The following is a 70,601-nucleotide window of genomic DNA, read 5'->3' as shown; positions in this document are numbered from 1 at the left end:
AATACCTACGACACTCTCTTCTACCTAGTTCATTGTGTCTGTGGCCCTCCAGCAGCCTGGACCCTCCCTGAGAACAAGAACGTGGTCTCATTTTCTTCTGAAACCCAGTCAGTGTAACAAAGTTTCCCGCACATAATACGGACTCAATGATTTTTAAAAGAATGCACGAATTTGAATAAATATAAGACCAGTCTCCTTCCCAAATCCTGGGATCTGCCCTCCAACGGTGCGGATGCTTGCGTATCCCAGGCCACTGCCCTCCGCCCCATTTTTATTCCCTGGGAATTAGCATCAAGACTAGGATCATACACCATTTTGTTCATGGCCTCCGTGACCTTGTTTGTGAGGTCCGTTCCGCCTGCTGAAGTGCTCTGCATCCCTTGAAACTGACCTTGATGTCCGCCTTTCGGAACCCCTTCGGCCTGAGTGTTCTCTTCCTCCTTGGTGCGCTCCCGTCCCCTTACTTATTCCTACCCCGTGCTTCGGTGCTGCTCGGGCCTTTCTCCCCAGCAGGACTCTGCTCCTTGGTGGCAGAGTCTCTGCATGCTCGCACTTCCAGTGACCTGGCAGTAAGAAGTTGCTTAATACGTGTTTGTTGATTGACTAAATGTTTACCCATTCAAAAGACCTCAAAGACTTTACAGACTGTGGACGTTTTCCCATCCGAAGCAGGAGTCCCGGCCACGGCGTTGTCTGGGATCCAAGCATCTCTGCGTTAATCCCTCCAGGACCACGTGAGGCTCTCCCACCAGAAGGTTCACCTCGCTGGGGCAAGAGCTGTGCGAGCTGTTGGCTGCGGGAGCCCCAGAAACTCAATCCGTGCCTGGCACGTAGCAGGTGCTGCCTTAACATGTATCACGTTTGCACGACGAGCGCCTGAAGGCTGGTCCTCACGGAGCCACCATCTCCTTGCCGTCTCCACGAACGCCCCCGTCGTCAGCATGCTTCTCATACCGGAAACACACTTGAGAAGAGCCGTGAACCAGGTGGGCATGCTGGAATCGAGACGCACGGCCCGGGGCCGGGTGCAGGAGGGTGCAGAAGAGCTCACACGGGGAAACACACTGGAGCGAGGCTCTTCCTCAGAGCGGGACCTGCTCCTGGTCCAGAGCTCATCAGCGCGAGACCCTCCTCAGCCCCAAGGCTAACCTCCTTGTTCCACTTGATTTCCTTCCGAGCTGCACCGAAACTCTCCTCTTGGATCGGCAGATCTAGCTCCCTACCAAGACCCACTCTCTCTAGAGATGATGAGCTTCTTGCAGAAAGAAAGCACGTCTCCCACGTGTGGAGCAACACTTGCCAGGTGCCTGAGCTGCTCTTCCTGAATCACCAGATTCTTGGGACCTGGCGACAAGAGAGTTCACAAACTGTGTGTGACTCGTGAGAGAGCTGTAGAAAATCATATCCGCAAGTTCTTACACTGACTCCCTGCAGGAGAATTAATTTTTTTAGGTCAAGAATTAACAGAATCAGGGGCACTTGCGTGGCTGGTTCCGTCCGTAGAGCGTGTGACTCTTGATGCCGGGGTTGTGAGTTCAAGCCCCATGTTGGGTGCTGAGATGACTTTAAAAAATAAAATATTTAAAACAACAACAACAACAAAAAGAATCAACTGAATCCACATAAATCATAAGATGGAGGCCACCCACCTGAGCTGCAAGAGTCCGTGTCTCTTCTTTTCCTTTATCCCCTGTGCGGCCAGATGTAGAAGGGAGTAAACGGCAGCAATTTGTTTCGGAATAATTAGAGACCACCCAGTTCCACCCTATTTACCACTTCCTCTTTTCACCAAATGTCTCAGAAAAAATGTCAAATTGTTTAGTACAGACATTTATATATTTCAAAAGCATAAGCAATTACATCTTTTACCGAACTCTGTCTTAACAGTGACAGAGGAGAATAGTTTAAAAGGGGGATTGGAAGAGTTACTTTGCATTTAGTACAATATCCATTTGTGACTAAATCCATTTGCAGATAATGGGGTTGAATTGCTGGTTTTCTAACCCATTCTCCTGAAACGGATCTGCTTGTTTATAATTGGGAACTTCCTGGAAGATGGACAATATACACACATATTTTTTAAGATTATTTATATTTATTCGAGAGAGAAAACAAGAACACAAGCAGGGCAAAGGCAGAGGGAGAAGCAGATTCCCCGCTGAGCGGGGAGCCCGATGCGGGACTTGATCCCAGGACCCCAGGATCATGACCTGAGCTGAAGGCAGACGCTTAACCCACTGAGCCACCCAGGTGCCCCTAAACACATAAATTTTACTTTCATGTTAATTACAAACTTATTTGTCAACAATCTGCACAAATTATGTTATAGGGAATCTTCGTTGGTGAGCTTCCCGTGGGAGAGTGGTCACTTGAACCAGGAAAACACACGGTGGAGCCCAGTGTCAGAACGGACCAGAGTGTTTCCAGAAGGCACTAGACTGTGCGTGCGTGGCAATGCCGCTAACTACAACAGGTCTTTCCCTCCCTGTAAACATCCCCCCTTTGAAACTCCCCCCGACTGCGGTGGTTTTCCACGCGTGGCCTGGCAGCCTCGGCAGCTCCTGGGACTGGTTAGAAACGCACATTCCTGAGGCCCGCCCCCGACGGCCTGAGCACACAGTCAGTGCAGCCCGGACGCCGTGTCGGAAAGCGCCTGCCTGCTCACAGAACGTGACAGCCATTCACCACATCCGGTCTTTACTTTTCAAATGCTTTTAACCTTTTGCAGTCCAGGTCACCTCACTGAGGTGAGAGAGAGAAAGCAGGCCTGGGGGCCGGCCAGGCACTCCCCACAAGGCCTTGCTGTGGAACAGAAGCGATTTCTCGGAACATCATCAGACCAGGCTGCTCCGTGATCTTATCTGAACACAGACAAAAACAGGAACATGTCCAAACCACAAAAATAACCCAAATGTTTTTCCATCCTAGCTAAAAATGAGTGGCCATTGTCTCTTGGCCAATTAAAGCTTTAGATTCTATCTATCCCTGCACCTCTCAAAATACTTAGTCATAGAGCTGCCCTGCTTGCTGACGGCGTCCAACCGCAGGCAAGACCCCATGCCTCAGTAGGACCCAACACAAGCCGAAATCCGCCCCCAGAAAGTCCGTCCTCATTAGTTCTGACCAGAATGTTGCAGGGCTACGCTGAGGAAGAGCCCTGATGGCCCAGGAACAGATGCATTCCCAGTGGTCTTTGACTGGACAGTATGGACATGGGGGTTCTTGCACCCCCCACCCCCACCCGGCCAGCAGGGACCAGCACCCTCCCATGAAGAGCTTATCCCCAGGCCAACCCAAGGTAAGTACAGAAATTGACAGCAATTCTTTAGAAACGTTTACAATAACTTGAGAAAGTGATTTTATGAAAAAATAGGTCATCGGGCATGTATTTTGTATACCAGTTGTTGACGTTTAATTTGCTAGCCATTCATAATTGTGTCTTACAAATGATCAACATTAAATTTTTAAAAGAAAAAAACGGGGCTCCTGGGTGGCTCAGTTGGCTGAGCATCTGACTGGTGATTTTGGCTCAGGTCCCTTGGGGTCCTGGCATGGACTCTGCTTGACCCCCTCCCTCTCCCTCTGCCCCCCTCCCTGCTCGCACACTCGCCCTCTCTCTCTCTCAAATAAATATATAAATAAAATCTTTTTAAAAAGAGAAAGAAAAAGAAAAAAACACGTTGGTTCTTCATCACCAGGTTTTGAGAAGCACAGTCCCAAAGGGTTCTCCAATACTTGTCTTTCTCAACACTGTTCTCACATTAATCTTCTTAAAATTCTTAAATCTTCTTAAAGTTTTATCCTTTCTCAATTATCTTCAACAGTACGGTCTCCTTTGTGTTCCTGTCGGAGAGGAAACTAACCTATTTTGAGCACCTACCATATACTAGTAATTGTGCAAATTTAAATACACCCAATATCCAGGAAATAATTTTATTTTTATTTTTCAAAATTATTTTTTAATTTTATTTTAGAGAGAAAGAGAGAGAGTGCATGAGCAGGGGTAGGGGCAGAGGGAGAGGGACTCTCAAGCAGACTCCTCCCTGAGCATGGAGACTAACACAGGTTCAATCTCACAACCCTGAGATCCTGACCTGAGCTGAAGTCAAGAGTCAGATGCTTAACCAAGGGGCTCCAAGAATTTTATTTTATTTTTAAATTTTCATTTATTTTTAAGTAATCTCTGTGTGCAAAGTGGGGCCCGAGATTAAGAGTTGCATGTCCTACCAACTCAGCCAGCCAGGCACCCCACCAAGAAAGAATTTTAAGTAAATATTGACATCCTCTTCCCAAACCTACTCCCCAGTGCTTTTATGGGTGAATGTTTTTTAAACATCAAGGAACACACATATCAAATGTTATTTAGAGAAGAATAAAACAGGATAGGCTTCCTAATTAACTTTTTTAGAGGCCATGATAGTAGAACAAACTCGATCAGCATAGCATTTGAATATGAGAGTGTAGTATCATTAGTCCTGGGGCAAAGGTACTGTACTAGACCCTCACTAGAATCTGTGCTTCAGCTAACATTGCTGGGTACTTACTAAGCATTGGCACTAACGTTGCCGGGTACTTACTCAGCATTGGCTCTAGCGTTGCCAGGCACTTACTCAGCATTGGCACGAACGTTGCTGGGTACTTAATCAGTGTTGGCTCTAGCATTGCCAGGTACTTACTAAGCATTGGCACTAACATTGCCAAGTACTTACTAGCGTTGACACTAACATTGCCAGGTACTTACTCAGCATTGGCACGAACATTGCTGGGTACTTACTCAGTGTTGGCTCTAGCATTGCCAGGTACTTACTAAGCATTGGCACGAATGTTGCTGGGCACTTACTCAATGTTGGCTCTAGCATTGCCAGGTACTTAGCATTGGCTCTAGCGTTGCTGGGTACTTACTCAGCATTGGCTCTAGCATTGCCGGGTACTTACTCAGCATTGGCACCAACATTGCCAAGTACTTACTAGTGTTGGCACTGACGTTGCCGGGTACTTACTCAGCATTGGCTCTAGTGTTGCCAGGTACTTACTCAGCATTGGCTCTAGCATTGCCAGCTACTTACTCAGCATTGGCACCAACGTTGCCGGGTGCTTACTAGCATTGGCACCGATGTTGCCAGGCACTTATTCAGCATTGGCACTGATGTTGCTGGGCGCTTACTCAGCATTGGCACTGACATTGCCGGGCACTTACTCAGCGTTGGCACTGACGTTGCCGGGTACTTACTCAGCGTTGGCACATTGCTGGGTACTTACTCAGCGTTGGCTCTAGCGTTGCTGGGTACTTACTCAGCGTTGGCTCTAGCGTTGCCGGGTACTTACTCAGCATTGGCACTGATATTGCCGGGTACTTACTCAGCGTTGGCACTGTCGTTGCCGGGTGCTTACTCAGCGTTGGCACTGACGTTGCCAGGTACTTACTCAGCATTGGCTCTTGCGTTGCCGGGTACTTACTCAGCGTTGGCACTGACGTTGCCGGGTACTTACTCAGCGTTGGCACTGTCATTGCCGGGTGCTTACTCAGCGTTGGCACTGATGTTGCCGGGTGCTTACTCAGCGTTGGCACTGCTCATGCCCTTCAGAGGCCACATTTGTGCCACAGCCAGTTTGATCGTCAGCCGTCAGCGCTGGCTACAGAAGCAGTAAGTGGTGCAGGCAGAGACATCAGAGCCCCTCACCCGTCTGGCCTCAGTGATGGGGGCAGAGGCACGCTTGTCATCCGTGCTGTCAATCCGATTCCCCAGGACGGTTCTAACTACGGGGAGCAGGGCACCGCCTTCTGCGCTTTGTCGTGAGCCACTAGGCCAGAAACTGCACCCCGGGACGTGGAGAAAACCCGGCTGACGCAAGAAGAAATCCATCCAAAATGCAGAGACACAGGAACAAGAGCGTGAGGGAGACACTGTCCACTCCGTGGGACTCCCGGGGCCAAGGCTTCCCTCACACCAGCACCTTCTCTGCCCTGCCGAGGCCTTGGTCTCAGGGCAAATTCCAGAATTCCTGGTTGAGTTTAAGGCTGTTGCATTTCCTTTTCTGTCACTTGCGACCAAAAGCCTTCAGGAACAGACTTCAGCGGGTGGCTGGTTGGGTCAAGGACCAGGGCTAACGACGGAGACCAGGGCCCCAGCTCCCAGCTCGGATGCCGGACCCCGGCTCCTCAGCCCCTCCAGGCTTCCCTTGCCTCGTTGCGACCTGGGGTTAAGAACAGCCTGCTCCTTAGTGTCGCACCCCGGCTTTGGACGGGCAGCGAGGACGTCTCACCTTCCTGCTACGTCCTCGGCACCTAACCGGTGGTCCTGAGTTAGGCCCGTAATTACTACGTAGTGAATAAGACAAGCCCTGTGAATCGAGAGCTTCAGGAAGGCCAGCGCCCCCAGCACGGCGGGCAGCGTGGGAGGTGCTCCCCTTCCTCTTCCTCTTCCACGGCAGGACAGACACGGGTCTGTCTTCACCCAGGGTCTGTCCGTCACTTGTCCCGACCAGCGTTCCCCTGACCATGGTGCCCGGACTCAGGGTGGCTGGGGAGGGGCTGCAGCCTGGGTCGCCGACAGAAGGCCACCCGCAGGCCCCGTGGAGCCGCCAATGGCCGACGGTAGGAGGTCATAAGCAACGAGGGGCGGACTCGGCAGTTCTTATAAAATAATCAAGCGAGTGGTTCAGAGCAGGAGTTCTGGGGCAGACCTCGTGGCTTCACACACTCACGGCCCCTCAGCTGGGTGTCCCGAGCCGTGGACAGACGTGCTTCTGGGTAACCCGGGGGGTGACAACGCTGTACCCTCCTTGTTAGGAGCTGAGCTCTTTAATACGCCCAGCGTTCTCAGAATGCAGCCGGCCACCTAGAGGCTGGCTTGTGCTTCGTTCATTAAAATCATAATTATGATTACATCATTGAAATTGGAGCCTGTCAGGGACAGCACTTCTAAATTAGCAACTTTTAAAAAAAGGTATCATGTATTTATTTGACAGAGCACACAAGCAGGGGGAGGGGCAGAGGGAGAAGCAGGCTCCCCCTGAGCAGGGCGCCCCCTGCGGGGCTTGATCCCAGGACCCCGGCATCGAGACCTGAGCTGAAGGCAGCTGCTTCACCGACAGACCCCCCCCCCGCCAGGCGCCCCTAACCAGTAACGGTTCTGTGCAATCCCGGAGGCTTGTGCTTCCGAGGCTGGAGAAACCCCAAGAACGCCTGGCTGACAGGGACCTACTACGCGTCTCAGAGAAGGCAAGCACGATTGCTGAGCACCTGCTGGGCCCCGCAGGCTCTGGGGCTTCTCCGCGGAGCCTGTCATCGCTCCTTCCTACCATCTCCATGACGTGCGTGCTCGGGTCATCGTCCTCTCCCACTTGAAGAAATGGAAGCTCCAGAGGCTGAGCGACTGCCTGTGGCTGCAGCTGAAGGAAGGACACAGGGGAGCTCAGGCTGCCGGGTGCGGCGGGTATGCTTCCTGGGCAGGGGGCGGCCACGCGGCTCTGGGGCAGCCCATGCGCGTGTCCCCTGAGCTCGCGGGTGTGGCTGTGCGTGCGCTGCTGCTGTTCCTGGCAGCTGGACGGGGCAAGAGAGACGGCTTGTGAAACCAGTCCTCCTCGCGTCACCTGAGAGGAAAGCAGGACGGACAGCTCGCGCCTGGGCGCCACGGTAACAAGTGCCAGAAATGAGGCCAGAGGGCGTCCCTCCCGAGGCGTCCCCACAGCGCCACGGGCCTGCCTTCCCTAATCCGGAACTCAGACTGTTTTCCATGGTGTCTTGTAAATAAAGTGCCTGATTTACATGATACCAGGAAAATGCAAATTGTTTTGTTGATATAGAAATCTGGCGAGTTGAAAATTTTATTAGCTGATTATTGGTACATTTATGATTTACAGCAAGCATTAGAACAAGATAATACAAAAGTGAGCAATTTGAACAAAAGTACCTTCAAAGAAGTAACAGGTGTTTAACAAATCAGATTACAGAGCCACCTTTCCCCATATGCTAGACGGTCACGTGCCCATCGGATTAACAAGAAATCAGTATTTTAAACTCCAGTAAAACATCCTTCTTCCACTGAAGGCTACTCACCTGCTGTGAGCAGATAGAGCAAATGCAGTGAATTAGGACGGAGGCTGCCCCGAATGAGAAGGTGATGACCACCCCTCAGCTCCAGGCCCCCAGCAGGCTCCTTGGCAGCCCCCATGAGCAAGAGTGAAGAGCAGTTTCGGACGCTCTGTCTCTGAGCCTGGGGTCCTCGGGGGATGTAGCTGAGCGTTGAAGTGCTTCCCTTCCCCAGCCGTGGTGGACTCCACGTCCCACAAGGAAGGGAACTTGACACGCTCCTGTCTGTCTGCCCAGCACCAGCATGGCCCTCATGCCTGGCGGGTTCCAAACACCTGTCTCTGGAACGCTGTGGCAGAGAAACGAAGGAATGAGTGAGTTCATGGCCGTCACTGCCACTGAAGGTCGGGGACCAGATGGCGGGATGTGGCACCTTCCTCCTGCCATCTAGACACAGTCCACTGGAAACACCGGAAGATTCCAGTTCATCTTATGCCCAACGTAAACCAGGAATGAGATGCGGCTGGTAACAGAAATTATGATATAACCTTGAGGCTGAGTTAACACAAGTATGGTGCTCAAAAGAAAGAAAGTTGATACGGGGACTCCTCACTGCTGCGACCACTTCCCAAACATTCCAAATGCTACGCTCGATTCCGAGGGAAGGGTTCTTTCCCAGATAGACCCTCACCCTTGTGTTCTGTTTATACAGTTTTCTCCTTCCCGCAAAAATCCTTCCCATCCCATCCTCCAACTCTCCATTGCCCTCCTTGGAATTCTCCCCTGTTCCACAATACCAGGTCCCACACCTCCAACTTATTTCTATTTCCCCCAAGCCCCTATTACGATGTTACGGTACTTCCATTTTTTACCCAATATTTTCACTATTTATTTACATGTCTTAGTTAGCAAAAGAATGTAAACTGCAAAGCACTGATCAGGGGTGAGTGGTTTTCATTATTTTTGTTGTGCTTGCTTCCACGTACATTTCACAGCATTCACTTACGATCTTCTAAAGCCCAGTGAGAGAACTTTGTCATTTCGTTTCTTTCCTTTTAAATTACACACTACACTGACCTAGTTGCTCTGGGAAAAGGAGAGAAGTTACGTATCTCACGGCTGACTCAGACACGTACAAGCCCCAACGAGAGGAGGGCGACAGGCTGGCCCGGAGCGAGAGCGTGCGGCCTCTCCGAGCCCGAGCTGGGCTTTGAAACAACTCTCGGCATAGAGACGTATTTTCACGTATACAGCTCGCATGAGAGCTAAGCAACCAAACACATGGACAAATAGTTCCCAGAAGAGGAAATGCAAATGCCCAATAAAATAAGCACAGGTGTGCCAGCTCAGTTAATCGGAAGGGAAATGACATTGAACAAAGTGGGCCTCCGTCATCGGCCTGTCACTCTGGCCAAAGACAAAGACGGAATGTAAAGTTTCAAGTGCACTTTACAATACTGATCAGAATTTTTAAAACACATATACCCTGACTAAACAATCACATTTCTAAGAATATACTCCTCAAAATTACTTTTGCTGTGTTGCCAGGACATTGGCTGAAGGGCGCTCTCAATGCCGTGAATTTACATTAGTAGAAATCAGAGACGACCTACACACCTGTCAAAATAATTGCGTTTAAGTAAATGTCATCCGTGTTCCGATGCTTCATACTCATCACGGTGAGGCCCATCTCTCTGTGTTGATATGGACAAATGATCACTGTAGATCGTCGAATTTAAGAAGCAAGTTGCAAAACAGTAACTAGAGTATAGTTCCTTTTTTTGTGTAAAAAAAGCTATATGTTCCATGTTTTCATGTTCATATAACTACACGTGCAAAGACAAAAACAAACATGCAAACAAAACCAGAGATCTGAAAAGAAAATCACCCCACACCTGCGGTTACCCCCCAGGGAGGTAAAACAGGAAGGACTTTTTACGTACTTCTGTGTATTGTTTAAATTTTCTTTCAACCTTCATGTCATACTTATGAGTCTTTTTGAAATAGAAAATAAACCCAGTCCAAAGTAGAGGCTTTTCAAAGTTGTAAAATGCTTGAGCATTCCTGGGAGCAGCGGTCCAACTGCAGACTGCATGCACAGTTAATCTCTTTATTTCAAGGAGTCTTTAGAACTCTGTGCTCACAAAATTATTCACAGACATCTGTGTCAGTTACGGAAACCTGACATCCTGTGCGGTCGCCCAGCGCAGCCCCGTCCGTGTTGTAGATGAGGCAAGAAAGGAACTAAAGGAAAAAGAAATTTCTCTGACACTTTGCTTTTAAAAAATTGACAACCCAGGCATAGGGCTCTCAGAAATTCACCCAATCATCGATTTATGCGAGGGGCCACGGATTCAGATGCCACGGGACAGGCAAGAAACCGAGTCAGAGAGATGAACGAGGCCAGCTGGGCACAGACAGTAAGCGTGGGGGCTGTTTGCAGGTGCGTCCTGCCCACAGCGAGCCGCTCTTCCATATCTCCACTTAGTTTGAGGGATGGATCCAGTACTGCTGGATCTTTCAGTATTTCAGGAGAAATCAGACATCAGAATGTTTCATTGCAATACCCCCAGGTTTACATTTTAACAACTAAGTATTTAAAACCTTACGTGCTATGTTGGTAAATTGCAAATGCCAAAGGAGACCCATCTCCCAGCAGGATTTGGCCAGCTGGATGTCCACTTGCCATATTTGGGATTTACTGTCTTTGCGGAGTTCTAGGGGACTAATTCCAACACCTCCTTCATGACCCACGTCAGTTCACGCTTCTTGCATCAGCCCTTTGGCCATGGTATTCCAGAACATTGGAGTTCGAAGACAGTTTAGAAATATCTCACTAGGGGCGCCTGGGTGGCCTGGTCAGTTAGGCGTCTGCCTTCAATCGTGATCTGAGCTCTGCGTCGGGCTCCGTGCTCCACGGGGAGTCTGCTTGTCCTTCTACCCTTCCACCGCCCTCTCTCAATCTCTCCCTCGAATAAACAAATAAAATCTTGAAGAAACAAAACAATAATAATGTTACATGTGCACAGGCATTAATTACACTCAGTGTTGTACAGACCAGCACTACGAGCTATTACCAACATTTTTATTGCCCAACAGAAACTCTGCACTCCTTAAACAATAACGCGCCCTCGGCCAACCACCAGCCCCTGGAAACCTCCAGCCGGTTCCGTCTCTCTGCTTCTGCCTGCGCTAGGCACCCTGACGGAGGGAATCACCTGCTGTTCGCCTTTTCTGTCTAGCTTATTTTGTTCAGCGTGATGTTTCCACAGTCCGTCCACACCGTAGCGTCATCAGAACTTCAGGCCCTTCCCAGGCAGAAGAATATTCCACTGTATGCTGTGTGCTCTGATATTTTTTTAAGGAGGCTCCATGCCCAACGTGGGGCTTGAACTCATGACCCCAAGATCAAGAGTCACACACTCCAGCGACTGAGCCTGCCAGGTGCCCCGGGCAGTACGGTTTATAATAAGAAACGTATATTTGGTCCTCATTTCCCTTTCCAGCATGAGAGCTTCTAAACCCTCAGAATTTCCCAGGCTCTGAGAAAGGTCACGGTGTCTTTTGTTACGTTAATGAGGTGGTTTTTGGAAAGCCCCTCATCACCTGAGGGCGAGAACTGGTTGCCAGGGGACCCAACCAGGTGATTTTGGGCTGGACCTTGCAGTCCCACCCCCTGACCTCCAGGGAGGAGAGAGGGGCTGTGGGTAAGAAAGCTCGCCGGAAGCCCCTGATTAAGTCAGCCGTGCCTCTGTAATGAAGCGCCTGTAAATAACCGAAGAGGACGTGGTTCAGCGAGCACGCAGCGTGACCTGTGCAGACCTGGGGGACAGTGGTGCCCTGGAGAGCGCGGAGCTCCGTGCCCTTACCCCACTCCTCCTGATTCCGAGTTATATCCTTTCACAATACGCCAGGAAGCCCACGAGTAAAATGTTTCTCTGAGTTCTGTGAGCCGCTCTAGCTGATTAATCAAACCCAAGGACAGTGCACGGGAACCTCTGATTTATAGCCAGTCGGTCAGAAGCACAGCTAACTGGGTGACCGGCAGGTGACCTCTGAAGTGTGTGATTGTTGGCGGTGGGGGTGGAGGACTGAACCCCTCTCCGGATAGATGGTGTCAGAAGTGAATTAAGTTGTAGGACACCCAGCTGGTGTCTGAGCGTGCTTGTTGGTGTCGAACGGTTTCTCTGCGTCTAACACATTTATGTGTTTCTCTATAGATGGGTTGTTTCCACTTTTCAATACTGTGGAAAATGCTATGAGTATTGGCTTAGAAATATCTGAGTCCATTTTGTATTCCTTGAGTCTATACCTAGGAGTAAAATTGTTGGGTAATAGGATAATTCTATATTTGACTCTTTGAGGAACCACCAATCTGTTTCCCACACCACTGGCACCATTTTACATTCCCACCAGGAACACATGTAAATCCCTCATTTTTAAGGTGAAGAAATCAAGGGTAAAACTGGTTAGATAACTTGCATATCCACAGAAAGTCAGCTGCAGAGCTGACACCACAAGCAAGTATCTTGAGTCCCCAGACAGCCCTCTATCCAAAGTTAACCCCATGGAGAGAGAGGTCAGATGATCAGAAAAATGGCAGCCACGTCTGCACAGAGACCGGACCACTGTGAAGAGACTTCCTGATGTACCTGGGGAAAGAGGCTGAACGAGTTCTGGATTCTGCTCATTCATCATAGAGAGAATTTTGTTTTATTCTTTTCTTCCTCAGGTGTGAGCTCCGAGAGATTAAATCATGCTTGTCTTTGCATACTACCTAATTGTAGAGTAGTCGTAGACACACTTTTTATCATTATTACACTTACAGTTCTAAAATAGGGCTTAAAAATATTACTTTAAATGCAATAAATATTCATTTTAGAAAAATTTGCAAATTCACAAAGGTGGAAAGGAAAAAAAAAAGAAGAGTCACCTAGAAAAATAACTATTAAAGCCTGAGTACTTTTTCCCCCAAGCTTTTTTTTTTTTCCTAAGAATGGTGTTTTTGTTTGATATATATGGTTGGAATTGCAGACTCTTAAAGTTTAAGAGAATTATTACAATTTTGGGGAAGCAAGCTTGAAAAATAGAATAAGGAAAAATAGGTATTCAGTTCTAGAAAAGGGCCCACCATACCACTGGTGTTTCCTCCTCCCATCTCAGCAACCCTCATTGTCTCACACATCCCTTTTGTGGTATGTTATTACTTAGCTGGCTACATCTTACACTGTTTTGTTCCTTCCTCCACGCTGCAATTACAGGAGGAGCTCAGCAAAGAACTTTTGGATGATTTTTACTGAGTTCATTTCACCTTCAAAGTTAACACTCCTCTGAGTCTCTAATAAGGGCTAACCCAACCCAGGCCCATTCCACATTAAGAAATTAGTTCAGCAAACAAAGGCCACTTAAATGTCATCTGAGGGACAACTGGACGGCTCCGTCAGTTGGGCGTCCGACTTTTGATGTTGGCTCAGGTTGTGATCTCAGGGTCGTGAGATTGAGCCCCCACCTGTGGGGAGTGTCCTTGAGGTTCTCTCTCTCCCTGTCCCTCTTCCCCTCCCCCTACTCATGCACACACTCTCTCTCTCTTTCTAAAATAAATTAATTTTTAAGCAACATGTAAATCTTTGCCTAACTTGAAGAATAATGAATGGGATTCAACACATTGCTCCGAATAACACTTCTCCCCTCAGACCCCATCTCCCTCTCTCCAAGTCTCAAGTTCACAGGGGGCTCAAAGCCCCAGTCGCAAAATTATCACCAAAAATTCTCTCTGAACTTGGTCCTTTGTGGTTCTTGGTCTTGCTTTTCTTTCCCCTTCCTTCACTTTCCATTGCTTCTTCCTTCTCGGCAATAATGACAGCCCTTTGCGTCCTCTTGGCACGCATTCTTGCTTCTTCGGCTCAGTCCTGCTCTCCTGGGCCATTCATTCTGCATTATGAGAGCCCGGGAATGGAGGTGGCTGACTCAGCCCATCTCTCAGAAGGAGACACAGGAGTGAGGACCGAGGGGGGGCAGTGGGGGAGGGACAGGGAGAAGTCACAAATGCCTATAATGTATTATCCTTACTTTTCTTCTCATTACATGATAGAATTATCAAACATTTATGTAGGGTGTGCTATGTGAAAGGTCTTTGGAAAAATTATGTGGCTCGTTGTAAAGGTAAGATGATGAATTTTCTTTGAGGAAGGAGGTCACTGCCTACCTGCTGCCCTCTTCTCGGGGTGTCCACCTTGAGAACACAGCAGACCTGATAGAAACAGTCTGACCTTTTGATCTCACCAAGCAAAGCCCTGGTCTCCTGACCCTTGAAACTGTAAACACCTACTCTGCAGTCCGCTCAGAGGTCTGTCTCGCACGGTATAATGAGACCATCACAAGGCACACCCCTTGTCTCCCACAGACATAAGTTTCATTTTTCTCTCTTCTATGTTCTGTATAAATTTGTGTGAAAGTCTCTCCAGACTTTGTAGTCATTTTTAGCTTATATCTATGTTATCGCTGGTAACGCTTCCCCAATATTGAGATCATGTTCTCTTTCTCTTCTACACTCACACCAAGGGGTCTTTTGTTGGAATCCGTTTTATTTCCCCAACACTCCAATGACCCTCCAAAACACAGTTTCGTCTCTTCAATAATATTTCTTGTTTCTTCTCTCAGTCCAGGTGATACCCCAAGCACACTACTCCGGGGCGAGAGGGATGTAGGTAACCCCCAGTGTCGCTCAGGGACCCCCCTTGACCCATGTAGACACCGACGGAATATCATCAAGACATTTGGTTCTCCTGTGGCGCTCTCTGCAAGCGCTCTGGAGGGAGGCTGCTGTGAGGGACCCAGAAATGACAGAGGGACAGAGGGACGGAGGGACAGACTTCAGACAGTGTGTGTGTGTATTCCAGGCTAGGGGGTGTGGAGCTACCCCCCGCCCAGTTGCTCACGCCACAAACCCGGGGGTCAGCCTTATTTCTTTCCCTCAACACCACATTCATTGACTCCACACCCAATCCACACCCCAAACCCATTCGCCGCTTCTGTGGTCACCGCATCCACCCCAGTTCAAGACACCACAACAGTAGCCTCCTAACCAGAACCCCGTTTCTACCCTTGTTCCTCTAGAGTCGCTGGTGTGACCCTCTCTAAATATACAAATCATAACATGTCCCTTTGCCAGGTCTCAAATGGCTTTCCATCGTACTTAAATTAAAATCCAAACTCCTCACCTGAAAACCCCCAAACCTCATCCTGTCCCTCTCTGCCCTTACTCACTAAGCTTCCGCCACAGCGGCTTCCTTTCTGGTCCCCCAACACACCAGGCTTGGTTGAGCTGTACTTCCCCTGGTTTTTTCACATGGCTCCGTGTCTTTAAGTGTCACCGTTACCTCCTTAGAGAAGACTTCCCTGACTACTTATTCTGAATACCCACCCAGCCGTTCTGCATCGCCCTGCTGGTGTTCCTCGGCAGAGCACAGATTTCTGGCGCGTCCCCGCGGGGCTGTGTGTGTTTTCAAAGGCTCCAACTTTGGTTGAGTGAATGGATGGTAAGCCCCAGTCCTCCATTTCCCAGATGGGAGGCAGGAAATACTGAGCAAGATCAAGACTGTGAGAACTTTACTTCAGATATTCTTTTAACTTCCTCGTAAGAGCTATTTTATCTTTTGTCAATTTCTTCATCATGATCAGCAATGGAAGTCGTGCTACAGGAAGTGCTTGTGCTCCGGGGCAGCTAGAAGAATGGCGGGGACTGGAGCCGCGTCCATGTGAAGGGCGAGGAAGCGAGAACAGTGGAGAATGGGGTAGGTAGCAGTCAGGGACTTTGACTGAAGGTGAGCTGAATCCCTGGAGCCTCGTCCAGAGAGGAGCCGAGAGTCCCAGCAGGAGCTCATGAGCAACCTGGGATTGACACTGGAAGAGCCCACGAGCCTCCCCTGCGCCCACCGCCTGAAGCCTCTGAGCCCGGATCCCATCTTCTTCCCGTCCTCCAGGTACCATGTAATCCTGCTCCGATCACACACGGGAAACTCACCACTGCCACCTCTCCCCCAGCCAAATCCTCTGGACTCAGACACAGCTCCCCACTCCCTTTTTGAGAAGTCATTCCTTAAAAACTGTTGTCCACCTGGAACTCTTTCTAGTCTGACCTCCATGTTTGGAGAGGACAATCCAATTATGTAGGAGTTCATTGTTCTCCGGGTGTTGAATCTTCACCTTTACCTGTGTTTGGCGTATTGTATTTTTTTTTTATTTAAGATTTTATTTATTTATTTGACACAGGGAGAGACAGCAAGAGAGGGAACACAAGCAAGGGGAGTGGGAGAGGGAGAAGCGGGCTTCCCGCCGAGCAGGGACCTGGGATCAGGACCTAAGCCGAACGCAGATGCTCACCGGCTGAGCCACCCAGGCGCCCTGGCGTGTTGTATTTCTGCTGTTTCTCTTGCATTAATGCGAGAATCCTGCAGAGCACGGATACAAAATCGATACCCAGGAGATCTTTCTGGGTTAATGGTACTCTGAGGGGAGAAACAAGAAGGAAAAACTGGAAGCGGAGGGATGAAGAAGGCGTGAGAGAAGCAGGGGGTCCAGGACACAGAGAGACGGAGCAGAGGTACAGAACAGGGAGGGCCCAGTGGATCCGACTTCACTGTGAAGACTTGACCACAGTGTACAACTGCTGTCCACCTGCTAACATGGAAACTGACGGGAAGTTGGCAGGAACAGGGAAATGGCCGCGGGCCCTCTCACACTCGTGTTATCTCCTTCCACTGCCTTGTCATATTTGCGGCTCCCTCCGAGTCTCAAAGTCCGGCGAATTCTGATTCGTTCCTCATGCAATACTGATTTATCAACAGACTGGTTTATACGTCGCTAGAGGTCCTTACCTGTGCACATCACCTTTTTCTTTTGATGAATAAAAACTTACTGTGGGATATAAGCAAGTTTCAGCGATAACACGAAACCTCTGTACCTTCTGCACGGTCATAACAGAAGCAGCTTCCACCCTTCTCTCAAAACCAACTCACTTTTGAACCACTCACTGGGTCTATCATTTTATGAGTAGGTAGGTCTGTGTATTTGCTATTTCCTAGCACCTCGCACCGTGCCTGGTGTACGACACGTGTTCAGTAAATTTTTGGATACCGACTGAGTGCATGAATGATGGTTCCAGTCTCTGCGTCATGCTCAGGTGACCTTCGGTCTAAGACACAGACGTATGGGAAGTATAGAATGGACGAAGAACAGGATCCCTGAGGGAGAAAGGTACCCGAGCTTCGCTCTGTTTACGTCCACCCAACCTTGATTCTACACGTATACACGGAACGCCGTCGCTATGATGGGAAGTGCGCTGGACTCTCAGGCACAGATGTGAAGACACAGACCCTTGCCCCAACGTGTGCTTTTCCATGATCACATGGTAGCGTCCACCACTCTGTGTCAGCAACCAGATGGCGTCTGTGCACGTGCCGCTAGGCTGTAAACTCCGCTAGGGCACTGTCCATCGCGTCGTAAGCTCTCAGTAGTTGACAAAGCAGATGATGGAGATGATAGCCTTTGGGGGAGAAGACCTATCCAACTGTATAGAGTCAGGGTCCTTAGCTGGGGGAAGAAAAGTTGAGTGTTGCTGATGGAGCAGAGAAGGAGGATGCTGAAGATACTGGGAAGCTCTCGGGATCGTTAGAAGCTGTAGAGAATCATGACTGAGGCTAAGCCCCAAACCCTGCACAACAAGTCCACTGAGAAACTTTCTACACTGCAGCTCCCAGCCAATGCCACGTCTGTATCAGAAACCCAATCTCACCTCCACTGAGAAACTGCTGTTGCCGTGAGCACCGCCAGCAAAGCCAGGCCCCTCCGCTGCTATCCACATTGGCAACGCTGGCAGCTCCTGGCGGGGCCTGTGTCCTCGGGCTGCTCCAACCTGCATGTCAGTTTCCCACGGACAAGCCAGGCTGGCAGGGCCTAGGTCACATTCTTGAGCCCAGCTGCAAAGGAGGCTGGGGATTTGACATCTAAAGGAAGGCAAACTATTCAAAAGGTGATGAGTGGCCACAAATATGACCAGTGTCCACTGTATTACAGTGATATGTGACAGGAGCGAAATCAGAAATGTGCCTTCAGAGATAGTCTCTGGTTCTATGGAGCGTGCATCCTCGAGGGAGAGACTAACAATAAGCATACAAAGGAGCATAATGGTGGATAGTGCTAGATGCTGCAGAGACACATGAAACTGTGGGGTGGATATCCAAGAAAAACTTTTCTGAGATGAGCAGACACCTAAGTGGCTCAAGGGGGCAGCCAGCACAAAGGCTCCGGGGTGGGAACTGATTTGGCATTTCCAAAAAAGTAGAAGTAGGCTGCGGCTGAGTAAGTAAAGGGGAGAAGGTAGAAAACAGGGCTGGAAGAGCCCCAGAGACAATGTTGTGTAGGGCCGTGATTCTGGACCCTGGAAAGTGGCAGGGGAATAGGATGATGTGGCTTCTATTTTAGAAAGATCGTGCTGGCTGGATGCTGTGACCAAATGATCAAAGTATGAGCAGGGGATCAGGGCCCTTAAATCTTCCTGATGTCTGGGGAGAGGGTGAGATAGGAAGGAATCTTGAGAAATGAGTGAGAACTGCCCAGGAGAGAAGGTCAGGAGGCATCCTGGCAAAGGGAAGAGCAGGAGCAAACACAGCAGCATGGAAGGCTCTGGAATGTTTGCAGAACTTGGAGGAGTCCAGTGAGGTTACAGAGAGGGATCCAGACATCAGGTGGGAAAAGGAGGGGAGAGGCAGACTGCCAAGGGCTCCTGCGGCGTTCTTTTAACTTCTCACGGCCCCAAAGTCAGGTGGTGGTCCAGTGATGGGGGCAGAGCCTGACGTGACACTGGGGCTAGATCTTCCCCCAGGGAGTCCAGACCTCCCCTAAGACTTTGTAAGAGTGCAGGAACGACACAGTCCCTTGCCCCTTCCACTGCCCCCTCCTCAGACTGGAGGAAACTGTGGTCTGACCCCCAGTTCTGTGCTGTTACTATGCAAGCAAAGCCGGTGGTGTGGAAATTAGACAACAGACAAAGTCGAAGGGCATCCCAGGAGAACACGTCAAGTGGACTTCATGTCTTCCCTACTTTCTCATTTCTCTTCTGGAGGTATCTTATACTTCACCCCAAACTCCCAGGTACACGTATATCGAGCCTTAAAGGAAGCATTTGAGGTAAGTTGGCCAAAAGAACAAGAGAAGGGCATTTCAGAAGCAGAGAACAATGTACACAAATGCCCAGGAACCAGAAAGCACCCTTGCCCATGGGCGGCCGAACCTTTCCGAAGGCTGGAAAGGCAGGTTGAACTCGGGCTGTGAAATGCTTGGTTGATGGGCTGGACAGTCACCAGAACAATTTATTCCTAAACCAGATTCCCCAGTTGCGTAACCAAAAGCTAAATGTGCAGTGTTTGCATTTTTGCCAGGGGTGGATGCCAGGGGAGTGTTTGCTGGTTTGCTTGAATCAACAGATGGAGATCTGTGAACTTAGGCCGGATTGCCCCATTTAATCTCTATGAGCAGTCATGTCCATATTGATGGACTTAACCTGAGATCAAAAAGTCCTATCTGCTCTAACACAGTTTTGGGGATTTAACTAAAATGATGTGGCCTTTATGTCAAGAAATCTGGGTTAGATGTCAAAGATCTGCCACATGCAGAGGGTTGCAGGCTGGGGATTCACAGCGATTTTAAGTGCCCTGGATTCTTCTGTCTTCCACCCAAAGCAGGACTCTTGGTCCCTCTCCTGCAGCAGCTATGGGTTCTTAGCAAGAACAACATGCAGACTTAGGAAGCATTGCAAGTCAAGACAAGTGAGTAGAATTGGCTCTGAGGGCTTAGGACGGGCTGGACCAAAAACCCTTCACAACAGGTTTTTCCATCTGAATTGGGACAGCAGACAGCGGGAGGCGAGGTAAGAGGTTGGATAGGTATGGGTGGGCCTCACTGCCACACGTGCTACGCACGCTTGCGGCCCCTACACCCCTGCGCCCCGCACGCCTCTCTTTAGGCACAGAGTGCATTCTACCCCGACGTACCGGGAACCGGGGCAAGATGATGAGGGACGATGTGGGGTACAGGTGCCCCCACCCGAGAGGAGATCGTTCCTATAAAGCTGAACTGCGGTCGAGGGAAGAGTCTCCCCTCTTCCCCGCAGTTCGCCTTCCCACACTTTTAAGTAAAGACCTACATGAGCCCCATGATGGCTTTTTTCCCTAAAAGCAAACCCCTCTTGGGATTTGTCGGGAAAACAGGTAGTAACGCAGGTCTTTCCTGAAAGCCACGTGGCGGAAGGCGGACTCTGGAAAAGAGGGGCCCACGCGTGTAGAGATCACGGCCGCTTCGTGCATGCCTCTGAACAGTGACTTTGTACAGCACCCCCAAGTCAGGCGGGGTTACCCGAAAAGAAAGATCCCACGGTCCACGACCCCTGCGGGAGTCCGCCCACCCGAGTTCCGCTCCTCCCAGCCCGGACCCCACCCGCGCAGATCAAAGACTTCCTTCCGGGCCCAGCGAAGCCCAGCACGTCCGGGGTCGCGAGACCCTGCTCCAAGACCGCACTACTGCCGCTTCCGAGAAGAAAGGAAACCGCGCGAGCCGCCGGGGTGGGGGCTGGAGTCCGCCGCTGGCCCAGCCAAGCCCCGCCCCGCGCGCCAGCCCCGCCCCGCCGTCCCGGCCAAGCTCCGCCCCGCGCGCCGGCCCCGCCCCGCCGTCCCGGCCAAGCCCCGCCCCGCGCGCCGGCCCCGCCCCGCCGGCCCGGCCAAGCCCCGCCCCGCGCGCCGGCCGCCGCCCGGGACCGGGCCCGCCGGCCCCGCCCTCGGCCTGCCCCCGCACGCCGGCCCCGCCCCGGCCCGAGCCCCAGCCGGGCTCCCGCGCCCTATTTGGGCATTTGGGGGGCCGGCGGCGGGAGGCGACGCGGAGCCTGCGGCCGTGCGCAGAGGGGCCGCTCTGTGGCGCCGCGGACGCTCGGTGGGGGAGCCGCGAGGCCGCCGCGTCCTGCCCTCGGAACAATGGGAGTCGGCGCGCGCGGCGCCTGGGCCGCGCTGATCCTGGGCGCGCTGCTCGTGCTGGCGCTGCTGAAGGCCGCCGTGGACAGCGCGGGCCTGGACGGTAGGTGGCGGCGGGGCGCCAGCGCGGGCCCCCCAGGTGGGGGCTGGGTGCGCGGAAAGTTGTGCGCCTCTCAGGCCGCGCGCGTGGGGCAGGGCCGGGGAAACTGAGGCTCGGGCCGGCCCCCGCCCCTGCCCAGCGCCGGGGTCGTCCCCTCCGGGTTTCTGCCGGCGGCCCTCGCGGGTCCGGCGGAGCGCGCGTCACCTGTTGAGGGACCGGGGGCGGGCCTCCGGCGGAGGGCGCAGGCTCGTGGTTCCCCCTCCCCTGACGTCGTGGCCCGGTGGACCCCCGAGCACCCGCGCCTGACTGGGTGGTGTCGGACGAACGCTCTCTAGCCCTGAGGCCCCCGGACGCTGATAGCAGGGGGGACTGTGGGGAGCGCGCTCTGCGCCCCGGGCGTCCCTGGGGGCGCGCGCCCCCGCCCCGCGCGGTGGGCACCTGCCGCGGCGTGCACCTGCGGCGCAGCCCTCGGGCCGCCGCTGCCAGGTGTGCGCGCCCACTGCGCAGCCGGCGCGCTCAGCACTGTGATGCCGCGGTTCTGGGGGGGGGGGGCGGGGGACTTTAAAAGTCCTTTAGGAAGCCGGGGTTTGCTGTAAATTCCCTTTCCTTTTGTCAACTATTGTAGCAGTCGGGTCCCTGGGTAATGGCCGGTAAACTAGGGTAAGTTATTTTAAGTGACCCAAGTTTTCCGTAGTTTTCAGTTCTGTCCGTCGGCCGTTTGTGTAGCCTGAGATTAGTTTTATCCAGGAAGAGAGAAAGACGTCAGTTCAGGCACAACACCTGCTTTGGCTAGAATAATCTGGGTGAGTTAGACAATAACAATTTTTGTTTTGCTGATTTTTTTGTTTGCATTGCTGAATTGTGCATGTCACAAGCCGAGTTTGCAGACCGGATTCTGAGATTATTTAAGGAAACAATGATCAGTAAATCACATCCATCATATTTTCAATATTATGAGCTGTTTCGCTGTAAGGTGAACAATCTGGACCGAATCAGTCTGTTTTGGTGCTAATTTTATACCAATATTTATAGGAGAAGGTCTGCCTTTTTTTGTTATTTTGTGAAAGTAAACCTTTTTATTGTTTCTCTGATGAATTACTGATTAGAGAAACTAAATATCTTTGCTTTACTTTTTTTTTGCCCAAATAACAGATTTTTTTTTTGCTGTATTTTAATAATCACTGACTGTTCTGTTTATTACTTAAAGTCTCACTAGAGGTTAGTGCTATTTGGAGATCTTGGATTGAATGTCCTACTGTAGGAGAGCCTTCATTTCATGAATGAGTATAACAAACATGAGCTGGAAACCATTTCTACAGACTCTAATGTCACTTTGAAATTAGAGTAAGGGAAGATTATGTAGAGAATTTCTCAAAACAAGTAAGTGTCGTTATGAAATCCAGTAACTTTTAACCATCATCCTAGAGCGTATACAGTATTGTTCACCAGGCACTTTTCCTGTGTACCCCCATGTCGTTAATTGAGGTCCATACATCATCCCATTGGATCCTCACGGTGTTTTATTCCCATTTTATAAATGGGAAAAAACTGAGGCTTAGAAATTGCCTAACTTATTCAAAGTAAAACAGTTAATACATGTTTGGCTTCAGAGATTAAAATCCCAACTCTTAATTCACCATTTTGCCACTAAGTCACTTTAGCCAGGGGGAGGCTGTTCATCAGGACTCTCAGTGGCAAGTGACAAACCCTCCTTGACCAGCCTTAATGGAAAGCAGGGACTTTACTGAGTCTTCAGCACAGAAGTCCAGAGTGGCTTCAGAAACACAGCATTCTAGAGTTCAAATAGGTTGCCAGGAGAAGGCCACTCCCGGCTCTCTTGATTACACCTGTCAACTCTCGGAGTAGTTCAAGTGTTGTCAGCCTGGGGTGAGGATGAGGGTGGGGTCAGGGAGGGACTCCAAATAACAGGGACTTTCTAAAGTGAGTTCCCGGCGCCAGACACCACCATAATGGGCAGCCAGTTAGGAGAGTAAATTAATCCTTACGGAGTCCCTGCCGCTTCGCGAATGTAACTTTCTTTCCTTCGACTCAGCGCATTGTTCTATGTTAATACTTGGTCTCCGTGAAGAAAGCATCAGCCTCTTTGCAGTTAGATGTCTGTGGTGTTCTTTGTCTCCTAGGAGACAAAACCAGTGCCTGCCCACAGTAAGTGTGTCATAAGCATTGATTCGAGAAAGGAGAAAGGTCCTAGAGCTACAAAGATCATCTGCTTTTGTCTCCTTTTTCAAGCCGAAAAGGTTGCCAGGACATGGTGTGTCATAGGAGTGACAAGAGCAGGGAGACAGAAGGTGGGGCTCCTGCCTTGTTGGTAGTGTCATAAGTGCATGGAGCCCTTCTCTGTCTGGGGGTGAAACGGAAATACCTGCTAATGGAGTGGAGGAGGGAGTGGGGAAGAGGGAGGAACCGAGGATGACCTCTTGGTGTGGGGGTTAAACAACTGGTAACCCAACAAGGGAGAAGCCTGGGGGGAGGCAGGTTTGTAGTAGAGAATCAGCACTTCCTTTTGGCACTCCTGCGAACAAACTTTGCAGTCAAACAGCCTGGTCCAAATCCAGGCTCTGCCACTTCCTAGCTGGGTGGCCTTCTGTGGGCCTCACTTCTTGTCAGTGCAAAATGGTATTCGTCTCTCAGAATTGTTGGCAGGGCTGGGTGAGCTAGTGAAGTGACATGCTCCCCAGGAGGATGCAGGGAGGATGCTCTTCCTTCTGTTGGCAAGTATTTGATACCAGCTGCTAGACACAGCAGGAAAATACAGCCGGGACAGTAATGACGCCGGTACGCTGACTTGTTTTAACCCAGCGTCTTGGCTTCGTGAGTGCCTGAAGCCTACCTTCGTCTGCTCGATGACCGGTCTTTCTCATTCTAGCAGAGTCCAGTCTACCGACCTTGATCTTTTTCAGGTTTAATCTTCACACCACATCCTACTGTGATAAACGGAATAGTTGCATTAAGAGGAAGTCATTTGCACACATGGTAAAGATAGAGCCTTCAAAGTCGTTACTGCTTACTTTGTGCTTTGAGGGTTTTTTGGTTGGGGAGTGCTGCGTTTGTGAATGATACACTTGCTGTCTTCCCATGTGGTATATATATTTAATATCCCGGTATACAAACACCCAGGTTGAATAAACATTCTGATAAGTTGCTTAACTGGGGCATAGAATTCTTCTAAAGTTTTTCCAAATCTTAAGATATTAGTTAAAATTTAAAAGAATCCTATTTCTATGAAAAGGCTTGCAATTAAAAATGAAAATCCTAAGGGGCTAATATCCAAAATATATAAAGAATTTATACAAACTCAACAGCAAAAAAAGAAAAACACAGTTAAAGAATGGGCAGAGGCCCTGAATAGACATTTTTCCAAAGAAGGCATACAAATGGCCAGTAGACACATGCAAGATGCTCAACATCACTCATCATCAGGGAAATGTGATTCAAAACCACAAGGAAATATCACCTCATGCTTGTTAGAATGGTGAGAATACAGACAAGAACAACAGATGTTGGCGAGGACGCAGAGAAAGGGGATCCCTCTTGCACTGTTGGTAGGAACGCGAATGCAGCCACTCTGGAAAACAGTGTGGAGGTTCCTCAGAAAGGTAAAACTGGAGCTACCGTATGACCCAGCAATTCTACCTTTGGATGTCTATTTGGAGAAAGTGAAGACCATTGTTTGAAAAGATAGATGCAGTCCTGTGTTTATTGCAACATTATTTACAACAGCTCAGATGTGGAAGCAGCACAAGTGTCCCTCTGCAGATGAGTGGGTAAAGATGGGCGTGGGTCATGGAATATCACTAGCCATAAAGAGTGAGATCCTGCCGTTCACAGCAACATAGACGGACCTACAGTGTATTGTGCAAATACTGTATGATTTCACTGTATGTGGAATTCAAGACACAAATGAACAAAGAAAAAAGACAAACTCTAAAATACAGAGAACAAACTGGTGGTTGCCCGGGGGTGGGGGTAGGAAAAAAAGAGGAAATCCTACCCACTTCATCTTCTCTCCATGGTATGAAGTTAGGGGTCTTGGTGGTGCGAGACCCAAGGGTGGGTGGCCTTGCGTTGAAAGGGCCCCTTCCAGGTGACCCCCTCCACTGGGAGGAGCAGAAAGTGGCTTCGCTCTCAGCAGTCACTGTGTCCTCGTGTAAGTGAATGAACATGCAGGGCCTGGCAGACAGTGAGTAGGATGTCAGCATTTGTGCTGTGTTGAAATCCCCCGTAAGACAGTCCCATACTTCCTGGTACTTTCGGGTGTCTTTCACAGCCACAGAGGCAAAGGACAGCTTCCCGTGGAATGTCTGCCTCCTGCTCACCCCCACAGCCTGTCGCTGGTGTTCTTACATAAATCTTACATGCTTTTTCATCACAGGATTTTTTATTTTTATTTTTACAGGATCTGTAAGCACAAAGAATTTGGTGCCTTCAGGAAACCACAGTACTAACCCAACAGGTGAGTTGAAAGAGGTCCAAGCAGCGGATTTTCAGCCGTCTAGAACACAGAAGGGAGTATCGGCCGGGCAGGGACACGAAGACGGTATTCCGGCCGGTGTGAACCACGAGCCCTGGTTCCCAAATCCCGGTGGCTTCTGTCAAGGGCTGGCCTTGCTGGCCTCGGGAAGCAGTAGCCCCCTGCATGAACATCTTCCCGGCCTGGCGGAGGGTGAAGACGCGCTAAGATGTTCAGTCTGAGTCTCCTGCAGGTTCACACTGAGCTGCGAAGCCCACTTTCAGGCGTGAAGGCTTTGCGCTCTGCATGTAGATTAGAAGGATGAATCCTTGCGTCTGCCCGGCTGGCTGGTGGGACAGGTCAGTCTGTGGTCAGTGGTGGCCGCCTTCAGGGGCCTCGGCCGATGCTGAGCAGACCGCGGACGCCCCGCGTCTGGCTCTGCTGCCGGAACGGTGGTGAGCCGTTTCCCGGTGCTTTCAGTCCGGGACACACGGGTTTGTCCCCTGGATCTCTGAGGTCCCCGGCGTGGAAGGATGCAGGAGCCACGCTGGGCTCCCAGGGTCAGCGGTGCACCGCCGCGGCCCGTGTCTGCTCAGTGCGGTTCAGGCTCGTTTCCTTCTCCTGGTCCTGAGTCCTCAGAGCAGACCAAGGTGCACGCTCGCGAAGGCACCTGGATGGTCACCAGACCCGCGCGTCTGTTTCCATCAGCGGTACTCACGGGGTGGCCGTGGCAGCCGAGATGCTGTAGGCACTGACGGTACAAAATCGTCCAGGCCCTGCCTTGCATGGCTGTGCTGGGATTTGTAGCTTTATTTCCGTGGGAAAATACCCATAACGCGGCACGCAGGCTGGTAACCGTGTGTAAGCGCAGCTGAGCCCTGCTGTGGCCGTGTCCGTGCTCTGCCCGCCTCACGTTCTCCCTGCTTCTCACGTCTCTGCCCTTCCTCCGGGCTTCTGGCTGAACAGAGAACTTTCTTCCATTTCAGCTTCAGTCATTCCACAGGAAAGTGTTCATTTGGGGAAGAAAGACTAGTCAGTTTCCTGCGAAATATAACATGATTATTGCCGGGCATGTGTAGGAGGGGTTGTTTTTTTTTTTAATATCTTATTAGATTATTAAGTGTGTTTTCCTGAGAGCCTACAGCATGTAAGGAACTTCTTGTACATTTGCTCACCGCACAGTGTGGAGCTGGGGATGGTTCTGTGTCTCACAGGAGGAGCCGGAACTCAGACGCGTTAAGCACCCTGCCCAAGGTCACACAGCGCATGCAGGATTTGAAACTCCCTTCCTCGGATTCTAAACCTGTGCCCCTTCCCCACTTCTCCTGAACCTGTGGTGTGGTCTTACCTTTGAAAATGCTTCTCAGTGAAGAAATACCACTGCTCACAATTGTTAAAGATCCACGCGAGTCGTTGAGGACACCTCCGGGGTCTGTGGTACGACTGCACGCGCCCCTTCTAGCACCGGGAAATTCAAGGAGAAAAAAAGAAAACATTGCCCCACAGCGTCTTTCTAAAGACATCAGATAATACAGTTGTTACACAGACTTTCTGTTGCTGGACGTGTAACACTTCTCGGAGCCTTAGAATCGTCTTCTCATATCGTCTCTGCTCTTGAGAAGCCTATCACATGTTGAATGTGTGTATTTTTGTAGGATGTGATGCTTACTGTTGTGTCTTTGTGGTAGCACAGACCCTTCTAATTGTGGAAACGCTGGTTTTGGACGTTACCAATCTATCCAGTGATGTTGGTGTAACACGGTTCATTTGGCATCGATTCCAAAAGGAAAATAACATTTTTCTTTGGCAAACTGCAGGCATGTGCTCCTGGGGCACGTGGGAACGGCCAGCCGTGTGGCCTGCAGCACGGGTGCCCGTCACTGTCCTACGGCTCGCCACCGCGGAATCGGCACATCTCCTTTCTCTGTTTGGTTTTTAGTCTCCATCTAAGTTCCTTGGGAGTGGCTTCCGATGTATTCACCCCAACACTGTGCCTGGTACACAGGACATAACGCACACACGTTGGTTGAACTGAGCTGTGGAACTAAATGTGTATTTTATAGCTCCTGCCAGACCTTACCAAAGAGCTGCTGTAGGGCTTTGCAGACATGACTGGTCCGTGCTCCCGTGTATCCTGTATTAGAGCTGTTTTGTCGTCATCATTGTTCAAAGAGTGGGATGGATACTCAAGGTCAGAGAAGCAGGGGTTGAGGTCACTCTCCCTTATATGTAAGGGTTGTATTTCCGTATATGCCCAAGTCATTCTCTGAGGATAGCCATGCCTTTGACATTCTTTTCTGCAGGGTCTTACTGAGTTTTAGTAATTCTACAGAGAACTTTTCATTTGGGGGGGGTGGACAGAAAGACTACATGATTACCTAAAATGTAATAATGATTCTTGTTGGGTAGTTACGGGAGGGTTTTTTAAAAGACGTGTTAGATCATTTGCACATTTTCAGCTTATAGAGAAAATAGTTTTCCCCATTTAGTCAGAGGGTTTCTATTCTACAGTCTGTGGATGAATTTATTCTTTATGGTGTAAGGAGGTCCCATGCCCAGATTGCTTCTCATAATGGGTTTAGGCGAAGCTGTAAGGGAAGGTGACGTGGTTCAGAATGGACAGCGTTCCTCATCGGTGGCCAGACGGTAGCTCAGTGTCACCCAGGGCATGCCTTCTCCTTGACCATTTATCACTGATGTTCCCAGAAAAGAGGAATCTGAGAGGTCAGGGGACCACTGTCCAGGTTGAAGCTCTCTTCTTGGGCAAATTTGTACCAAGCCAGTTTCAAGCTGCCTGTCTCCTTGAATGTCGCACGCATACAGAATTCCCTCTGGCTTGGGAGCCCAGCCTTGGTCCTGTCTTTCCAGCGTCTCTAGTTGGTGTGGTTTTATCCGCAGATGTGGCTGTCCTGGTGAGTATGTGCAATACTGAGATTTGTAGGAAATATATGCTGGGTTGTTCCCATGACCGAAATGTATTCCCCATATGTATTTGGTCTTCATCCGTGCTTCCTGGCGTATAGCTTCTAAAACCCACGGAGTTTCCGAAGCGGGAAGAGTGATCAAGGTGTCTTTTGTTACACTAACGAGGTGATTTTAGGACCCCGCCTAAAGGTGGGCTGGATTGACCACGTGGCTAGATGGTCGGCATCTCCCCCCACCCCTGCAAACCGTGGGAGGGGAGGGGGCTGGAGGTGCAGGGGGCCGACGGCTAATGACTTAGGCATGACTGTGATGAGGCCTCCATGAAAACCCACAAAGAGTGGGCTGGGAGAGCTTCCAGGTGGAGGAACAGGTAGCGAGGCAGGGAGAGCAGCACCTGGGGAGGGCCTGGAAGCTCCGCCCCTTCCCCAGACCTGGTCCCGTGTCTCTGCCTGTGTCCGAGGCTTCCTGAGTTCTGTGAGCCGCTCTAGCAAAGGAAAAGAACCTAAGGACGAGGCCATTGGAACCTCCCCACTGTAGTGGGTGAAGCGCAGCCTACGGCTTGTGAGCGGCCCGGGGGTGCTCTTGGGGACAGCTGTCCGCGGTGGGATCCCACGCTGTCTCCAGGTGGTGAGTCCGAACGGCCCACCTGCTGGCGTCCCAGGAGTTGCGAGGTGCGGTGGGGGGAGCCCCCTCTGTGGAAGTTGGGTTTGGGAACCCCAGTTGAGTATGAAGCTGAATCTCACTCTGCTTTCTACTTGCTCTTCTTGGTCGACTAGGGCAGGTGAGGCCCTTCCGCCATGTTACTGACCCTCCGCACGTCTCGGAGCGGGGTCCGCTCAACGGCTTTCCCGGCGTTCAGTTAGGCTCACGTTTTAGTAGCTTCTCTGTTCTTAATGTTTATGACTGGGACAATAGTGTACAGGTTCTGTGGACATTTTGGAAGAGTGTTTTTTTTAATCGGTATTCAAATTACTCCAAGTATTTTTTGTGTTTTTAAACTCAACTACATGGGCACCATTTCTTACAAAGGGAACTAACGCTCTCCTGCCAAACGCTTCGCTGTGGTTACAGCCTGGGGGGTGAGGACAGTCTAGTTTCAGTCAGTCCCGTGGGGGTTACGAACTGGCCTGACTGCTTTCACTCCACAGTGAATTTGATTCGCTAGGTTTTCATGTCCCCCCTCCCCCACCGTGTTTCATTTCGGGAAAGATAGAAAAATTATTGCTTTGGCTTTAAGTGACCTTGGAATTACTTAACCTCTTGCTGCCTCGGTTCCTCCTATATTAACAAAAGCTGATAAATACAAGTGTCTCGTGGGATAAATGAGGCAACATGTAAAGCACCTGCTGTGTTCTACTGAATGTGTTCCTCCTTGCTCTCTGGTCATGGTGACGTTTTCTTTACTCGCTCCTATGTCCGCCTTCGCTGCCACGGTGCCTTTGCATAGACTGTTATGGCTCCCGGAAGAGCTCTTCCCTGCTGCCTTTACCTGGGTAACAGCCATGCAGCTTTCCGATCTTGTGCAGGCCTCCCTTCCTCACCAGGGAATAGTCTCCAACCTCCAGCTGCAGGCCCTCAGAGGACCCCCATCTGTCTGAGGGTGTAAGTGGGCCTCCCCAGCCCACAAGTCAGCTCTTTCAGGGGCAGTGCTGACTTCACTCAGCACCTCGTCCCCAGTGCTGAGCACAAGACCGGACATACATTTTTGTGGAAACAAGGAGAAACATGCTCTGGGAGGAAGAAACCCATTTTAGGCTTGCTACTGCAGCCTCTCTTGTGGGATTAGCTGGGAGCTCCTTTGTCGAGATAACCCACGCCCTGCACTCCGCCCAGCACGGTCCTTTCCCTTTACAGTTAGGAAGAACGGGGCTTCAGTGTTAATGGGAGAGTTGCCGCGGTTGTGTTACCAGGTCCCAGCACAGCGCTGTTTTCTTTGCTTATGTGCTGATCAAGTCTCTGAGCAGGCCCTGACGGGATGTGCGGGGAAGGGGTAGACCAGGCCATTTGGATCCCAGAGGACAGCGGGGCCCTGCTGTAGTCAGTCTTCCGGTGAGTTGGAGGTACAGGGGTCAGGCCGGGGACCTTGTGGCAAGGCAGGAGCATCCGAGCTCTGCCGGACGTGAGGGAGCATGGTGAAGGTGATGTGGGGAACGGGGGCTTGAGGGGGAGGGGACAAGGTTGCTGAAGCCCCTCAGGGAGTTTGGATTTGCTAGCAGTGTGGTGGGAAGCCGCTGCAGGATCTTAAAGCTGCCCAAATGGGTAACAGGCCAGCGGGGGCGGAGACCCAGCAGCAGGCGGGGGAGGGGATGGCTGGCAGCTGGAGGTTGGAGTTTGAGCTCACGTGGCTTCTTGGCCCCCACGGGCCGGGGGATGATTACGGGTGGGGAAGTGAAGCCGGGAACAGCTGAGTGACGACTGCAGGCTGGAGAGCAGAGGGGGCAGAGTCCGGGAGGGGGAGCCTCGTGAGGAAAGACGGGAGGGAATGAGGACCCAGCATGGCAATGAGGTGAGGTCAGGAGCGAAGGGGACGCCCGGTACTGTGCTTCCTCGTGTGGGAGAGACATGGGGGGTGACCGTGTGGAAGCCGTTGAACTCCGTCGGTGACCTGGTTATTGAAGAGGTTTCTTGGAGGATAAATCTTAGACGTGGTCATGGATATGTTACACTATTCCATTTTTATTTTTTAAATTATGAAGCCTTAAAACTGGAAGAAGTCTTACAGCCATGTTTTTCAAGTTTCTTAGCATATTAGAATTGCCTGGAACATTAAAAATACCGGTCTGGGGGCGCCTGGGTGGCGCAGTCGTTGGGCGTCTGCCTTCGGCTCAGGGCGTGATCCCGGCATTCCGGGATCGAGCCCCACATCAGGCTCCTCTGCTATGAGCCTGCTTCTTCCTCTCCCACTCCCCCTGCTTGTGTTCCCTCTCTCGCTGGCTGTCTCTCTGTCACATAAATTTAAAAAAAATCTTTAAAAAAAAACAATACCGGTCTGGGTATCACCTGAAATCTGAGTGGGGAGGAGGGAGCCTAGACTGTGCCCAGGCTTCCACGTGGAGCTGAGGCTGGGAGCCGCTGACCTCAGGGTGGGCCGGAGGCAGGAGGCAGGAGGCGCAGGTGTTTCCAAGCAGCCCGTTTGGAGTCAGTGGGATGTGTGGCTGCTTCGGCGCCTGTCGTTAGCTGTTAGAAACATTTCTAACAAACACAACAACAACAACACATTTCTAGCTTCTTTGGAAAAGAAGTATAAAATCTTGCTTGGGGGGCTTGGCAGGCAATCCAGTGACCCTCACGTTGGGCTGCTCCTCCCAGGAGGTTGGAGGTGGGCGGCACGTGGGAGTGGACTAGCAGCGACGCTAGTAGTCAGAGGATTTCGTTATTTTTATTAAATTGTTTAGATTTGATAAGAGCCCTGTAGTTACCAAGAAAGGCTAGGGACTAACTTTCCAAAAATGGACAAATTCCTTAAGTTGTATAACCAGAAGAATGATTTACAGGAAAAGCTGTACAGAACAGTTGAAGCCCATTCATTGGGCTTGTTCTCTTTACATCAACCTTAACCCACGTGTACTTTGTTTTCTTGTGTGCATTGTGGAAATTCCCTGTTAAAGCACACTGTCAGCCAAGTTAATCCCTGTTAACTCTGTTTACCTCCTAGTGTGATTTAAAAAACAAACAGCAGTGACTTGACAGATAATGGAATCATTAATGTGAATCATTTATGACTTTCTCCGAGAAAACAGGCTTAAAACTCTGTCTGAAGGACCCCTCTGCTGGTTTTTACCGTAAAGCTGTGTGTACTGAGATTGCGTGTTTCACATACAGACATGAGGACCCTTTTTTTTTTTTTTAAACAATCGTAACGCCAACATCACACTTAGAAGTTAACGTTTTTTTACGGTTTTCCTGAGGAATAACTGACACACGGCATTGTGTAAGTTTAAGGTGTGAGCGTAACTATCTGACTTAGGCTGTGAAGTGACGGCCACAGTGAGTTTAGTTAATGCCATCGTCTCAGAGATAGAAGAAAAATAAGCCAGAAATCAAAACAGACCAAAAAGAAACAATGATTTTTTTTGTTCTTGGGATGAGAACTTAGAGGATTTCCTCGGAATTTTCCTATGTATCACGCGGTGGTGTTAACCACAGGTATGCACGACTGGCAGCTTGTTCCTTGCGCGAAGCTCCGTTCACTTCCCCCTCCCCCACGCCTGCCCCAGTGACCACAGCTGATTTCTTTGTTTTAAATTCCACATGTGAGTTCACGGGGTGTTTGTCTGTGTCTGACTTAGTTTGCTTAACATGATGCCCTCACGGGCCATGACGTTGTTGAAAATGGTGGGATGTCGTCCCTTTTGGTGGTTGAATTACACTCGGTTGTGTACATATCAAAGCTTCCTAACCCCCTCGTCCACTGGTGGGCGTATGGGCGGGTCGCTTGCATGTCTGTCTGGCCGTTGTAGGTGATGCTAATACGGGGTGCAGGTATCTCTCGGACACCGAGATCGCGCTTCCTCTGGGTGAGTTCCCAGAAGTGGAGCTGTGGGATCTCATGGTATTTCTCGTCTTGGTAGTTTCGAGGTGTCTCTGCACTGTGGTCTGCAGCGGCTGTGCCACTTTACAGGTCCACCAGCTGCGCTCAGGATTCCTTTTTACCCACATGGCTGCCAGCCTTTATGTCTTGTCTTTCTGATCTTAGCTGTTCTAACGAGCACGCGAGTTTTGATACGCATTTTACTTTTACTGAGAGATGGTGAGCATTGTTATTGTACTTGTCGACCATTTGTATTTCTGATTTGGAAAAATGTCTGTTTAGGTCCTTGGCGCACGTTAATTGGATTAACGGCATGTTGCTGTGGAGTTGGACAGTTCTTTGTCTTTTTATAACTATAGACGACATACAAACTTAGCTTCAGGTGGCTGAATTACGTAGCGGTTGACATTTACGTATGTTACAGATGGGCTCAGCACAGTAAGTCTGGTTACCAGCTGTCATCGGTTATTAGCTTACTGACCGTACTCTCTGTGCTGTACTTTAAATCCCTGTGACTTCTTTATTTTAGAGCTGGGGTTTGTACCTCTTAATCCCCTTCACCTGTTTTACCCATCTTCCCATCCCCCTACTCACAACCATGAGTTTGTTCTTGTATTTGAGTCTCTTTTGTTTGTTTTCGAGATTCCAAGTATGAGTGCGATCATAAGGTATTTCATTTCTCTTTCTATGACTTACTTCATTTAGCACAATACCACTCAGTCCATCCACGTGGTTGCCGATGCAAGATTTCATTCTTTGTGGTGCAGTGTTCCATTGTACAGTCCGTGCTCTTTCTATGTTCTTCATCCTTTGGTCTATCAGTGGACACACAGGTTGCATCCATATCTTGGCTGTTGGAAATAACGTTGCAGTAAACATGGGGGTGCGGTACCTTTTCGAATTACAGTGGCATTTTCTTCAGATAAATAACCTGTAAGTGGAACTGCTGACCATGTGGTAGTTTTACTTTTAACGTTTTGAGGAACCTCCCTCCTGTCTTCCGTGGTGGCTGCACCACTTCCATTCCTACTGACAGTGTAAGAGGTGTGCTTTTCTCCCCATCCCACCAGCACTTTTTATTTCTTTTTGTTGTAGCCATCCTGGCAGGTGTGAGGTGGTAGCTCAGCGTGGTTCTGATCTGCATCCCTGACGCCGAGTGACGTGCCGCATCTTTTCACGTGTGCGTTGGCCATTCGTGTGTCTTCTTGGGGAAAACGTCTGTTCAGGTCTTCCGCCCGTTTTTTATTCAGATTGTGTTTTGTGTTGAGTTGTGGGAGCTCTTTATGTTGGATGTTAACCCCTTATCAGATATATCATGTGCAAATGTCTTCTCTCATTCAGTAGGTTTCGTCTTTTCTCGATGGTTTCCTTTGCTGCGCAAAGCTTTTTAGCTTGATGCAGTCACGATTGTATTTGCCTTTTTTATCCTTGCCTGAGGAGACAAGTACAGAAAATACTACTAAGATTGCTGTCCACAAGTTTATGCCTCTGTTTTCTTGGGGGAGATTTATGATCTCAGGCCTTATATTTAGGTCTTTAATCCAATTTGAGTTTATTTTTGTCTGTAAGAAAGTGGTCCAGTTCATTTTTCTGCATGTAGCTGTCCAGTTCTCCCAATACCATTTATTGAAGAAATATCTTTTCCCCATTATATATTTTTGCCTACTTTATCTTAGATTAATTGACCATTGAAGCATGGGGTTTTTTTCTGGGTTCTGTGTTGGGTTTCACTGATCTGTACATCTGTCTTTATACAGTGCCATACTGTCTTGATTGCTATAGCTTTGTAGTATAGATTGAAATCTGAGTGTGATGCCTCCAGCTCTGCCCTTCTTAGGATTGCTTTGGCTTTTCAGGGTAATTTGTGGTTCCCTACAGATTTTAGGATTATTCTAGTTCTGTGGAAAATGTCATTGGTATTTGTTAAGTATTGCACTGAATCTGTAGTTTGCTTCAGGCAGTGTGAGTATCTTAACAATGCAGGTATACATCAGAAAATTGCAGGTTTAGTTCCAGACCACTGCAGTAAGCGGAGTCATGAATCTGACGGTTTCCAAGAGCATGTAAAGTTATGTTTACACAGTACTACGGTCTATTAAGTGTGCACTAGGGTTAGGTCTTTAAAAATATACATATCTTAATTTAAAAAAATACTTTATTACAAAAAGAAATGCTAGCCATTATGAGCTTTCCAGGAGTTTTTATCACTGATCACAGATCACCATATCAAATAAAATGAGAGTGTTGTAACTATCTTGAGAATAACCAAAATGTGACAGACACAAAGTGAGCAGATGCAGTTGGAAAAACGCTGTCTGTGGAATTGCTTGGTGAGGCAGTATTGTCACCACCTTCACTTCGTGGAAAGAGCTCTGTCTGTGAAACCCAGTAAAGTGAAGTGCGGTAAGACGGGTCAGCCTGTACACACTCTTCCGTCCCGTGAGCGTGGCGTATTTGTTGTGCCATCTTGACTTTCTCTCGTCATTGTCTTGCGGTTTTCAGAATACAGTGATTTGGCTAAAGTGATAGTTTATTCTTTTATATAAATAGGATTCTTTGATTTGATTATAACTACTATGTAGAAATGCAACCAATTCAGGAATATAAATTTTGTATCCTGCAACTTTATTGAATTCATTTATTTTAATAGTTCTTGGGTAGATTCTTTAGGATTTTCGATACATAGCATCATGTTATCTGCAAATAGTGAAAGTTTTACTTCTTCCTTACCAGTTTGGATGCTTTTTATTTCGTGCCTGATTGCTATGGCTAGGACTTCCGTACTCTGTTGAATGAAAGTGCTGAGAATGGACGTCTTTAGCTTGTTCCAGATCTTACAAAGCTTTCAGCTTTTGACTATTCCGTGTGCTGTTAGCTGTGCACTGGTCATATATGGCCAGTGTTATGCTGAGGTAGGCTCCGCCATTACCACTTTGTTGAGAGTTTTTATCATGAATGGATGTTGATTTTTGTTCAGTGCTTTTTCTGCGTCTATGGAGATTACACTTTTGTCCACCATTTTGTTACTGTCGTGTATCATGCTGATTTGTAGACAGGGAAACATCCTTGCGTCCCTGGAGTAAATCCCACTTTGTCGTGGTGAAGGACCCTTTCATTGTATTGTTGAATGCTATTTGCTAACTCTTTGTGGAGGATTTTTGCATCCATGTTCATCAGAGATACTGGCCTGTAGTTCTCTTTTTTATCACTGTCTTTGTCTGGTTTTGGTATCGGGGTAATGCTGACCTCGTTGAATGAATTTACAAACATTCCTTCCTTTTCAGTTTTTGGGAATAGTTTGAGTAGGGTAGGTATTAATTCCCCTTCAAATGTTTGGTAGATTTCCCTTGTGAATCCCTCTGGTCCTGGACTTTTGTTTGTTGGGAGTTTTTTGTGGCCAGTTCAGCTTCTCTTCTAGTAATGGGTGGGTTCAGATTTTCCATTTTTTCCTGGTTCACTCTTGGAAGATCGTATGTTTCTAGGAATTCATCCATTTCTTCTAGGTTGTCCAGTTTGTTGGCAGAATTATTCATAGGAGTCTCTTCTTACCCCTTGTGTTTTCGTGCTGTCAGTTGTAACTTGTCCGGACTTTGATTTTGACTTCTCCCTTTTCCTTGATGAATCTGGCTAAAGCCTTATCAATTTTATTTAGGTTTTCAAAGAATCACTCTTGGTTTCAATGATTTTTTTTAATTGGTCTATTTCGTTTTTCAGCTTTCTTGGGTATCCGTGTTGATTTGAAGTGTCTCTTGCGTCTTGAGCTAGGCCAGTCTCACTGTAAGCTTCCCTCTTAGAACGGCCTTGGCTGTGCCCCAGGTTTGGGGATGTTTTCCTTTCCATTTGTCGTGAGGTGTTTTTTGGTGGCATCTTGGATTTCTTCCTCGACCCACTAGTTGTAGTAACGTGTTGTCGAGTCTCCACCCGTGTTGTTTCCTGTGTTTTTCTTGTGGTTGACTCCTGGTTTCATAGTCCTGCGTTTGGAAGAGGGCTTGTTGAGACTTGTTTTGTGGCCCCACAGGTGCTCTGCTCTGCACAGTGTCTGCGTGCTCTCTCTCGTGCTGGGCTGGCAGGTTCTGTACGCATCTGTTCCGCGCATCAGGTCCGCTGAGTCGCCTACAGCTCCTGTTTCCCTACTCGTGGTCTGTCTGGATGATTGATGTCAGTGGGGTTTGAAAGTCCCTGCTGTTGTCGCCAATTTCTCCTTTATTTGGGTGCTCCTATCTCAGGTGCGTAGAAATTAAAACGGTTAGAGCCCCTTGTGGGATTGATGCCTCTATCATTATGTAACACCTTTCTTTTGTTGTGTTTTTCTTTCAGAGTCTGTTTTGTGTGATGTGAGTATTGCTTCCCCAGCCTGCTTTTTACTCCCATTTGCAGGGACCGTCTTCTTCCATCCCCACACCTGCAGTGCGTGTGTGTCGTTAAGTCTGAAGTGAGTCTCTGACAGGCAGCCTGTGGATGGGTCTCTTCTCATCCCTTCGGTCACCCTGTCTTTGGACCAGAGCATGTAGTCCATTTACATGTAAGGGGTTTATTGATCTGTACGCACGTATTGCCATTTGGTTGATTGGTTCCTGGTTTTTGTAGTGTTTTGTTCCTTTCTTCTCTTGCTCTTGCCTGGTGATTTCACGAATTCTTCAGTGTTTGGATTTCTCTTTCTATAGTTTTTGTGAAGGTAGAGCAGTTTCAGTTCCAGACCACCACAAGAGAGCAAGTCAAATTAATTTTATGCTTTCCCAGTGCATTTCAAAGTTATGTTTACCCTATAGTCTGTTAAGTGTACAACAGCCATTATGTCTAAAAAATGATGTATCTTAATTTTAAAAGACTTACTGGTTAAAAAATGCCATCATCTGAGCTTGCAGTGAGTCCTCATCCCTTTGCTAGATGAGGGTCCTGCCTGGGTGCCGAGGGCTGCCGACGGTCAGGGTAGCGGCTGCTGGAGGCTGGGGCGGCCGTGGCAAGGTCTCAAGACCAGACAACAATGCAGTTTGCTGCCCTGATCCACTCTCCCCGTCAGCAACGATTTCTCTGTAGCACAAGAGGCTGTTTGACAGCATTTTACCCACAGCAGAACTTCTTTCAAAACTGGAGTCCGTCCTCTCAAACCCTCTGCTGCTTTATCAACAAGCTGACGTAATATTCCAAGTCCTTTGTTGTCATTTCAACCTTCGCAGCACCTTCACCAGTAGATTCCATCCCAAGAAACCACTGTCTGTGCTCATCCGTGAGAGGCACATCCTCATCGGTTCAGGTTCGATCACGAGATCGCAGCAGATCAGCCCCGTCTTCAGGCTCCACCTCTGACCCGGCTCTCCTGCTGTTTCCACCCTGTCTGCAGCGACTTCCCCCACTGAGGTCCCGAACCCCTCACAGTCGTCCCTGAGGGTGGGAATCCACTGCTGTGAAACCCTTTTTCGTGTTGGTATTTTGACCTCCTCCCGTGAATCACAATATTCTTATTGGCATCTAGAGTGGGCAATCCTTTCCAGAAGGTTTTCAGTTTACTTTGCCCGGATCCATCAGAGAATCACCATCTATGGCAGCCATAGCCTAGTGAAATGTATTCCTTAAATAACAAGGCTTGAAAGTAGAAATTCGTTCTTGATCCATGGGGTGCAAGGTAGACGTCGTGTTAGCAGGCATGAGAACATTAATCTCATTGGACATCTGCCTCAGAGCTCTTGGGTGACCAGGTATGTTATCAATGAACACTGAGTTTTTTTAAAGATTTTATTTGTAAGTAATCTTTACACCCAACATGGGGCTCAAGCTTACAACCCCAAGTTTAAGAGTCTTATGTTCTGCTGACAGAGACAGCCAGGTGTCCCCGCACTGGTATTTTTAAAGGGAACGATGTTTCTGAGCACAAGGTCTCAACGGTGGGCTTAAAATAATACAACATGGCCTTTTGGCCTGTACCCCCATCTTCTAGGAATTCACCAAGATGACCAACACAAAGGGAAAGAGGAGAGGCCTCTGAGAAAACATGGTGTCACTCCTTTAGCCGCGTACATGTGAATCTTCAGGAAGCGGGATACCGTGGACGGGGAAGGAATGGGCACTGGTCAAAACGGAGCGTCCCACAAGTGTCACCACGGCGGAACTGGAGGAGTCTCCAGGGATAGCCAGCATGCTGTTGATACTGTGGCGAACAGGCGAGTTAAGGGCAAGATTCCTGCCAAGAGCGCTAATGTACATAGTAAGCCGAGACAGCTTCCTGATGCGTGTGAAGGGAAACGATCAGGAAAAAGGAGGCCAAAGAACAAGGTGTTTGGGTTTAACAGAGGCACCAGCCTGCTCCTCCCCGATAAGCACACTTTGCAGGAACCAGTGGAGAGGAGCCTGGGCTGCTGGAACCCGTTCCCTAAGTCATGGCAAAATCGGTGTTTAAAAAAAAAACTTGTGGAGTATTCAAAAGTTTCAAAACTCAAAAATTAACGGGGCGCCTGGGTGGCTCAGTTGGTTGAGCGTCTGCCTTCGGCTCAGGTTATGATCTCAGGCCCTGGGATCGAGTCCCGCGTCGGGCTCCCTGCTCAGTGGGGACTCTGCTTCTCCCTTTGCTGCTCCCCCTCGCTCGCGCTGTCTCTCTCAAGTAAAATCTTAAAAAATAAAAAACTTAAAAGGATGTAAATAGTTGTGCTGCCATCCAGGCTTTGTCGTTCAGTTTCGGGGGCACAGGCAGAGTAGACAGAGCATGACTGTCAAGGGCCGGGATTTCCGAGCCCTCCGTGAGCCCTGGCGTAGTGCGGCGTCTCCAGCTGCCTTAGCCCCTGACGGCAGCATCTGCCGACCCCTCTCCCGCTGTGAAAGTCCTGGATGGAGTCCTCAGTAAAGGCCCTTTTGTCCCCATGGAGGACAGTGTAGCCGTCTCCGTGAGTTCTCTTGGGTGGATTTCCCGAGTAACCTGTGCAGCTTCGACACGGGCGCTCGCTGCTTTGCCCACACGTGGACGCTGTGGAGATGGCTGCTTTCCCGAAACCTCGTGAGCCCCCCAGTTTCTGCGGCTTCCTCAGCTCAGACTCCAGATGAAACTGTGGCTTAAGGGAACCTTGTGGCTGGTGTGGTCCTCCCGTCAGACCCCCAGAATCTTCCCTGAGGCGGCTCGGCTGACCTTGTCACTCACGCGCTCAGTCGGGGAGCAGTCCTCTCTGTAGGACTCCTCCTTTGCGTGCACAGCGTCGCTGTTAGGCTGAAAGTCATCTCAGGCCACTCTTGCTTTCAGCATGGTTCCTCACGAGGCCTAGTCACTTCTAGCTTTGGATTTAAAGGGGGAAGCGGAGACCCTTCTTGAACTTGGACGCTTCAAAGCTGTTGGGAAGCAAGAATATCCTGTCGCCTCACGGTCGTTCCAGCTGCACTAAGAGTCAGATGGACAGGAGACAGGTGAACAGGAAATCACATTTAATAACGTATATGTGAGGATTCCACACGGACAGGGACATTGCGAAGACGGGCACAGTGAGGCCTATCTGCCATCCTGAACTAAGGAGAAAGGGATGGGGTCTGAGTCTTCGGAGGGAAGGAGTGCAACCCTCCAGAAGAGGGAAGAGTTGGCTGGGCCACACAAACGAGGGGACGCAGAGAGGATTTGGAACGAACAGGCCTTGCTGGGTTCCTCTCTGTCCACCATCCCCTGTTCATACCAACACGCAGCTGTGGTGACCGCTGTCTTCCCAGAGTGGGCCCTCCATGTGGATTTTTCTAGGCAGTTGCGGGGGGGGGGGGGGTCAAGAGCTTTTTTTGATATGTGGGGCTTGATGGCTTTTAATTCAAAATAGTCTTCATGCCAAAGTGGCCCATCTTGGGGCGGCCGGCCCTGGGGCCCTAAGGCCATATGGGGTTATGAACTGGCCTAATTCCAATACTCTTGTGTCTCGGAAGAGGGAGGCTTGAGGAGAGGGAGAGACAAGGCTGGCCAGTACCGCAGTCAGAACACACACATAGGTGCGGTGGGTGGTGCCCCGAAAGAATTAAAATAGTAACATCAGAGATAACTCCTCACTGTAACAAATATCATCATATGAAAGTGTGACATCATGCTAGAGTTACCAAATTTCACACAAAGCGAGCAAATGCTGTTGGAACAATGGCACTAAGAGACTTGTTCAATGCAGGATTGCCCTAAACCTTCAATTTGTTAAAAAAAATTTTAAAACAGTACTTGTAAAGCACGATGACGTGACGCACGATAAAAGGAGGTTTGCCTGCATTATCAGTTTGGGAAGTTCACATACGATACCAGTCGGCTTTGAGTTGATGGTCCCTGAAGTTGGAACACATTTCAAAAGCACTGCATTTTTACTCCCCCTCCACATTTTATGTATTTGACATCATATTACATGTTTTGTTTTGTATACTTTCTAACCATTAGAGTTTTTTTTTTTACTACTTTTCTCTATTAACATTCATGCTAACTTCATAAGCAGTTGATTCCCTACCTTTATTATATGTGTTCTTTTCCCAGTGAGATTCTTGTTCTTAATTTTTCCCTAGTTATGGTCTTTCCATTTCCTCTGCAAGAAGTCCCTTTAGCATTTCTTGTAAGGTTGGTTTAGTGAGGGTGATCTCTTTTAAAAAAGGTTTTCTTCACGTGGGAAGCTCAGCATCTCTCCTTCAGTTCCGAATGATGATCTTGCTGGGTGGTGTATTCTTGGTTGTAGGGGTTTTTTCCTTAAATCACTTTGAATATATTCCTCTCCCTTTGACCTGAAAAGTTTGTGCTGAAAAATCAGCAGATGGTCTTTGGAGTATTGCCTTTTATGTGACTAGTTGCTTTACTCTTGCTACTTTAAAGATTTCTCTATCTTTATTTTTTGACATTTTAATTTTGTGCCTTGGTGGGGACCTCTTTGTGTTTATCTCGTTTGGGACTTTCTGTGCTTCCTGGGCCTGGATGTCTGTTTCCTTCCCCAGGATAGAAAACTTTATTATTTCTTCAGATACGTTTTCTGCCCTTTCCCTCTTCTCCTTCTGGGACCCCTATAATGTAAATGTTAGTGTGCTTGATGTCCCAGAAGTCACTAGAAGTCACTTAAACTGTCCTCATTTTTAAAATTCCTTTCTGCTGTTGAGCTGGAGTGATTTCCACCCCAACCTGCAGACCTCTGATCCATTCTTCTGCATCTTCTGCTTTGCTGGTGATCCTCTCTAGTGTATTTTTCATCTCAGTTATTACAGTTTTTAACTCTGTTTGGTTCTTAAATTTTCTATTTCTTTGAAGTTCTCCATGTGTTCATCCACTCTTCTAATTTTGGTGATTATCTTTTGACGCTTTGAACTCTCTCAGGTAGATTGCCTATCTGTTTCATTTAGTTATTTTTCCTGGGGTTTTGTCTTGTTCATACTCCCGTGTGTCCTAATTTTGCCTGACTCAGTGTTCATTGCTTGTCTTGCGTAATGAGGTACGTCTCCTAACTTGAGGGAGCAGCCTTATGTAGAAGGCATCCTTTGGGGCCCAGAAGCACAGTGTCCCAGGCTGTCAGAACCAGGCATTCCAGGGACGCCCCCTGTGTGGGCTTCACGTGCTGCCCGTTGTGGCTGGGCAGTGACTGCTGCAGGTGAACTGGTGGGCGGGTTCCTCCCCACCCCAGGCAGGAGCTGCTTTCGAGGGGTGCTTGTCCTGAGGTGCCGTGCTGTGTGTGGCAGGTGGGGGGCACTCGGATGGGGTGCTGGTCCTGTCTGAGGCTGTTCACTGGGTAGGGCGGGGCTGGGGCTGCTTTGGAGGGGCCACCAGTCCCAGCCACAGTTGTCCATCAGGTGTGGTGGCGTGGGTGCCAACGTGCAGGGGTTCCTGCCAGGTGCACAGTTGGGGTGAGGTGGTCCCACGGGGGAGCAGTAGGGTTGCAGAAGCAGTGCTCACAGGGTGGACGGAGAGGGTCAGAACTGGCACCCACCAGTGTGTGGTCAGCCAGGCAGGAGGAGGGCAAGAAAGTGTCATCTGTTAGCCCTTTCGTTCCCAGAGAAACTTCCATAAAGAGGCCTGCGCTTTCATTACACACGCTCAAGTTAGTCAGCAGCCCTCCTTCACTTACGGCCCAGGCGCTTTTCAAGCTGTTGCTTCTGTGCTGGGTCTCCAAGCCAGTGCGACTGTGTGCAGACCCCTGCAGAGCAGACCCCTTCTGCTCTCCCAGGTTAGCCCCCTGTCCTGCAGAGCCAGACGTGACAGGGCCACCGTCCCTGGTGCAGGACCCCAGCGCTGGGGATGCCCAGTACTCCCCATAAAGAACGCCTGTGTCTGTGACGTCCCTGCTGTTGGGCGGTCGCCGCACAAGGCTTGTGGAGTCCAGCCAGACTGTGTCTCTGCCCCATTGACCCTGTGAAGTTTTATTTTCTGTCTTTGGCTGTGGGAGAACTGTTCTGCTTCTCTTCGGGTTGTTCTCAGAGAGTCACTCCGTATCTAGCTGCAGCGTGGTCTGTCTGTGGGAGGAGGCGAGCTCAGGAGCCCACTGCTCCGCCATCTTGATTCTGATCCCTACGTGTTATTTATTTTTTAATATGAAGCCCTTATCCACATATTTGGTTTGCAGATTTTTCCCCATTACGTAGGTTGTTTTTTCATTTTGTTGATGGTTCACTTTGTTGTGCAGGTTTGTAGTTTGATGAGTTCTGGTTTTTATTTCTTTGTTCACACATGGAGTGTCCTAAGAATCCTTTCCCAGACCCACGTCAAGGAGCTTTCCCCGTTTCCTTCTAGGAGCCTTAAGGTTTCTGGTCTTCCATTTAAGTCTTTAGTCCACACTAATTTTGTGAGTGTGTCCAGGTTGGGGTCTAATTTCAGTCTTTAACGTGTGCCTGTGCAGTTTTCCCAGGGCCGTTTATCGAAGGGCCGTCTTGTCTCTATCGAGTGTTCCTGGCTCCCTTGTCAGATAGTAGCAGACGGTACGTGCGTCGATTTATTTCCGGCTCTCAGTTCTGTTCCGTTGGTGTGTGTGTCTATTTTTGTGCCAGTTCCTACTGTTTTATACTCTAGCTTTACAATACGGCTCGAAATGAGGAAGCGTGATGCCTCCCACATAGTCTTTCTCAGGATCGCTTTGGCTCATCGGAGTCTTCTGTGGTTCCGTATAAATTTCACAATAGTTTTTTCTGTGTCATTAAGAAAATGCCACTGGACTCTTGATAGGGCTGAATTTGAGTCTGTAAATGGCTTGGGTCATGCTGACACCTTATAAATACTCTCCCAATCCATAAACACAGGATACCTTCTGAGTATTTGTTTCTTCCGTTTATTTCTGCAGTGTCTTGGAGTTATCAGCATAGAGATACTTGAATTCTTTGATTAAATTTATTCCTATGTATTACATTACTTTTGATGCTGTTATAAATGGGACAATTTTCTTTACTTTTTTAGATAATTCCTCAGTGTCTAGAAATGTTACTGCTTTTTGAACGTTAACTTTATTCTGCAACTTTACAAATGTGTTGATTAGATCTATAAATTTCGTGCATAACACTTCAGATTTTCTACGTATAAAATTATGGCATCAGCAAACATAGTTTTACTCACTCTTTTCCAAATCTGATGCCTTTTCTTTTTCTTACCTGATTTCTGACAAGCACTTTCAGTATTAGGTCGAGTAGCAGTGGGGAGAGTGGGCCCCTCATCTCGTTCCTGATCTTAGAGGAAGAGCTTCTAGCTTTTCATGGTCGGATGTGATGTAAGCTGTGTTTGTCTTACATTGAATGTGTTCCCTTTATATGCCCTCTGTTGAGTTTGTATTGTAAATGGGTGCCCGTTTATCATTTTTGTCAAATGATTTCTCTACAGCTGTTGAGATCATATTTTTATTTTGGTCATGTGGCATGTCACATTGACTTGTTGGGTGTTAAACTCGCTTTGCATCATTGGAATAATTCCTACTTGATCATGGTGGATTATCTTTTTAATCATTGCTGCTGAAATTGGTTTGCCAGTATTATACTGAGAATTTTTGTATTTGTATTCATCAGGGATATTGAGCTGTAGTTTTCCTTTCTGGTCGTGTCCTTCCTGGCTTTGGTATCAGCATAATGCTGTCCTCAGAAAATGAGTTTGGGAATGTTCCCTTTGCTTTTTTTTAGGGGGGGGGGGTAGTTTGAGAAGGATTCGGTGTTAAGTTCTTTAAGTGTTATGTAAAATTCACCAGTAAAATTCACCAATGCAGCTATCTGGTTATGGACTTTTCAACGTTGGGACATTTTCGATTTCTGATTGAGTCTCCTTAGAAGGAATTGTTCTGCCTAGATTTATTATTACTTCCTGAGACAGTCTTGGTGGAAGTTCATATGGTTCTTGGAATTTTTCCATGTCTTGTATGTTTCCCCGTTTGTTAGCATGTAAGTGTTCACAGTAGCCTCTGGGGACCCTTTGCATTTCTGTATAGGCCATTTTACAGTCTTTTTCATTCATTTGTGATGCTGACTCGGGTCTGCTCATTTCCTTGGTTTAGACTAGCTAAAGGTTTGTCAAATCTGTCTTTTCCAAGAACCAGCTCTTAGTTTTATTAACCTCGTTGTCTTCATGTTTTGTATTTCATTTATTTTTGCTCTAAACTTAATTTCCTTCATTCTGCCAACTTTGGGTTTGGTTTGTTCTTTTACTCGTTTGTTAAGGCATAGAGTTAGGTTGCGTATTTGAGATCTTTGTTTCTTGGTTTCTTAATGTAGACATTTATTGCTATAAACCTTGCTCTTTGAACTGCTTTTGTTGTATCCCGTAAGTTTTGGTATATTGTAGTTTCATCCTTTATTAACTTCCCCTTTGATTTCTTCTTTGATCTATTAGTTGTTCAGGAGAGTGTCTAATTTCATGTATTTGTGAATTTTCTGGTTTTACTCCTGTTCCTTGTTTGTAGTTTCATTGCTTTGTGGTAAGAGTAGATGCCTGTAGGATTTGTCTTGAATGTGCTGTGACTTGTTCTGTGGCCTCACATGGTCTGTGCTAGAAAATGCTCCACGTGCTTTTGAGAAGAGTGTGTGTGTTGTTGTTGCATAGAATGTTCTGTTTACGTCTGTTGGGTCCACTTGGTGTATAATGTTCAAACCTGCTGCTCCCTTATTAATCTACCCCTTGTTGAGAGGTGGGGAATTAGAGTCCCCAGCTACTGTAGTACTGTTTCTCCTTTTGCCTGTTAGTTTTTGCTTTATATTTTCAGGTGCCCTGATGTTTGGTATGTAAGTAATTGCAATTGTTACATCTTTTTGATGGATTGATCCCTTTGTCATTACATAGTGGCCTTCTTTGTGTATGTTACTGCTGTCAGTTTGAAGTATGTTTCTGTCTCACAGAAGTGTAGCTACTGCTAATTCTTCAAATACGGCTTGAAATAACTTCTCCCATCCCCTCACTTGCAGCCTGTGTGTGTCTTTATGGTAAAGGGACTCTCTTGTAGGCAGCGCATCATAGATCTTGCTTTCTTATCCACTCAGCCATTGTGTCTTCTGATTGGAGAATTTAATTCATTTACATTAAAAGTTTAATTATTGGTAGGTTAGAATTTATTTTTGCCTTGTTGATTTCTGGCTGTTCTGTTAAGCCCTTGCTACTTTTTTCATATCCTGCTTTTGTGTTGTGTTGCTTTTTGGTGTCAGTTTGCTTTGACTTCTTAATCAAATTCTTTTGTGTAATTATAGACTTTATCTTGTGGTTATTATGAGGTTTACATAAAATATCTTTAAATCTGAAATCCTATTTTAAACTGATAACAACTTCAATAGAATTCCTAAACTTTACAATTTTACTTCTGCTCCCCCTTACGTTTGAGGTTATTAATGTTAGTTTACGTGTTTTTTTCATGCTGTAACATGAAAGTGAAAATAACAGATCTTTACTGAACTTTTGGAGTAGAGTTCTAAAACGTGCATCACCGTCACCACAATACAAAATCGACCATCATAGTCCACAATGGACTATGTACATTGTCAAATTCTATAAACGTATACCATTGTCACCGGGTTTAATGCCACCTTTTATGTTTTTGTGGTAACTAGCATCTTTTAAATCCCACTCGAACTCCCTTTAGCGTTCCTCACAAGGTAGGTCTAGTAGTGATGAGCTCCCCGGGCTTTTGTTTGCCCTGGAACTCTGTATCTCTCCTTCATTTCTGAAGGACCACTCTGCCAAGTGTACAATTCTTGCCTGACAGCTTTTTTTTTTTTTTTTTAATTAGAGATTTTGACAGAGGCAGCTTTTTTTTTTAACCTTTTTTTTTTTAAGATTTTATTTATTTATTTGACAGAGAGACAGCCAATGAGAGAAGGAACACAAGCAGAGGGAGTGGGAGAGGAAGAAGCAGGCTCCCCGTGGAGGAGCCCGACGTGGGGCTCGATCCCAGGACTCTGGGATCACGCCCTGAGCCGAAGGCAGACGCTTAACGACTGTGCCACCCAGGCGCCCCTTAAACCAATATTCTGACTATATCATCCCCTTCCCTCCTGGCCTGGAACCCTGTGGGTGTTCCCTTCTAATTTCCCTTTTCCCTATTGCTTTAAAGCAATCTTTATCTTAGACTCTTCACAACTTGATTAAAGTGTGTCTTGGCATCATAGCCCTATTAGAGTTTGACCTTTTTGGGCTCCCTGGGGCCTCATGAGCTTGGATATCCATTTGTCTCCTCGGGTTTGGAGCATCTGAAAGCTATCTGTTTCCTTTGGTGACACACTGCCTAGATTTTTTTTCGTTGGTTCTGTGCATTGAAGCGAGCAGTCCCCTCTCCTGGTCTTCACGGCTGGACAGAGTGCTCTTGACCACTCGGCTCCGTTCGGGTTTGTGGCTGCGTCTGCTGCTACCTTGCTGAGCTTGGGCAGGTGGGGCTTGCTGTCAGGGTCTGCTGCAGGTGCGGCCGCTGCCCAGGCCATGCGGTCTGCAGAAGCGTGTGCCCCTGGCCGAGGACAGATGGGCAGGACCACACGCGAGGCCGCAGGATGGGCTCTGGGGCTGCCTGGATGCTCAGGATTCTGGTCCAGCTACTTACCGTCGGCATTGGTGCTGGAAGCAGCAGTGGGTGGGGCTTGAAGTTCGTGTCTCTGCCCTGGGTGGGGCAGGAGGATGGTCCTGTGCTTGGGGTCCCCTGACCCCAAGAGGCTGCTGTGCTTCTCTACAGACAGGTGAGGGCCACGTCCCTGGAAGCAAGGCCATTGCAGGGTTATGCAGCATCTGGTGGGCTCTGCTCCGCGTCCCCGGCCAGTCGGGTGGGCTGAGGGCTGTAGCAGCCCTGGGTGGGGCCACAAGTAGTGGACAGACTCGTCAAGAACTAGCTTCAGTGCCCATAAGGCTCTGATTCAAGGTGGCCTGTGCGTCCCAAGCGCTCTGGTTGATGGGGCCACTGGCTCGGTCTTGCAGATGCTCACCCTCGTCCGCTGCTATGCAGATTGCAGGTGTTCTCAAGCCTTTCTGGTCCAGCGGGGCTGGGCTGACTCAGCTTCCCTGCCTCGGTGGGACCCAGGCTGCCTGCAGGTGTTCCGGGCAGGAGCACTCCAGAGTTCCCTGGGGTATGAGTCTGCATCCCTGCCAGGCCAGCCAGGGTCTTCGTCTGAGCATCCGAGGAAGGCAGAGCTGCGCACCCCCACATTCACGAGTCGGTACCCTCCCTGGTTCTGGAGAAGGGTGGAGCAGCGGGCTGGCCCGGCTGCTTGGGCGCTGCGGGTGGGAAATCAGTTTGCCAAGATCCCTGTTGGGCGGAACCTGAGTGGGGGCTCCCAAAAAGCCACCTGCAAAATGGGGGAGCTGGATCTCCAGCCGGGGTTCTTCCCCGCCTGCAGGAACCTGTGCTGGCCCCCGGTGGGGGGAGGCACTTGGCCTGTGGTCTCTTCTCTGCCCCGTCGCACGGGGTCCGCCGTGGTCTCTGGGGCCCCGTCAGTGTGTCTGGTGTGGAATAGTTGTCGGTGGTTGTCGGGGTGGGGGCACAGTCAGAAACGTCTGGAGCTGCCGCCCAGGCGCCCTCGCTGTCCACAATGTTGTGACACACAGACGCGCAGAAGGTACTGTGAGAGTCGCTCTGCATCGACACGTCCTTCAGAAACTGTAGGGAAAGGAGTAATACAAGTATTTATAAGTAAAGGGCTGAACTTCGAAAGTCTTTAAAATGTGGATCCTGCGGACCTGCCTCTTGTTGAGGAGAATCTCTCTTCTCACACTGAGTAGATTATATGCGGCTCTGGTGCCCGAGGAATACCGGAGGCTCGCGGCCCAGCAGCCAGACCACGGAACCCTTGACCCTTTCAAAACCCTGCCCCGTGCCCTTGAGAGACCCGGGCAGGAGTGGCCAATCCCCCGTGCCGCGTGCTCTCCAGAACCAGGGGGACCCCAAAATAAGGCACGACCTCTGCCAGACAGGAACATCCCCTCCACAGATGACACGGGCAGAGGTGGAGAACGAAAACCCCTGAATCCCCCCCAAGAAAGTGTGCTGTCTAACCGCTGACTGCTTATAAATAGATTGTATTTATCACGTCCTAACGGCAAAATCCAAGGGACTCCTCAGGGCGTTACTGTACGGAGACCACAGATCAAGAAGAAGGCGTCCGCGGGAAACCTCGCTTGGCCTCCGCTGCAGACTCGGCTTTCTCTTCCGTGTGTGCGTTGGGGACGGTCCCCACGCTCAAGCACGGGACCGTGGCTTTATGAGCTCCGGAGTTACACGGACGGTTCTTCAGTGAGCCCTCCGGCTGGACAAGGAGAAGGTGTTGCCTTTTTCTTTTTTGCAGTTGAGGCTTGCTGTTCTAGGTATTACATTTTCCTGGAAGCGTTGCTGTGTAATCCAAGTTTGTCGTGACCTCATCCTTTTTATTCCCAGAGTGTCTGTTTCGGGTGAAGCCTGGGGATCGAACCGTCTGCGGTAACTGCAGCCAGAACACCGTGTTGCTGAGACGCGGCATCATACGTAGTTCACGCGGCTCTCTCTGAAGAGCGTCCCCTCCGTGCGCGGTGGGACGGCGGCCGTGCTGCCCGCACCCTCGGCTGCACATGACACCTGGTGGACGACCTGCTTCGGGTGCTGCGTCCCCATAACTCCAGGGCGTCTGTGCTAGTTCCCCCCAAACAGGCGCTGCGTGTAACACGCGAACCCTCTGCTTCGCAGAAGGCTTTGATTTCAGTTCATCGTGGAACCAGACGTGGTCCAGTTGGCTTCCGTGTAGTAACATTGCCGCAGACAGACACAGGCATTCACGTGTTCACGTTGGTTAGTTTTAGGAAATGTTTTCTCAAGGCTGGAGTGAGACGTTCACAGACGAGTGTTGAACACCGTTTCCAAGAGAGAGGTCTAATTTTAGAAGCTTCCCCTTTACGCTCCAGAACTTGTCTTTTTCAAATCACTTCATACATCTGTCCTGCGGGCACAGGGTGAACGTGCCTTCTGTCGGAAGGAAAACTGTTTTAAAAACTGAAGAGAAACCACAGACATGATGATGAAGAGCAGGAAAAAAAAAACAAGAAAGTGGACATCCCCCGAGTTACGACGTCTTCAGGGCCAGGAACGAACCAAAAATCTCTCCAAGGGGCGGCTGTCCGTACGACCGTTGTTTTCACTTACACCGTTGGCGGGAGGGCCCCGCGGGCCTGGTCTGCAGCCCTTGCCGGCCGTCCCCGTGCCTTCGAAGCCCGCGGTGAGCAGGCGGGGCGTCCCTGCGGGAAGAGCCCCGGATGCTCGGGGTTGTGCTCACCCGCCGCGGACGCAGGGATGGCGGGGCCTGACGCGGGTCTGCGGCCTGAGCTGCTGTTCCTGTCTTCGTGTGCGAGCCGTGATGGAGATGTTGTGGCACTTTGAGCTGCCGATGGGTCACGTCCCGTGAACCCCACAGTGTCTTTTTCAGTTAGTTTTGTGAAGTGTCGTCTCGAGCAGGAATTTCTCACAAGGGGGAAGTGCTTTAGAATGGCCTTGCTTACCGGCAGCCCATTTCCCCCAGTGAGTTCTTACCTGCAGGTTGTTGCTAGAAGACAATGGTGACTCGCGGAAGGTGTGTGTGCTGACATGTCAGCGCGGAGAGCACAGCCCTCGCATTCCTGAACGCACCGGCATGGTCTGCATTTCCCTCGCACTTCCTGAGAGCTGTCATGCCTGTGGTCACGCCTGTGGTCAGGTGCTGCTGCACAGGGACCCGGGCCGCCTTCCATGAACCCCCAAAATCAGCGAAGGCCAGGGAGCAGGACCTGACCTTCGTGTATGGGGATGGCATGGCTCCCTTTGACACCAGAAGACCTCTGCCATCTTGGACCACTGCATAGCCGCGGGTGACCTAGAGAAGGAGGGCGCGTCCCCCAGCTCAGCGAGTGTGCGCAGGGCTGAGCCCAGAGCTGGAGGGCCTCCCCGGGAGGAGGTCAGTATGCCCGAGAGCCGGCAGGGTCTCCAGGGACCAGTGCCCCCTCGAGTTCACCAGGAAAGGGTGGAGCACATCCGTGCCTGAAGGAAGAGGGCCGAGCCGAGCAGCGTCCTGCCTGCCACGGGGGACGGAGCTCCCAACAAGGACCGAGCCTCCCTCTCCCTGCAGAATAAAGCCTCCACGGGAGGAAGCAAAGGCATGTTCTTTAGGAAATTGTAAAAAGCCAGCTGTGAACAATAGTGTTTGTCCCTGAGTTACCTAGATACAGAGGGAGATAAGATACTTGTGCGTTCCCACCGCAGATAAGGGTTGTAAGCAGAGAATGTGTAAAACAGCCCGACGGAAAGCCCTGCGGCTGGACTGGGCGCTCTGCCCCTCAGCAGACGGCTGTGCGTCCCCCCTGGGGGACTCGGGTGTGATTTGCTGCCGTCCTGACTCCTTGCGCCATCGAGTGACCGATGTTCGGGCCCGGCACACGGCCCTCCATCCACAGCGGGCTGCCCAGCGGGGCACGTGCGCGTCCGGGCCTGTGCGGGAGTTCCTTCAGGCTCTGCGGTGGCCAGGGCGTCGCCGGTCCAGCAGACGTTCTCTAGCTGTGACCGCGTGCGCGGCGAGGACTCGAGCAGCAAGCCTCGGGCAGCAGGAGGCCGCGAGCCCACTCAGTCCTGATGTCCGTGTTCTAGTAAGTACATCTGCTTTTGCCCTGGAACAGCCGTGACCGGCGATCCTAAAATCCTTGCATGCCTTAGTGGCTGTAAACGGGCTGGTTTCTTCCATTATTATGAAGTTAAAGGCAGTTTTTAGAACTTCCTTGAGATAGCTAAAACTTCTCAAGTTTTCCTCTTTAGGGAAAAAGCTGCCGTAAGGAAACTGATCGTGGGTCATCTTGCACCCAGATCAAGGGGTTTGACTCCGGTAGGTTTTGTTTTGCTTTTGAAAAACCTCAGTAGATGCACTTGGTTAACGTACTAGTTACGTGCACAGCGGCTGAGGGAGGCAGGAGTCCGTGCGAGCCCGGTCCTGCAGGTCACCCAGCGTTAGATGAGCTCAGTGGGTACCTTGCAGATGGTCCACAGTAGAAACCGCTTTCCCCTGGGGGCCGGGCGGGGGGCACCTAAGTATTAATAGCCTTTAAAACATGAATACTGGGGGTGGGGGGGAGTAGAACTTGTGCTGAGCTTAACCCGCAGGGCTTTTGTGAAGATTTTTAGAGGCTGAAGGTAGAGTCTTAGGCTGCTCGGGAAGTCCGCTTGGGCCCCGGCAGCATTTTGAAACCGCTGGCTCCTGTCGCGGGTGTGTGGTTCCGTCCCCTGCCTTTCTCTTGCGTAGTTCAAAGGAAAGGGATGCGAGGTGAGCCGACACCTCTCCGTGCCTCAGTCTCCCCGTTGGAGCACCTACCTGACAGGGATGTTGTGCGGGTGACGTGAGAGTGTGCACGTCGGAGGCGCCATGTGAGTGTTGGCCCTGGTGGCGCAGGCACCGCGGTCAGGAGCAGAGGGTGCGAGCTCTCGCCAGCGTGCAGGAACCCACCTGGGCTCCGACACAGCACCCGGTGGTTCGGCCCCCGCGCCTGCTGTCCCCTCACTCTGTCCTCTCTGCACACGTCCATGTGGACCCCGATATGTGCTGGGCTCGGTGCCACGCACGGTGGGAGCTGCGGGCATCATGGGGCCCAGACGATGCTCGTAGGATGCCGAATCCCACTGAGAAGGCAGCTCTGATGGACGATGAATGTGCCGCGTGCAGAGGCCGTGGGGGCGCGCAGAGCGGGAGAACCGCGAAGGAAGCCGCCCTTGGACACGGTGCTCACAGACGGGGTGAGGGAGGACACACACATCCTTGGGGACTGTGCTGGGGAGGGGGTGCGTGGCCCCTGGTGAGATGGCGGGGAGGGGCCATACGGGCCCCCCTCACGGCGACCATGGGTGAGCAGGTGCTTAGGCCGGGCCTGGGACTGGCACTGCCCCCCGCCCCTTTCCAGAACACCACACAGCAGCCATGTGAGAGGAGGAGGCCGAGCTGTGCCACCCTGGGAACCCTGTGTTCCTGTCCTGCCCCAGCTGCCCCCACACGCTCCGGGGACAACCACGTACCCCGCGAGACACAGGCTCCCTCCTAGAAGACAAACCGATGCAGACACGCCTGCCTTCATTCCACTGTGCACGTTAGCAAACACGGTTTCTCCCTCCTCCGGCATTTCCCAGAGACCTGTGTGTCTGAGACGCGAGCTCGCGAGCACGCTCATGGAGGGTGCGATCCCATGACCGAGTCTGAACTCTGAGCACAGGAGTCTTCTGTGCCCTGGGTTTGTTTCCAAATCTGTAGTAAAAACCCCTGCATAGGCCCCAAGGCTTATTGTGGGGTAAAATGACACAGTATGGAGGACTCAGTAAACCTTAACTGGCTTATATGCAGTGCATTCATCTCCCCAGTCCTGGGAGACGGTTCCGTCCTCAGGGGCTGTGAGCGCCAGCCGTCTTTATCCAGACGCTCGCGTGGCGCCTCAGCTTTGTTCTGCCGGCCTCCACTGTGGGTCTTGCATTGGCATCGGCCGCCCTCTCTGGGCCCCGCCTCTCCCCATTTCCTGCTCGGAATCAGCAGTCAGCGAGAAAAGCACATAACAGAACTTGTTAGCAGTGTCTCTAAAATTAAAGCAATTTTCTTCCTTAATAGGGGCTGAGAGGCTTTTTAAATCTCAATTGATTCTTTTTAATTTTTCTTTTGTCATTATAAGCTTTGAAAAAACTGTACAAGTTAGTAACGGGTGCACGTTATGTCTTGGGCAGCCTGGAAGCACATACAACTAAAGACGGATCTCGTCCCTCCCCTCCCTTCCCGGTAATGCCCCAGGAATATTGCCGGTGCGAATAACCCAGAAGGGTGTATGCACGGTGTCCTGCACTTGCTTTCGGGACTCGAGTGCAGAATGCTATTTTGTGCAGTCCTGGTTGTTGGGTGCGGACAGAGCCTGGAACTCCGGGTCCTCTCCAGGTTCCCCTGGTTTGGGCACCGGGCAGGAGCTTGGCCCGGTGCGTCTCTGGGGCGGGACTGGAGGCAGCAATCAGGAGGGCGTGAGCGGGGCTCAGGGACTCCCTTCTCAGGTGACTCACTCCAGTGCGTCAGGCCAGCGGCTGGCAGGACTCCGTTCCGTTCGTCCTGGTGTTGCTTGAGCGTCTTCACGACCTGGGGGCATGCTTCCCCCAAACTGAGCGGTCCCAGCGATCCCTAAATCCTGGAGAGCCAGGCAGAAGCTCTCCTCCTTGACATCCAGTCTGGCAGTTGCATAGCGTCACCTGCGCTGCCCTATGTGCGCTTGAAGGAGGTCTCTAAGTCAGGTGTCCACACAAGGGAAGCGCAGTCAGGCATCACCGTGCGGGGAGGCCCATCAAAGGAGCTGGGGGGCACGTGAACCCGTTGCCGTGTGTGCAGCCCCGTGTCCTTCACAGCCACCTTCGTTAGGTTCGGTGGAATGGACGTCCCACGACCTTCTCAGCCCCACCCCCATTGGCGCGTATCTTCTTGTAACTAGTCTGCAGTGAACACACACACACACAGCTTTACCAGCTTGCGCCAGGTGGCCAGACTCGCGGACGCGGGATGTTGGGTCCGTCGTGGGGTTGGTTGCATGGGAAGGCCCACGGGATGGACCTCAGCACACAAGAGCCGGCACATGTGCAAACACACTTTGCCCTTGAGCCTTGCTCTGTGCGGACTGGAGCTCGCACACAAGCAGCATCGTGAGACCGAACTGCAGCCGAAGTTAAACACGCGAGCAGTGGAGTGGACTCAACGTGAATGCAGTCAACACAGCGTGGAGCAGCAGAAGTGAGAACACAGTACCTCTGGCGTGAAGCCACTTGTATAAAACTTCAGCACGTGGCAAACTGTATTACGTGGCTTAGAAATCGTGTGAAGGAACAACACGAGCCCAGGATAAACTCAGGATGGTGGTTTCTCCACGGACCGCACCGTGGATGGCGCTCCTTTCAGGAGGTCCTTCATCAGGTTTTTACGAATCGGGACAGTGAGAACACGGATGGTCATGTGATTCTCTGTACCTTCTTGTGGGTCTTCAGTTTTAGTTACTTAGTTTTTCAATTTTTTTTTTTTTTTTGCTTAAAAAGAGAGGCTTTCATTATATAAGTTTTTAGAAATCTGCAATGCGCTTACTTTACCGTCCCTGTGGTCTTCGGTACAAACGTGTGTTTGCAGGTAGTAATTTTAGCGCGGTGACGGCGGTCGGTGGCGGGACAGCTGAAGGGAATGCAGGAGAGCCTCCCCAGCAGAAAGGTCCACAGCCCCGTGGCGGTTTGCTCAGCACCTCCTGCTGCCGCGTGGGGCAGACCCCAAACCTTGGAGTCCGCGTTCTCCTCTGTGAACTGCAGGGAACAAACCCCCTTTTCGGTGCTCTTATACAGACCCCGTGACATTTTCTAAAAACTAAAACCGTGCAAGCACCTGCGTACCGTGACCAGCACGCAGCAAACCTCAGCACCTGCTCCCTGCTCCCGCCGCCAACTACTTTGTGGGTCCCAATGCCGTTTCTGCCATTTGAGCTACATGTTTTTAGTAACTGCAAAGTGGACGTTTCTCTTTAGTCTCGCAAGAAAGTGTGTTTGTATTGAGTATTTCCTGATCCCTTTATCCAGCGAACGGAGATGACTTCCTGACGGCTCGCGGACTGCACGGCTGTCTCTGCAGATTCCCTTGTGCCGACCCGAGCAGATGGCTTTTGTGCTGCGTGTCTCTGTGGCAGCACTTTGAGCTCGTTCGTGACCACACTTTCTCGTGGCAGCTGCAGGTCACACGAGCTCGTGCTCTGTGGTTAGAGCATAAATCTCCTATAATTGAGCAGAAGCTCCACGGCACAGCCTTCTGGGGCTGCAAATAATTGCTCCAATGACGTCATTTCAGAGCCGCTTTCCAAACGTGTTAGCCGTGCCACAACAAGGAACCGATCCGTGGGGGTGTGAGCAGCTCTGCTTGGTGTTTCCATGGAGACACGGGTGGGGTGTCCTCGCTGTCGGTTTGTAGAGCACAGAACATCGGGAGTGTTTGCTACGTGCCCCCCTGAGGTCTGCTGAAACTCAGAGGGATTCTGAGAGCGCTCTCTGTTCTGGGTAAGCATTCTCTTAGCGACTGCTGAAGGCCACCGCGAGGCCGCGACAGTCACTGGCCCCAACCAAAGCTTTTCGACTTGGCGACTCTCCTTGCACAGCTGTCAGCCAAACGCAGGGACAGCAGACGCTGAAGTCACACTGGCCAAGTTCCAGTCCTGGCTCCTCGTACTGCTTCGTGCTGACATTTCTGAGCCCGCGTGCCTTGGTTTACATCTGTAAAACAGGATGACCGGGCGTCTGCCTGCTAGGGGAATGAGGACAGTTGCTAGTGTTTGTGGAATATTGAGAACAGCGTCCGGCTCAGAATCAATACGGGCTGAGCGTTGACCCCACACGTACGAGCAGGGCAGACAGCTCTAGGGCTCCTTCCAGTCGGGTCCGGCCCCACACAGTAAAGGAAGACTGCAGAGCATCAGCAAATAGGGTTTTCTTTCCCTCTGACCAAACCAGAAGCCGCAGAGCACGCGAGCCTAGCGCAGCTCCGGAGGGTCCCGTCAGGGCAGAGGGCGGGCTGGACAGGGTCGGACATGGTCTGACTGTGGTCCCACCCCAGTGCACGGCGACAGGTCAGCGGTCTTAAGCCCAGTGACCCCGTGTGGTCGGTGCGTCCTGCTTTGGGAGCGGCTTGGTCGCAGCAGTCCCGTGCCGTGTGCTGTCGGCGCCGGCCGCGGCTCCCCCCAGAGCGCTTACCCACAGACATCAGGGAGACGACCACGGCCACGCAGGGTGTCCCCACGCCGGAGCCCCACCAGTACACTTGGCACGCAGCGTCCGGGGGGAGGGATACTGTGCTGCCCTGAAGCCACGCGCTGCTGGTACTTGCCTGAGAACAAGCACGACGGCCAAGACCAGTGTTTTCTAACTAAATCACCGCAGTAATGCTTTACGGTGCGAAACCATGAATTCCTCTGTGAGTCTTACACGCTGTTTAACACTTAACTGACCGACAACCTGTATGAGGAGCTAGACCCCTTCTCTCGTGAAGGCGTGAGGGGCCGGAGTAGCCACTGTGGGCGTCCAAGGCCGCGTGGTCTGCGCTACACTCCGCTGTGTCCCCGCGTGACGGCAGCCTCACACGGGTCGTGAACAGGTCAGGGGCCGCGTTCCAGGAACACTTCTCTTCTGGAACAGGTGGTGGCCGACTGGCCTGCAAGCCAGAGTTTGTAGATCCTCGTGTGTGTGGTCTCTGCCCAGCGGGTAGCAGATCACAAGAGCACTCATGGGGTGGCGGGGGCGCCAGGCCCCCACAAAGAGTCAGCACCTCTGGGCCACTGCCCCAGCGCCTGACATGGTGACATGGGCCCCATTGCGCCCCTGGGCCCCCGCCTGCCCCAGCTCAGCCTAAATGCCGCTCTTAGCACAACCACCCTCCATCAAGGGGAGCAGGTCTGGCCCCCAGCCGCCTGTCCTGTCCCCCTTTCCCATCCACGGGTGTCCCGCTCATGGTCTCGGCACCTCACTCCCGCTCCAAGCAGAACCCGTGAGAGCTGGGGACGTTAGGGTATCGTGTTCTCTGCCGCGTCTGGTACACACCTGGCACGTGTTACCTTTCAGTAAAGGCTCAGCGAATCGGTGCGTGCCCCACGCTTCCTGCTGTACCCCTGTGCATGTGTGTCCTCGTGCACGGCTCCCTCCCGCAGGACAGCCACCTCCTGCCCTTCCCAACCCAGACCTGCGTGGAAGCCGCTCCTCCGCGCTCTTCCTCCGTTCGCGCCAGTGCTGTTTCTGCTCTCGCCGCGGCTGCTCTCTGTGGCACACACCGTCATGCGTGCTGTTGTGAGTAACAAGTACACGCCTGAGTCCGTACCAGGCAGAGATGCCCTTAGATTGGGTTTTCTTCATAGCACTCGTAATACTTAGCATGTCTTATACATAGGCAACCAGTAAACACGTCTGCTGTATCATCAGGCAAAATGTGTAGACTCAAGTGCTGAATTTAACTGAATTCAGCTTTAACGGGACAGCACTTTGTTCCCTCATTTGCAGGGCTCACCGTGAAAGACTGATTTGTCGCCACTGGTCCAGCTTTCCACCCGATCGGTCTGGGAGCTGTACTAATTACCGTACCTCAGTGCCCGACACGTAGCATGGTACTGATGTTCGTGGAATCACGTGGTGATTGAAACTGTGTGGGAACGCACGAGTCATCAAAGTGTTAAAGTATGATCTATATTTTTAAGGACGATGAACAGGAAAGCTGAAAAGCCGTAGCTTTGAATGCACAAACTTATAACTAAACGTGTGTCTGGAAGCACCATCTTGAGCTGCTTTTCTCAGCAGAGCCGCGACAAAGCGGGGTGTCCCGCAGGCTCCTTCTCCTGCTACGGGTGAGCCGGCACCTCGCAGGAAGCCTCTGGAGGTACACTTCAGCTCTGCAACCTTCAGCTCGCCCGTTTCCTCCCGAGGAGTGTGTGTTTCCTAGCTGGTCTGACCTCAGAAGTGTGTGCGGACCGAGGTTCCCTTCTGGTGCGTGCGTGCAAGTGGTGAGTGCCGCCCGAAGCACGGCTTGAGTGTGGCCCCCGAGCTGTGGTATGCCGTAGGTTCCCTGTCAGAAGGTTTTAAAATTGATCTTGTGATTTTTAAAATTTAATCTATGGGTAACTGAGAAGTATATTCTAATGTTTTAGGAACTGGGCAGTTATCTTTTCAATGTTGATTTTGGCTTAAATTCACAATGGCCAAAATTCATATTCTTTCAATCCTTGAAACTCACTGGCTCTTGTTTTGTGATGACGTTGAGACTCCTGTTTGCTGAATGTGCCATATGCTCTTGGAAAGTACTGAGTTTTAGATAGAAATGTATATTGTTGATGAAGTCAAATTTGTTAATATTATAAAATCTTCTTGATTTTTTTTAATCTCATTCTTTCCCCTCAAGTTGCCAAAATTCCAGCTCCATAGATTGTTTCTCCCTATTGGGTCTTTCATTTTTCTTTGTATGTTTCTCCTGTTATATATAAAATGGAGCTTCCCGCTCGCCTGACCCTTTTACGAAATGTCCTTTCTTACAACATTTCCAATTACGACTTTGATCTTCAAGACTACTGCGTGTGATTACAGTTCATAAGCATGGTTAGAAGCATGACTGGTAAACATGTTGCAGGTGTACAGGTGCGGATTTGATCTCTGCTCAGTGAAATGGTCACAGTGACTCGTCACCACTTGCCAGCATTCGTAGGTAAAAATCCTCATCACAAAAAATGTTGCGATGGACTCTCCCACCACCTTTCAGAGACACAGTACAGTCACCGTGCTGCGTGTCACACCCTTGACCTGCTTACTTTATAACTGGACGTTTGTGCCTTCTGACCCCCTTCATTCATTCTGCCCCCCGGCCCCACCCCTGCCCCTTGCAGCCACCAGTGTATCATGTCTGTGAGCTTAATTTTTTTAATTTCACATGTAAGTGAAATCATGCAGTATTTCTTTCTCTGACTTCTCTCAGCATAATTCCCTCGAGACCCATCCACATTGTCACAGACGGCAAGGTTCTTTCTGATGGCTGAGTAACACTCCACTGTACGTTTACCACATCTTCATCCGTGCGTCCGTCAGCGGACACCTGGATCGTCTCCGTAACCAGCTACTGTCAGTAATGCTGCCGTGAACGTGGCAGTGCGGACGCGCTCTCAAGTTAGTGTTTTTGTTACCTTAGGATACAAATAACTGGAAATGGAACTTCTAGATCACATCGCAGCTCTACTTTTAACTTTCTGAGGAGCCTCCACACTGTTCTCCAGAGTGGCTGCACCAGCTTGCATTACCGCCAGCAGTGCACAAGGTCCCCCTTTCTCCACATCCTCGCCAACACCTGTTATTTCCTGGGTTGCTGATTTTAGCCATTCTGACAGGTGTGAGATGATAGCCACTGTGGTTTTGATTGGCATTTCCCTGATGATTGGGGACGTGGAGCATTTTTTCACGTGTCTGTTGGCCCTCTGTGTGTCTATGGAAAAATGTCTCTTCAGATCCTCCACCTGTTGTTTTTAGTTGGATAGTTTTTCTTTTGCTGTTGAGTTGAATGACCTCTTTATGTATTCTGGGTATTAACCCCTTATGAGATGATTTGCAGGCTGCCTTTTCATTTGTTGGCGGCTTCCTTGGCTGTGCAGAAGCTTTCTAGTTTGATGCAGTACCATTTGCTTATTTTGGGTTTTTTTTGTTGCCTTGGCTTTTGGGGTCAAATCAAAAAAACAATAGCTGTGACTAACGTCAGGGAGCTTACTGCCTATGTTTTGTGGTAGGAGTTTTATGATTTAAGTCTTAACATTTAAGTCCTTAGTCCATCTGAGGTTAACTTTTATATACGGTGTCGGACCGTGGTTTACACTGTTTTCCCCATAGTATACTCTTGAATCCTTGAGCATAAATTAATTGACAGTATGTCCATGGGTTTACTTCTGGGTGGTCTGTTCTGTTGATCCGTGTGTCTGTTTCTATGCCAGTGCCATACCGTCTGGATTGGTGCAGATTTGTAATATAGCTTGAAATTAGGAAGCATAACGTCTCCACCTTTGTTCTTTTGTCCGGATTACTTTGGCTATTTAGAGTGTTTTGTGGTCCATACACATTTCAGGATTTCCCATTTTTGTGAGACATGCCATTGGAATTTTGATTGGGATTGCACTGAATTACAGAAAGCTTTGGCTAGAATGGATTTTTAGCAATATTAATTTTTCCAGTCCCCGAACACGGAATAATTTTCCATTGTGTCATCTTCAATTTCTTTCATCAGTGTTTTATAGTTTTCAGTATGTAGGTCATTCACCTTCGTGGTTAAGTTTATTCCTAGGTATTTTCTTCTTTTTGATGCAGTTTTAACACAATTGTTTTCTTAACTGTGCTTCCTGCAGGTTCCTTATGAGTGTTTAGAAATAAAACACATTTTTGTATACTGATGTCTGTATCCTGCAACTTAACTGAATTCATGTATTAGTTCTAACAGTTATTTTGGTGGTGTCTTCAGGGTTTTCTGTATATAATACCATGTCATCTGCACATAGTGACAGTTCTACTTTTTCCTTTCCAATTTGCCTTTTATTTTTCTTGACTAATTGCTCTGGCTAGGGCTTCTAATATATGTTGAAGAAAAGTGACAAGAGGGGGTGTCCTTGTCTTGTTCCTGAGCTTATAGGAAAAGTTTTCAGTTTTTCAACATTGAATATGATGTTTGCTCTGGATTTGTCATATATGGCCTTTATTATGTTGGGGTACATTCCCTCTATTAACTACTTTATTGAGTTTTTATTGTAAACATGTTAAATTTTATCATGTGCGTTTTCTGCATTTATTGAGATGATCATAAGATTTCTAGCCTTCATTTTGTTCATGTGATGGGTAACACTGAATTGCACAGACATGAACAGACCAGACCTATTACCACTAAGGAGATCGGATCATAAACAAAAACCTCCCAACAAACCAAAGTCCACGACCAGGCGGCCTCACTGGTGAGTTCTGCTCAACCATCTTTGCATCCCTGGAATAAATAACACTTGATCATGATGTAGGACCCTTTTAATAGATTGATGAATATGGTTTGTTAATACTTTGCTGGGAATTTTTGCATCTCTATTCATCAAGGATATCGGGCATTACATTTCTTTGCTTGTGACATCCCGATCTGGTTTTGTTTATCAGGGTAACGCTGGCCTGGTAAAATGTGTTTAGAAGTGTTCCCTTCTATTTCTGAAAGAGTTTGAGAAAGGTTGTTGTTTCTTTCAATGTGGAGCAGAACTCACCAGTGAGGCCATCTGGTCCTGGACTTCGGTTTGTTGGGAGGTTTTTGTTTACTGATCCAATCTCCTTAGTAGTAATAGATCTTGTGTGTTCAAATTGTTCTTTTTCCTCATGATTCAGTCTTAGAAAGTTGTGTTTTTAGGAATGTACCCATTTCTTGCAGGTTGTCCAGTTTGCTGGCATATAATTATTCCTAGTGGTCTCTTGTGGTTCTTTGTAATTCTGTAGTATCCATTGTAACATCTCTTTGATTTCTGATTTTATTTGTCCTTTTTCTCTTGGGGATTCTAGCTGAAGGTTTGTCAATTTTGATCATCCCTTCAAAGAACCAGTTCCAGTTCTTTGTTTCATTGATCTTTTTAGTCTTCCGTTTTTATTGATACTGTGGTCTTTATTGTTTCCTTTCTTCTACCAACTTTGGGCTTTGTTCTCTAGTTGCTCGAGGTATAAAATTAGATTGTTTGAGATCTTTCTTGTCTCTTGTGGTAGACATTTATCTCTATAAACTTTTCTCGTAGAGCTGCTTTTGCTGCAACCCGTAAGTTTTGGTATGTTCTACTTCCATCTGTCTCAAGGTATACTTTGATTTCCTTTTTGCTTTCTTTGAACCATTGGTTGTTAAGTAGTGTACTGTTCAAACTTCATGTATTTGTGAATTTCTAGTTTTCTTCTCTTAATTTCTAGTTTTATACCATTGTTGGAAAATACGCTCAGTATGATTATTTTTTCTATTTTATTAAGACTAGTTTTGTGGTCTAAAATCGTATCTGTTCTGGAGAATGTCCCATGTGTACTTGGGAAGAATGTGTATTCTGTTGCTTTAGGATGGAATGTTCTATGTATGTCTGTGAAGTCCATTTGGTCTAAAGTATTGTTTAAGGCCAATATTGTTTTTTACTTTTCTAATTTTTTTTTAAGATTATTTTAGAGAGAGGGGCGCCTGGGTGGCGCAGTCATTAAGCGTCTGCCTTTTCGGGGTGTGATCCCGGCATTATGGGATCGAGCCCCCCATCAGGCTCCTCCACTATGAGCCTGCTTCTTCCTCTCCCACTCCCCCTGCCTGTGTTCCGTCTCTCGCTGGCTGTCTCTCCTCTGTCAAATAAATAAATAAAATCTTTAAAAAAAAATTAGAGAGAAAGCAGAGCAGGGCAGACGGGGGGGGGGGGGGACTCTCAAGCAGACTTCCCCATTGAATGCAGAGCCCGATGCGGGGCTCAGTCCCATAACCCCAAGATCATCCACCTGAGCTGAAACCAAGAGTCTGATGCACAACCGACTGAACCCCAGGCGCCCATCCAGCGACCTAACTTAATGAAAATAGGGTTTTAAAGTCCCTTGCTATTATTGTTTCTATTTCTCCCTTTTGATCTATTAAGATTTGCTTTATACATTTTGGTTCTTTATGTTGGATGCATAAATATATACAAATGTTTTATGCTCTTCTGGGATTGATCTCTTTATTTAATGCCCTCTTTTGTCTTATTTCACTGTCTGTTTTAAAGTCTATTTTGGGGGTGCCTGGCTGGCTCAGTTGGTAGAGAATGTGACTCGTAATCTCAGGGTCATAAGTTCAAGCCCCACATTGGATATAGAGCCTACTTAAAAAAAAAATACATCAAACCCCTTTGTCTGACAGAAGTGTAGCTGTCCCAGCCTCCTCCTGTTCTCCATTTGCATGGAGTAACCCTTCGTCCTTTCACTTTCAGTCTGTGCCTTTGGGTCTGGAGTCTCTTGTAGGCAGCATATAGCTGGGTCCGTCTATTTCAGCCACTCAGCCATGCTTTCTTTTGTAGAATGTAGTCCACTTGCATTTAAAGTAATTATTGATAGGTATGTTTTTTTTCCACTGCTGTGTTCCTTCTGTGGTCTAAGGGGTGTCTTCAGTGGTGAGCTTGGGGTCCTTTCCCATGTGCGTCTCCTGTAGGTCACTGCTCTGCGGTTACCACGCGACTGGGAGAGGATTTGACAACTTACATTTAGGACAGTCTGTCTCAAGCTGATGACGTTTGAGTCCATTCTGAAGCTCTACGTTTCTCGGCTCCCTCCCCCCAGTGTTTTATGACTTCGTCACATTACATCTTTCATACTGTATATCCCTTAACTAATTACTATGGTTCTACTTTTACAGCTTTTGTCTTTTAACCTTCACATGGCTAGTAAGTCAGGAATCCACCACCTTTACGTTAGATTCGTCTGCATTGTACCTTATCTTCATGTTTTCCTGTTACTCATCAGCACCTTTAACGTTTCTTGTAAGGCCGGTCCGGTGGTGATAAGCTACTTGAGCTTTTGCTTTTCTGGAAAACTCTTCATTTCCAAATGACAACTTTGTCAGACCAAGTATTCCTGGTTTGGATAAAATGATCGCAGCTCCCTACTTTTACCCGACTCTGTCCAGTGGCTCTGAAGAGTTTCTGCTGGCAGAGGGGGGAGCAGGCTGGTGCGGGCACGTGTGTGTGTGTGCACGTGTGGTGTATCCAAAAGCAGCACTGTGTTCATTGTTTTACTCTGCAAAGATCATTGTGTTGTGAAGATGTGATACAAACACTGGTTCTGTGCTGTTTCACTACAATCACATTCATGCACTAGTTCAAAAAAAGGAAGATTTCGGTTCTAGAGTGTGTTATGTCCATATGGAGCATTCGGATTAGTTCAAGTTCTTATTTGTATCCTCTACTTGGAATAACTAATTTATTGGTCTGTGTAGTACAAAATTATTCTTTTAGCCTTTTTAAAAAATTAAATAATACTTTGTGGGTGAGACCACACAGTAGGGACCCAGAGTTGAGAAAACGTACTAGGAATCGAATAGTAAAAGCTTATAGGCAAATAAGCAGCACTATTAAAATAAGCCTGTACAGTTAAACTGAGAAACAAAAAATTTAAAGTCTTTTAAGAAAAAATCCAAATAAGGGGAAGATGGGATATTGGTGGAGGAAGCAATCTGTGTGGGCGCGGGTCGGCGCTGCTGGGACGGAGGCGGCAGCCCGGGCGCCCTCCGCTGGTGCTCGGATGGCCAGAGCGACACAGGCCGACACAGGCGGCAGAAGGCAGCAGTAAGCCTGCAGGATGCTCAGAGACGCGACACCCATGCAGGAATCTGTCCGTTCACATTAAAGGGGCAAAGAGAGAAGAGCCCTTTCAGTCCCTCAACAGCATGGACTAAATTACAGGGACTAAGGCGCCCATGGCCGGAAAGGCGGTGAGGTGGTGACGTTACGAAGACGGTACCGTGTCAAGTAAGCAGGCTTTGGTCACGGCATACCTGATACACACGCAGCTAAGAGGAAGTCTTTTTCCAAATGGGAAGCGAGGGATTTTCTCTTTAGGCGTTTTGGGGAGTAATGACAGGATCAGTACCTGACTTTTCATGACAACCTCCATGTGAGGTGTGACCCGAGGAGCTGGCCCAGGTGCTGGCCGTTATGAAGCCTCCAGAGACAGGCTGAGGGAGATGATTTCCAAGCAGCCACGCTGGGCGCCAGCAGGTGACGTCCCAGTGCACTCGGGAAGTCTCCTTGACCTTCCCAGAGACGCGCTCTGTTCCTGTCCCGCGTGGGGGTTAACAGCTCGTGCTCGCTGGTCCTGATGCTCCTGGGAAGGAGGTGACACAGAAACCGCTTCTTGACAGACCCTTCCTTCCTCTGTCCACCCGTCCATCCACAATACTTGTGGCAGGGCGGCAGTAAGAGGTTCCGACAGAGATGGTTCAGACACGGTCCTCGTCCGGAAGGAATGCAGTCCTCTGGGTTATTTCCTACCTTCCACTAGTTGCTAACTTGGTGGAAACGCAGGCTGGGATCCCGCAGGGTCGTTCACCATCTGAGATACTGAGTTGCTGTAAAGCGCTGGTATCGGCGGGTTCAGCGTCTTCGTGCTGTTGTGTCTGACCGTGGAGGCCACCGCGACCGGGTCGATGACCTGAGCCTCGGCCCCAGTGCTAACGTTTCTCGATCCTCCTGCAGAGAATGTCACCGCTGTGACCTCCAACCACACGAGCCAGCCCGCCAGCACCGTGAGGCAGTCGACGACTCCAGTGTCTTCCGTCTCCAAGACAGAGCCCGTCACGGCCTTGATGTCCACAACAGCTACAACCACAGCACCCAGAGGCTCTGGAGACAGTACTAACACCAGCTCAGTTTCACAGAACACGACCCAGACGACGCCAGCCACAGTCACCACCACAGCCCACAACAGTTCAGCCACATCTGTTTCTTCATCTGTAACAAGTAGGTATCAAAGCTACCCTGTTTCTGTGCTGAACGTAGGGGTCACGTGCCATCATCGTGCCGTTCTGCAAAAGCAGAAATGCGGACGGGGTGTCCTGTTGCATATATCAGCCACAGGATGACGGCAGGGCCGTGTCCTAGCAGGGAACTGTACCTTCCGTGGTTTGAAAAAGTGCCTGGACCTCCGGCTCCCTCGTTACAGGGCAGAACTAGGCAGCATCAGCCCCTGGGTTTCTCAACCCCAGTTGTGGTTAACGGTGGTTCATTTCTGCCACTGAGCTCATCACGTGGTCTCAGGCAAGCACTGCTATCAGCCAGCACTGACCTTGTCACGTGTGCAGAGGTCAGCTGCATGTAGAAGCTCGTGGCTACATGGATGAGCACAAGCAGAAGGCTTTCTGGTTTCCACTCCAGCCTTACTACAGTTTATGTTCCGAAATCAACTATAATGTCTCCAGGGCTTTCAATGTGATAAAGCCAAAACAGTTTAAGTCCCCCAATTTATTCCAAAGGAGAAATTTCAGTTAGAACCATTTGGACAGGATCCAGCAGCAGGATCACCACTGGCATGCCCGGACCTGTGGTTAAGGCGTGAACACTTACGAGGACCAATAAGGAAACACATTTCCCCACATCGGGGGCTGTGGTCGAAGGTCGGGGTCCAGCAGAACAAAGACCCTCAGATGCTGGGGCGGCAGGTGCGGGGGGAGAAGTGCTGGATCGGCTGCAGGGACCCAGAGCCCAGCCGTCACCCAACACAAAGCAGGCTTTCTCAGAAAATCAGAGTGGCAGCTCGTTATAGTAAGTTTGTGTAAAAGCAACTAAAGCCTCTTTTTTTCGTTTTCTTCTAGTCACACCCACTATTAATTCTAAGGGAAATCCAGGATCAAAATTTGATATTGGCAGCTTTCTTGGCGGTATTGTGTCAACACTGGGAGTTCTGTCGATTCTTTACATTGGATGCAGAACGTATTATTCGAGAAGAGGCATTCGGTATAGAACCATGTGAGTTTTGACCAGAACTTATTTCTGTATTTCCTTAAATACCACGACAAAATGCTAGAACAGAACCCCAAGTTTAGGAATCGCATTCCATTAATCCTCTGTGCCCACGGCAAATCGTTCATTACCTGCAAACACAAATGGATGTACGTGCCTATGAAAATGTTGTACTTACGTTGTCTCTTTTCAGTCGGGCCTGTAAGCGTAAAAAACACCTGTTCGGGCCCCGGGAGGGTGCCGGCGAGTACGTCTGAAGTTAGGGTGCACGCTACAGTCTTGTGGTTCATTCAGCCATTTCCCTTAGTGTATGTCAAAGCCAGTGGTTGCTTCGAAATTATTTTATGCTGGTCCCATGAAAGAAACCGAGGCCTTGCATATCTAGGAGTGAGCGCCCACGCAGGGGCCTAGTGCTCAGTGTGGCGCTACCGGGGACGTGGCAGGGGTCCGTCCCACACTGCCTTAGCTTCCGGTCCTGAGTGAAACAGGGTAATGACATGAGTCTGTCGTAGCGCACCTAACACGGGGCACATGTTCAAGGAGTCGTGGGTGCTTGTGGGGGTCAGAAGTTGCACAGCAGAGGTGTGGGTGTAAGTCGGCTGGAACCCGTAGCCATAAAGAAATGACTGTGCTGATCCTAGAACTTGAAGTTATTTAAAAATGAGAACCAGACCACTTTGACGCAAATGGAAAACAAAGTAATTTTAACTTCTGATCTATTACAGTGACGAACACGATGCCATCATTTAAGGAAATCCGAGGGCCGATGGAAAGATGATAGCTGCCCTCTCGATTAATTTTAGTCATTCTTGAAAAGAATACACAGGCCATGCATATAATGTACAACATACTATATAAACATGTAAAGATTCCTCACTGTTACTAAAGGTAAAAAGGGTTTGGTTTGGGTTTTTTAAATGAGTATTTGGAGCCTATCATGTTAAATAGTAAGAGAAGTCTGCCCTTTCTGTGGCACTGGTCCCACTGGGCAGTAACTGGACGACCACCTCACTGAAGGGCACAGTGCCACCGAGCCCACAAGTACGGACCGCAGGGTTTTCACACAAATGCCACACGGCAGAAACTCGAGGAATAAGCCAGCTTTTGCAGCTTAGTACTTGGTCTAGAAGCAACACGCACTGCCCCCTGCCCCACTCAGAACTAGACCCAGCTGTGGGGCTCGGCGCTGCTGGAGCCTGTGTTCCTACGACAGCTGCTTCCAACCACTTAAGTAGTGTTGCCTCCGGGTAATTTCAGTAAATTGCGATGTTGAGTTAGGTTTTTTGCTACTGTGAGAATAGTGTCACTACTGGCAATGGCTTTATTTCATATGCAAGCTAATTTTATGTGTGGTGAATATTTGTAAGAGATGCAGAACTTCATGTAGCGAGGACCATGTAACGCAATGTAAGCCTCCCGAACAAGCTGCAGGGCTCCGTCTGGGGGGCACCACCAACCACGGCTCTGTTCCTCAGCCCATTCCGCCTGCAGGACGACAGTGCTGCATTTTTGTGCACTGTTGATTTTACTCAGATTTGGGGAAATTGCATTTTTATATTGAAAAAAAAACCTTTGTATTGGGATTTTTAGTCCTCTCCAGGCCTCGTCTCCCGTGGAGGGACACTCGGCTGTATTACAGTAACAGAGAAAGCACAGTGTTGGAGGAACACTGGTGTCCCTCAGTGTCTCTCTGAGGGTTCGGTTTTATAGTTTATATTACAGCAGCCAAAACTCAGGGTCAAGTTTGGCAAAAAAAAAAAAAAAAAAAAGTATTTAGTCCTACTACGTGACCACCCAAGATAGAAATACCATCTTACTAAAGTACAGCCTGTTTCTGCTAATCCAAAAATAAGCTAAGAGCTGTCCTTGTGACCCTGCGTCTATATTGAATAAGATTTAAATGTAACTTGTGATCAGTTTTTGGTTTTCAGAGGATGCCAAGAATTTTTATAAAAGCATCATTTCTACTCACTGTGCACTGGGCCGAGGCAAGGATCGGGTGACAGGGCAGGTCTGCAAGGCGCGCATTGTGGCGGGAAGCCCGGTCCGCCCCAGTCTGCAGAGAGAGGTGGGCTAGTTAGTAACATACCAGGCACCTGCCTGGGGTCCAGCTGCTTTCATTTCTTTGCAAAACAGACGTAAGCTGCAAGTAGATGCTTCTGTCTTAAGTACAACGCGAGCCTTTTAAATTGTTTCTGCAGCACTTGGAAGAAGGGTCACTAGATACTTTGCCAGCTGCCTGTGCTTTGGGTCTAAACACTGTCTTATCTATCTGGAAGCTGTTATTATTTTCTGTCCCCGCACACAAAGGGGGAAGTGGGGGCACGAACCATGGCTTCCCCGGGGCGCACATGTCCTAATTCTGCTTGCATTGAGAATGTATTTACTTGAAGATCTATTAGAATCCAATCTACGACTTTAGATAACCCAAAACCTGAGTATTTCCCATACAGATAAATGAGAGTTAGCAACATATTAGAATTTTGTATTTTTCAGGAGAAAAACTTAAAGCAAATTCCTTTTCTCTTTTTATTATAATGACCAGCTTTTGGTATTTTCACTGTTACTGAGATCTATTTTTAGAATAAAATTTTGTTCTCCATCTAAGAGTTTCGTGTGTGTGGTTTTGCTTCATTTCCTCAAACTCCAGAGAAATGAAAAGCCCCAAGTAAAGAGGCATATTTTAAGGGTAAAGTGACACTATTTAAGTGTGGTTGGCTGGACCAGCAGTCTCACCTGCAAACCTGGTAGAAGCAGGAAGTCGTCAGGACCACCCCAGACCTCCTGAATCCATGTTCCAACAGTCCTACCCGGAGAGTTTCCAGAACAGCAACGTTGGACAGGTGCTGCTCAGTTCATGCCACTTCTTTGTTCTGTTGGGTAGAAAACAGGTATAGTCATGTTAAATACGCATCAGCTGTACAGACCGCACAGCAAGATGCAGAGGGTGTCCCCCAAGCCCCCAGTGTGCCCTCAACCCCTGGGGACCTGACACAGATGCGGGGGGCAGGGTGCTGTGTCCACGGGACCCACTGCAGCTCTGCCTCGTCCCGGTCCTCAGAAGAACCCCAGCAGCCCTGGAGCCCGGTCTGCCCCTGCCCAGGCAAGGGGCTGAGCCCCAGGCCGGCCGCCACAG

The 70,601-nt window shown here is 49.4% G+C and overlaps 1 protein-coding gene across 2 annotated transcripts; it reads left to right on the top strand.

The window, feature by feature from the left end:
• Positions 1–20,886: 20,886 nt before the first annotated feature.
• On the top strand, positions 20,887–70,072 carry TMEM123 (transmembrane protein 123). 2 transcript variants are annotated; one of them, XM_026505902.4, is made up of 5 exons: positions 20,887–21,154; positions 25,569–25,625; positions 66,203–66,466; positions 67,318–67,471; positions 68,191–70,072. In XM_026505902.4, the coding sequence occupies exons 1-5, from the start codon at positions 21,055–21,057 to the stop codon at positions 68,213–68,215; spliced, it is 600 nt and encodes a 199-aa protein (XP_026361687.1). In that variant the 5' UTR covers positions 20,887–21,054; the 3' UTR covers positions 68,216–70,072. The 2 variants fall into 2 exon arrangements, with proteins under 2 accessions (XP_026361687.1, XP_057172739.1); XM_057316756.1 differs by lacking the exon at positions 25,569–25,625 and having other exon boundaries at positions 20,895–21,154.
• The last annotated feature ends 529 nt before the right edge of the window (positions 70,073–70,601 follow it).

The sequence above is a fragment of the Ursus arctos genome, unplaced genomic scaffold, assembly GCF_023065955.2.
Source record: "Ursus arctos isolate Adak ecotype North America unplaced genomic scaffold, UrsArc2.0 scaffold_22, whole genome shotgun sequence".
Lineage (NCBI taxonomy): Eukaryota > Metazoa > Chordata > Mammalia > Carnivora > Ursidae > Ursus > Ursus arctos.
Note: the sequence above shows the minus strand (reverse complement) of the source record. Positions and strands in the feature narration are given on the sequence as shown.

What these genes read in the sequence shown, in the direction of transcription:
- TMEM123 (XM_026505902.4), top strand. Translation starts at nt 21,055, where the DNA reads ATGGGAGTCGGCGCGCGCGGCGCCTGGGCCGCGCTGATCCTGGGCGCG. An exon ending in CCACAGTACTAACCCAACAG is followed by an intron (nt 25,626 to 66,202) that starts GTGAGTTGAAAG and finishes ATCCTCCTGCAG; the next exon opens with AGAATGTCACCGCTGTGACC. An exon ending in GGCATTCGGTATAGAACCAT is followed by an intron (nt 67,472 to 68,190) that starts GTGAGTTTTGAC and finishes GATCTATTACAG; the next exon opens with TGACGAACACGATGCCATCA.